Raw genomic sequence first — 72,089 nt, 5'->3', positions numbered from 1 at the left:
GCATGCAGCATCCTTAAAAAGCCCTGTATGTAGTTTTGGCCTATGAGACAGCGGTGAGAGCGCTAGACATAGGAAAAAGAGAGAGTCACCCTGGCAGAATTCTCTGGGCGGTGCCATGGGTGACATGAGAACACATAAGGAGTAGACCTGTGTGTTCTGGAGAACAGTCTGTGGTGCCAGAGAGACTTCTCTCTCCCTTGCTGAATTGAAGATTAGGTTTTTTTTGAGTGGTGATTGTTTGATCTAAAACCCAAAGGTTGGTCTGTGAAAAGTGATGGGTAGGGAGGTAGAAACTGGGAGAAGAAATGTTCTAAGAAGTTTTTATTTCTGTCTCTGTGTGTGTTTAAGAGTATTTCTGTCCCTGTTCTTATGTAATTAATAAAGTTTTGGTGGGTTTTTTTTTGTTTTCAAGATTTAAGCCTGCTCTGCTCTGTTCCTGATCACATCCCACAAGAGTTGTTAGAAAAAAAACATATATTCATGGGTGCATTAACATCTGGCCAGTGCCAACCCATGACACTTGGTTATAGAGAAACTTAATCTCCAGCAGCTTCCCGCTTTTTCAAACCTCTCCATAAATTCTGTATTTGTTCTATAGCTTACACCATACTTCCTTTGCTTTTTAACATTACAGTGCTGACAATTTTCAGATCATTCTCTACCATGCTTCATATTTTTCTAGAGGGCCTTTAGTTTCTATTCAACTTTCTGGATAAGGAAGATAAATAGGTAAAGAAAATACAAAAGAAATGTAATTTTGCTGAAAATTGGTTATGTTCTGAATGGTTAGCCCTAATTAAATCTCTTTGTTTTAATATAGATCACTTCCAAAACCTCTTTGAAATTTTTGCTCCTTCTAAGAAAAATTCGGCTCATAAAATTTTATTTGTCCAGTTCCAAGGGAAAATAACTTTCAAATAAATGTATTAATAAAGAAAAAAAAAACCTAGTTCCATGATCAGTATGATTTTTACTGAGAATTGTCTACAACTGCAGAGCTATGTCAGGTCAGTGCTTTAAAAAGACATGTCTTCAAAAACATCTTTCTTTAGGGAAGAACACAGGCTCAACAGCAACTGGACTTCACCAGCTCAAGTGTGAAGTAATGCAAACATCCAACCCAACTGAGTGAATGGGGGAAAAATAAAAGAATTTTACTAACAATGTTCAGGATTTAAGTACAATGGGTTTTGAAAGATCTAATCCTGCTATTCCTTACTGAAGTAAATTAAACTCCAAATCCAGTAGAGATCAGAACAGACTTTTGTTTTGAATGACAGTATTTCCACATACAGTTTGAAGTTTAGCAGGTGCTCACAGAGCTTAGTCAAGGGACACACATCACTGTCCAGCACGTAGCACCCTGTAGCCTGCACTACATAGCTGCAGCATTTTGGTCCAAATAGCTGAATCCTCTTTACTCTAAGTCTAGCAATTTCTACTTCAGCCTATCTGGCCTCACAACACAGGAGAGTACTTGCCTATTTCTTCTGCCAATGAAAAACATTCACCATGGTGATGATTTTTCAACAGAAAAGGCTACAGAACTACTATAACACTTGTGTGTTACAGTGTTACAGGAATCTATCAGAGTCCATTCCTCTGCAAGCTGGCACTGATTTGGAACAGCAGTGTGGAAATAAATACACTTCCCTGTCTCCAACTTAATCAACATTGCTAGGTGAGGAAACAAACACCTCTTTATCACAGCCTGAGCTAGACTCTCCCCTGCTTTTTCTTTTCTTCATACGGTAGAAAAATAGAGAGAGAAAAAAGAGCTATAAATCTTCTGAAATGAAATATCTTCACCCCTTAATTTTCCTTCTCTAGGCTCTAAGCATCTTAAGTAACTGTAGTAATCACTGAATTATATTCATTTTGTGTCAGACAACTACGGCAGGGAAACACTCAGCCAATGTGGCTCAGAAACAGCAATAGAATCAAACTGTATCCCAGTGGGACATGACAACTTTCAAGGGGAGGCCATGGCACAAGGTTTCCCTTGGTAAGTGCCCTTACCCACAGCCCAGTCTGCAAAGAGCCTGGGTGTTTCAGCGCCAGGGACAACAACTCGGTTCCCAGAGGGCTGCTCTCAGTCCCTGCTGGGCTGCAGCCCTGACTGCTTTGTGAAGCCACCCAGGTCTGCAGGCCAGGGCAGTACCGGAGCCTCCCTGCCAGGCTGCAAGGTCTCCAAACAAATACATGAGTCAATTCACTTTCTCACTAGCTCTTTTGGCTGCTTCTACCATGTTAGTGATTCAGTCAAATTTTCAGACACTCTACTCCTTTAGAAGGTGTGAGGACATTTGCTGTCTTTTTTTTTTTTTCTTCCCACTGAATTTGAGGCAGACAAGTGATTATAAGTTGCAGAGGGCTTATCCACTGGCTATATTTTTCAGCTGATGCTTATGGACTGTGAAAATTAGATCATTCCAGTCTGCAAGCAGCGCACAGGAATGGTCCCTTCTGTTTGAGTCCGGATACCATTAGCACATGAGCTGCACCAGCTCTGTGTTTTCTGACGACCAGCTGCCTGTGTGGCTGCCAGCTTTGAGATAACTGGTTTTCCATGGCTGGGAATCCCAGGTATAAACCACCATCCATGGTAACAAGATCCACATAGTCTGAGTATTTCCTAACAGCGTTTTTCATAATTAAACAAGACAAAGGTTGACTTTCTTAATATCACACACAACAGAAACATTTTCACTAGAAATGTTAGCACACATCTTTCATAGAGGTACTTTTGATAACATAAAATATTTCTGATAAAATCCTCCTTCACTTCTTAAACAACCAAACATTTTGGGTATCTGTAAGGGAAATTTTGAGGATTCAAAATTATTCTGAACTAAGACCTTGCAGAGTTGCTGGGAAAAAGAACTTGGAAATCTGGTCTCTTAATTGCAAATATTTTTTGCAACAGAAACATCTAATGACACATCAAACTGCTTTCACATGTGAAGTCCCACTGATATAAACCGCATCATGTAGCAATGAATACTCAGCACTAATTTAGATATTCTGACTTTAAATCATCCTCTCCCTAAGCTCAGAAACATGCTTGGGAGAAGTCCAGCCACATATCCACTGCAAGAAGCATGCATCAAATAGATCACGAGTTGTCAGAGACCAGGCCCAAGATGAGAGAGATGTGCTTGTTCTTTCTGCAGTCATCATTTTCTGAGTGGATTCTGCCAGGCTTCTCAAGGCCACTCTGCCTTGAGGCAGACTTCCTCTGCAGGCAACTTCTGAAAAGTCACAGGAGTCCACATAGTGCGATGGAAGCAACAGAGCCTGAGGTTTTCTTTCTGGCTGTGAGATCACGAGAACAAGATGGAACCGCTGCTGTCAATTATTTCTAGCTTGGGTAAGCAAGACTCATGTAGAACTAAACTGAGTCAACCTCCTCCACCTTTCCTCTTTTGAACTGTTTCCTAATAGGCTCATTGACCATCCTAAAATAATGGACATTCCCATCATTTTCTCAGTTTATTATTTTTGGGTAAGTTATACTACCTAGTCACAGCATTGAAACCAGGTTAATATTTTTTGTAGCATATGCATTTATTAGGTATTTCAAAAAGTGAAAAGTAGAGTCCCATTGGCTTCAAAAGTTTGAGGAAAAAGAAAGAAGGGTAAGTTTAAAAATATAAATACAGATATTGGAGGTCTGACCCTCATAAATACCTAAAGTCTATGACAAATCTGGCAGAGCCATATGCTGTGCACGTCTCTGGATAATGAGTTATGACAACAAAACAGCAACTGTTTCAGAAGTCATCTATTTAAAATCTCTGATGAGATTTAGAGCAGGGTAATTTTGTGAGTTGGAACACTTATAATGACACTTATAATCAAACCTCTAAGACAGGTGTGAGAATTTCACAAAAATCCCTCCATCCTGAATAATAATACTGTCTGTAGCTTAAAAGTTTTATACCACCATTGACAAATGCCTTTCAATCTTTAAACATATAGCAGCAGTAATAAATGTTTTACGTGTATATAGGGTAGTCTCATCCAAGGATATGTTCTGTAATCACTTGGTCAATGTTTCTGAACAAGGCTTTGAGTTCTGTCTCCTCAGGGGCAGCTGTATCTGTCAGCAATACTAAATACTGGGATTCTCAGACAGCTTCAAGAGGTTTTGGTTCATTTCTCTTGTGAGAGCTGTCTGCATTCAGTCACAGCTTTATATTACCATTTGTACACCACAGTCATTAAGCATGATATTTGTAGCCACCCTTCAAAACTGACACAAATCTCTTCCAAAACCCAACTTAAAAACCCAACGATTGCCACATCGCTTATTAAAGCTGCATTTCACTATAGCGGTTTTAAGAAGACATTTAGAAAGAGGTAGGCTCAAAGATCTGCACTCATATGGAGCCTGGTCCCAACAACACTGACCAATATTCTGCCAACAGAGAAAATCTAAGGATGTGGTCGTTCAGGCAGCAGAACTCTGCCTTGTGCACACAGAACACAGTGGGGACATACCACACCTCAGGAGTACTCCTAAGGAGGACCCATAGTGCATTACATAGCAGCCCTTAGCAAAGAAAACGGAAAATGCTGGAAGATTTAACCCTGAAACTGTTCACCATGATGTGCCTTTCCTTTGTACTTTCATAGATATATTAGTACAGGGAGAAAACATAGTGCACTGGCACTCCTTTTTTTTGGCCAGGCTTCTGAGCAGGGACAGAGAAATAAATAAAAATTTAATGATTGGAGTTGGAGGAGCTAATCTAATGTTGCAATTCTCAACAGTTTAGGCTCTTTGTCTCCATGCACAAGCAAGAAAACACAATAATGGCTACAGTAGGCTGGACTCAATAGTGGCTTATGTCCTGCTCTCCAATCCCAAAGCGTATACTGCAGACAGTCAGCTCATTCAGAGGACAGAATAGAGCATCAGAGACTGAGCCCATCTGTCCCTCTGACTCTGAGGAGCCCTGGCTGCTGTCTCAGGTACAGAGAGCTGAACATATGTCCCTTTTCTCTGTCTGTCTAAGGAATGACTAAGCTTAGTGCGAAACGAGGAAATATCACACTTCCCACAGAGCTGAATGACAGGAGGATCCAACCCTTTAATTGCACCAGATTGTGACGAGCTTTAAGGCAACATCTTGGTAATAAATGTTAAAAGTACTGCCAAGACATGGTGCCTGTGGACCAGTACCTAGAAAAAACAGGGTATGTGAAAAGGGACAGCCTGCAAAGGGTTGTCAGGATGTCAGGATGACACGCTTCTCCATTAGCCTAAAGCAGAGTTTAAAATTGCTATGAAATCAGGTGACAAGCTTCCCCTGGAGCATGGGATAACACCCAGACCCTGATTCATTACAAATTAAATCAGCAGCCCTAATTTCATCATCAGGTCAGCCTACCTGGCCTTGAATGAGTGTTAGATATCAATACGTCAACTCCACAAGAACTTACCTCAGAAGCTGAATGCTGCCTGCACCTTTCATGAATGGACTAAGGCAATAGACCATTCTTCACATTTAACATACCAAAATACCCTCTTTTCCTCCTGACCATCTTTTCTGCTAAAGCATCCCTAATGAATAAACTGAAAATTGTGCTTGACTTTTAATTCACATGCCAAAAATACAGCAGTATCTGATAACAAAAGAATAACCAGAAACAGACATGAAAGAAGAATCAATTTACTATAAATACAGCTTCAAATGAGATAAATATACAAATACCAAATTAATTTTATTAAGAGAAAGCATGCAAATAAAAGTTGTATTTATGGTCAAAGAAATTTTATCGCCCTGATAATGTATTCATGAGGTGAAAGTGAAGATAGGGGTTGAATGTGACCTAAGTACTTAACTTCAACTCAGAACTGTGTAATTAACTATGTTAATTAAGGTCACGCCAAAACAAGGTTAGACACAGCTGGAGATAGAAAGTACATTCTAGTAATTGAGAGATTACCCACCAATAAAAGACAAACAAATAAGCCCTGCCAAGTTACACTGCATATTTCAAGCTTCCCTGGCTATGTTTTATTTTCCTTCTGTGCAGCTATTCCCTCTGTAGTTTTAGTTTATGAGACTAGGGGCTTGTACCTCAAGAAGATGTGCTAAACAGCTTTACCTGAAATACAACTGTTACTCTGCCACCACTCTTTTTGTTTGTTCCTGTGATCTGAAGCTCTTTAGTTCATTCTCAAAACAGTGCAAGAGAATGGAAAGTTCAGCTAGGACAACATTTGTCTTTTCAAAACATGTTTGCATTATATTTGTCACATGAAACTCAGGAACTGTATGCTGTTTCCTTCAAAAAAATAGGATAAACTAAAAAGGATAATAATCAGTATTTTAGAGAAAATATTTTGGAGTAGTTTTCTCTGCATGTGTATTAAGAGAGAAGGTTAACAATTGTAACAGCTAATGTGCCAGTAAGACATGGCAAATAAAACTCTGGGATTTGGGACATAAATACTTGAATAAACCTTTCCTGCTACTGCAGCTCTGGTGGTGGGTCTGTTTCTGAAACAGTCTTGATGATGATCTCCATCTGCTTGGGGCAACAGCATATTCAAAGACAAGGGCAGTAAGCATGAGTCATTAACCAAATTGCTCTTGTATATATGTACACTGAACACCCACAGGCCAAACTACACAGAAACAGCCAACCTATCACTTGTTCTAATTCGGTGTAACATAATAGCAGAAAGATTTGCAGAGTGGGAATACCTCATTGTAAAAAACAAGTTTTTAAGAATTGCTGACAGATGGCTATACATGAAATTGAAGGTAATAAATACAGGTTTTAGCTTCTAGAGCTAGATACTGAATTATCTGTAACACAGCATTCCTACCTTTCCAAAAAAGTGTATGCAAAAATCCACCAGAGCTATGTAGAGTCAACGCTCATGAAGGAAACACGCTTTCTATTCTATGATCATAAAATCATAAAATTTTAGCATCATTGATTAGTTTGAGTCGGAAAGGACCTTTAAAGTTCGTCTAGTCCAACCTTCCCTGCAATAAGTAGAGGCATCTTCAACTAGATCAGGTTTCCTAGAGCCCTTCCAATCTGACCTTGAAAGTTTCCAGTGATGGGGCATCTACCACCTTTCTGGGCAACCTGTTCAACCTGTGTTTCTCTATCCTCAAAATAAAAAATATCTTCCTTATATCTAGTCTGAATCTACACTGTTGTACTTTAAAACCATTAGCCCTAGCACTATCGCTATAGTCCCTACTAACATGTCTGACCTCATCTTTCTTATAAACCCCCTTCACATACTTGAAGACAAGGTCTCCCTGGAGACTTCTTTTGTTATCCTCTTTCTATTCCTGCTACTGATAGTCGGAGAGAGTTATCCATTTTTCAGAATGTAAATATCTGAGCCAGACTATGATTGGTTGTTGTTGCCTACAAACATCTTGGGAATTTTAAGATGTTTTTTATGTCACCTAATAAGTTATTTGCAAAAAGTAGCAGTGAATGCTCTGCCATGCACCTGTGACTGAGATTTTGGCCCAGCCTATGCAGGTGCAGGAGGGCAAAGCAAGGATGGGCAGGAAGGCATGCATATTCATGGCAGCAGCAGCTGAGGACAGGAAGGGGAAGCACAGTTACTGTGCAAGGCACTGTCCTTATCCAGAGTTCCTTCTGCAGCATAGCTCACCAGAAGGGTCCCACTGAGAGATGGCCCAAGGAGACTGAACTGGGTGGCTTGGCAGCAGGCTGCACTGCTGCTATGGGGAGGATCCTGAGCCAGAGGTCATGTACAAGACAAAACTGCCAGCAAATCTCCAGACCCTTTCCAGATCAAAAGACTATGCACAACAGCTAAAACTTGAGACATGGGCTGTGTCTGGGTCCCCAAAACAGGAGAAGGTCAATAAAATTCACATATGAGCAGCACAGTGTAGATGCTCTGAAGTGCCCATGAATGAGCAGCACATATAATTAATGCAAGAGCATGTTACTGATTCCAACACTTGCACTGCTTGTTCATCTGCAGAAACGACCCATAGCAGGAAAATATTATTTTGAGGAGTTATTGCTTTTCTCTTTGTTAACACAGAAGGCTGGTATTGTCAAGGCTAAACTTTGTATGATTCTTCAGACACAAAAATGTCTTAGCTGTCCTCTACATAAAGCAACTGAGACTGAAAGTCTATGAGTAAGAGCAAGAAAAGAGCACTGCACAGGATGCTGATGAACCCTTGTGTTTGGTTCTGGGCAACAATCTTGAAGTAGACTAAAATTAAATTGAAAACAAATATGGTGAAGGAACAGAGTGAGGCCTGCCTGAGCTGGAAGGACTGAAGGATTGGAGTTGTTTAGCTTAGTAAAATAAAGACTGGAGAAGATATGTTCACTATCTGTAAACTGTCAGGGACTAAACATCAGGAAAAGAACAAAATTAGTTGGGGAAAAGCAGAGTATTGGCACAAGAACTGGCTCAATTTGGTTTTGAACATATTTAAGCTGGCATTTTGAAGTTTTTCTACCAACGGGTTTGAAGCTTATTTAAAAGGTGAAAGGAGGATAAAATGCAAAGGTATTTTTATGCTTAGATTCAAGAAAGGTCTCAAAGTATCAAGGTTGCTTAAGATTACTGCTTAAGATTACAAGAGACCAAGACAAGAAGAGAAAAGGCACTGTCTTCATTTTACATTTCTTGTCAGGTTTCTCCCCAGGCCAGTATTCAGTAGAAAGTGGTCAGACTGCACAGTTTGTCAAAGTTCCTGCTTACTTATGGCTACTTAATATATGCAAATATGTAAGTGCAATAAGCAGAAGTCAGTGTGATGGATATAGTCAGTGTAATGTGATAGTCAGAAAGGGACCAGTCACCAAGAGCAGAGATACCAGTTCCACAAATGCTCTAATTTTCATTTTTAAAAGTTTTCCATCCACAGGGCTGGTTGTGCTCTTTCCTTTTTATGTAGTGCATTCCAGCATTTTACTCCTTTTTGCAGTGCACCATCTAAATAATGAGGTGATTTGTGACAGCCAACATTGCTTCACTGAAGGCAAATTGTGTCTAACAAATTTGGTAGCCTCCTATGATAAGGTTGCTGCAGTGGTTGATGAGGAAAGAGCAACAAATGCCATCACCTGAACTTGTGCAAAGCATTTGACAATATCCCACATAACATCCTTGTCTCTAAACTGGAGACACATGAATTTTCAGATGGAACTGTTGTTGGACAAGAAATTGGTTGGATGGTCTTACTCCAAGCGATGCAGTCAACAGCTCAAGTGGAGACCAGTGGCAACTGCTGTTCCTCAGGGCCCACTACTGGGACCACCACTCTGGTGGTTGAAAATCTCTGTCAGTGACCTAGACAGTCACCCTAAGCAAGTCTGTCATTGCCACCAAGCTGTGTGGTGCTCTCAAAACACTGGAGGGAAGGGATTCAGAGGGATCTGGACAGGCTGGAGAGGTGGGCCTGCATGAATTTAACAAAGTTCAATAAGGCAAAACACAAAGTCCTACAGCTGGGCTGGGGCAATCCCAAGTACAAGCTGGGTGCATAATGGATCATTAAGAGAAGGGCTTGGGGGTGCTTGTGGTAAGAGGCCAGAGGCCAGTCATGTCCCAGGCTGCCTCAAAGAGAGCATTGCCAGGAGCTGATGGAGGTGATTCTTCCCATCTTCTCAGCTCTCTTGAGACCCCACCTGGAGTGCTGCATCCAGATCTAGGACCCCCAACACAGAAAAGATGTTGATCTGTTGGAACGAGTTCAGAGGAGAGACACGACGGCTGTAGCACCTCTACTATGAAGACAGGCTAAGAGAGTTGGAGCTGTTTAGCCTGGGAAAGAGAAGGCTCTGGGGAAACTTTGCAAAGGCCTTTCAGTACCAAACGGGGCTACAAGAGAGGTGGAGAAGGACATTTCACAAGGGCAATCAGAGACAGGATGAGTGCAAATGTCTTTAAGCTGAAGAAGGCTAAATTTTGATCAGATATGAGGAAGAAAGTCTTTATTGTGAAGGTGGTGATGCACTGGCACAGATTTCCTGGAGAAGTTGTGGATTTCCCATTTCTGGATTTGTTGGATGAAGCTCTGAACAACCTGGTCTAGTTACAAGTGTCCTTACCCATGGCAGGTGCATTGGAACAGGATGATCTTTAAGGTCCATTTCAACCCAAGTAATTCTAAAATTCTATGGTTTTATTATCTACTTGGTTGAAATTGCAGACATGCTCTAAAAGTCAGTAAAAAGAATTTTAATAGGCAGGTAGGTCCTACTGAAGTCCTAAGGAAACCAATGTACAAGTATTTGAGCGTCTGATCTTATGAAAATAAAAAGATGCTTGGAACTGTTACAAGGAAAAGTGGAAGAGAAGATCACATAATCATCTGAGAGATGGAGAAAGGAAACGTATCTTAAAATTTGCTTTTTAAAGAGAGCAAATACTCAAAGACAATCTCCCGTCACTAACATTTGCACAACACCCGCCAGAAAAATCTGGCACTATTTCTTATTTTCAAGTAAGTTTGCAATGAGATAGGTGAGTTGCAAATGTCAAATAATGTATTACAACAAAAACTCTCCTGACAGGCAGAAGAGCTCAGCAGTGGCTCAGCAGCAGACCTTCAGTCTCTCCCAACAAGCGCTAGCAAGATTCAGCCCTCCACTACACACAGAACAAAGGACCTAGCTATGAAACATGTCGGATCTAGTATATCCTCAAAAGAAGTAGGTGTTATGTTCCGCTCTGGATGATTCATGTAAGACTGCCTGACCCAATTTCGAGTCCACACTTGCTTGGGAAGACGTGCAAAAGAAATGAGACATTCTGCAGTACATTCCCAACCAATGCTTTTCAAATGGATATCCCACTGCTCAGGCCAGGTAGTCCAAATTTAGGACATGCAGCCCACAGCATTTTTTCCTATGCTTTTGTCTCCTGATGGTAGCATGCACAGATCAGGATAGCCTGAAGATCTCTCTGTGATTTTTAACAGATTTTCAGCTGGAACCAGTGTGGCCTTTTCTGAATAAATGATGGCATGAAGAAGAATATGCTTTGCCTTAGCAGCACCCAGATTATGCTTGTAGGCAGGAAAAATATTTCTCTGCAGCAAAGCTATAGCAGCAAAGCTGCCTAGAAATTGGCATGCATCTAACGTGTGCTCTAACATGCACACACACAGAGATGGCTGTTCTGGTTCTGTTGGCCAGACTGAAAACTATTTTTGCACCTGCAATGCAATCTTTTACTATGGGGTGAGATCAGTATACAACGAGCATGCAACAGTATGCGGTTTTGCTCTGTTATTCGGACTCATTCTCTAAATTTCTAACCTCCCATGGATAGGGTTCAGTAGAGGGCACCTTCACTCTACAAAGAAAGAAGAGCTGAGGGAAGAACAGGAAGTGAAAGAATCCTGTTCCACTATTGGTGACATAAAAAAATAATGTTTCTTAGCCAGTCACCATAGAAATAGACATTATCTAGTCAACAGCAAATTTGCTAACACCAAAGCTGAGTGTTGCATTTGACATCCCTGAGGGAATGGATTGCCTACAGAGGGAGGATCTGAACAAGTCCAGAGAGGATCTGAACAAGTCCAGGGATGAGAATATCATAATGTTCAAGACCAAGTGCAAGGTGCTGCAGCTAGGCTGTGGAAACCCCTGGTATCAGTACAGGCTGGAGGATGAACAGATGGAGCAGCTCTGGGGAGGAGGGCTTGTGGCTGCTGGTGGATGAGAAGCTGGACAGGGCCCAGCCATCTGCACTCACAACCCAGAAAGCCAAACGTGTCCTGGGCTGCATCCAAATAAGTGTGAGCAGCTTCTGTGAGACCTCAGCAGGAGTACAGTATCCAGCTGCCAAACACCCAGTACAGGAAAGTCATAGAGCTGCTGGAGCAGGTCCAGAAGAGGGCCACAGAAATGATCAGCAGGATGAAGCATCTCTCATATGAAAAAAGACTGAGAGAGTTGGAGTTTTTCAGACTGGAGACGGGAAGTGTACAGAGAGGCATTATTGTAGTCTTCTGGTAACTAAGGTGAGCTTACATGATGGAGTCAGACTTTTTAGTAAGGCCTGCAGAGATAGGAAAAAGATGTAATCATTTAAATCCAAAGAGCAGATAGATTCAGTCTCGATGTAAGGATGGAAACTTTACATTGAGAGTGACTGGAAAGCTCCCCAGTGGAAAAGGACCTGGGAATGGTGATCAAGAGTGGCTGCATATGAGCCATTGAGTGCCCAGGTGGCCCTTCAGAAAGGGGTGGACCTGTATCCTGTACATGATTAGGTACCACTTTCTCTCATGTCCATCTTGAAACTGTGAGGCATTAAAGAGTTTTCATTCAAGTTTCAACAGCATGATGAGAAGGTACCTTCAAACAGATACCCATGCCACTTTCTCCAAAAGGCTGTTCAAGGCCAGCCTCATCCATATATTTAGAGAAAGAGGCAACTCACAGTTCATGTTATACTTTCTAAGATAAGCCACGTCTTTATGGCAACCCTGATTTTCTCAGATCCCTTTGGATTATTAATGATCACAAACTGCTGAGGTGAAAGTCCTCAGCAGTGTTTGCACAGAGGCTATCTCTTTCCTTCACTAAGTCATTAAATGTGACAAACAACACAATCTCCAGAATACGCTGATTTCCAGCTTGAGAGGCAGATGGCCTTTTTTTTTGCTAGTTGTGTCATTAACCAGGCTCTAATTTGTAAGAAGACTACTCCTAATCTTGATTTCTTGAGGCTCTTTTTCCAGCTGTCTAACCAGCAGCTGTCTAACTCTGGAAGCCATGACCTTGGCAGTATGCAGGCCAGTTACATGAAACAAGCAGAGCTGTGAAAATAGAAAGCCATTCCTGCCATGTGTGAGGTTAGTCAGTAAAACTCATAAAGAACACTGTTCCTTCCCATTCTTTTCAAAGTGCACAACTGCCAGCAAGTCTGAGACACACACACATGGTCTTTCAACAATGTGCTAGAATTACTATCGCATTTTGGTCTCATAACAACTACACTTTTGTGTGCGTTAGAACCAGCTGCAGGATTCAGGTCAGCATTTTCTACCTGAAGTATAAATTACTTCTGCAGGCTTCATTTGCTTTGGAACTGTTCAACCCTACAACATAGCATCAACTAATTTTTCTTTTCAAAAATGTCTGTGTTGGACCAAAGCATCCTCCTCTTGCTCACCAAGGCAAATATAGAAGTGCTGGAAATGGAATACTACTGTTTTTATAATTGCTGAAGAAAAAACATCAACTGAATTATATACAACACCCTGGATCAAGGGAACAGGACCCCAGTTTAAGGATCATATATTGCTCATTTTGCATATGTATGCAAGTATGCCACTAAGTTTCACCCATCATCCTCCTACACTTAAAGAACATTAAGCCTACAAAGTCAAGCATTTAAAGGTAAAGTAATAAAAGAATAAAGTATGCCTGTTAGCTTTACTTCAGCCCACTCACCTGTGTGAACAACCATTAATCCTAGTGAAGTGGCTGTATTTTCAAGACAGATAGCAAAAACTTCAGACAATTTCAAAAGGAAACCAGAAGACTTTTCAGTTTATATAACATCATGGAAAAAAAAAACCAGATTTCATGCTTTGTTTTCTACTTTTGATAGAACTGTTTTCCCTTAATCCTTAAACAGATACTCAAATGTTTTCACATGTTCTGGAAAGGATGTGATATGTATTCAGCAGTGCAAAGAAATCATGGTGTAACAGGCTCAGGTTTAAAAAGTTCAGGTAGCTACTGAATGCTGAGAAATTAGTCTTCCTATAAATGCTGAGTAACACCAGCATCAATAAAGCAGTCAGGAAAAGACGTATGATCCTTGTGGAAAAGTTTGACAGTTCCAATAAATAATGATAAGATGTTGCTTTCAAAGCTAAGTATTCCCATTTCTTCTTTGAGACATTTTGCTGGAACGCTGCTTTTGAGAAGTATAGAAAATAAAGCATTAATATTCTTCAAAGGGAGATTAAAAATTAATTCAGCTATTAAGCAATATGTACCTCCTAGGCAGAATTTATATAAGTGACATTCTGAGCTTCAAAACTTGGGAGGATATTATAATTAATATGTAACTCTTTAAATGTATACAGTGAGAAATTAAGGATCTCATAAAATTCAGAAGACAAGATAGCATCTTCTGCTCCTAATTCTGTCTTTATTGATAGTTAAATGAGTTCTGCTTTATTTCCAACAGATTTTCCTCACTACTTAGACCACAAATTCTGTACTGGCAGATACTGTGTATCTTTAAAGACCTAATCCAATGAGAATGCAATCTTGTTTGGGAGATGCAGAGGCAGTATGGTGAACACGGATGAAAACTGTGAATAAAAATAGTGCCATTAGTGGGATGTTCTGTGTCACCTACACTTGAACTCCTAGATTCTGCTTAGGAACTGTTTCATCACCGTGTAGCAGAAAAATGAGGCATCCAAATAATAGATTCATAGAATGGTTTGAGTTGTAAGGGACCCTGAATTTCATCTGGTTCAAATACTCCTACCATGGGCTGGCAAACTCTGCACCAGAGCAGGTGGCACAAGGGCCTGTTCAATTGGCCTTAAACACTTCCAGGGATGGGGCATACACAGCTTCTCTGGGCAACCTGTGCCAGTGCATCACCACCCTCACAGTCAAGAATTTCCTCCTAATAGCTTATTAATCTACCTTCCTTCCGCTTAAGGGTGTTCTTCCTTGATCTGCCAGTACATGACCTTGTAAAGAGTCCCTCTCCAGCTCTCTTGTTGCCCCCTTCACATACTGAAAGGCTCCTATAAAATCCCCCTTGACCTTCTCTAGGCAGACTGTGTGAAGTAAGAAAAGCCTTACAAAACAAGAACTTTTTTCACCTTTGTTAAATCCTGGTCACTTCAATTCACTTCTGTTAATCAAAAAGCACTCCGGGAAGGGTTCAGCTGTGGGTGGGATGGCTAGAGAATGGGTTGAGGCAGTTTTTGGTTGAGGAGACATGCGGGCACCAAGTGGTCAGAGAGCTGACCGGGTAAAAGGACACGTGAACAGTGACACTGCAGCGGTAGGCAGACAGTGCTTGTTCCGGTCAAGTTTTGGTTAAGTTTAGAGCATAAAAAGGCTTGGTTTGTTACAATAAACAATCTGCTTCAGAGCAAGCAAGGAGGTCTGTGTGTGTTTGTTCCCCATTGCTATGGCAGACCAGCTGCAACTCTGTCAGCCTTCTCTCACTGGAGATGTTCTCCTTCCTTCTGATCATCTTCGTGGACTCACTCCAATGGGCCCACAACTTTCCTATGTTGATGACCCCAGGGCTGGATGCAGGGTTCCAGGTGGGGTATCCCCAGAGCAGAGCAGAGGGGCAGAATCCCCTCCCTCCCCTGCTGCCCACGCTGCTTTGGATGCAGCCCAGGATACAACTGGCCTTGCAGACTGCAATGCACATTTGCTGGCTAGACCACACAGCTTGCTGTCAGTGGCAAACATGCTAAGGGTGCCCTTGATCCCACTGTCCATGTTGTTGACAAATATGTTGAACAGCAGAGATCCCAGAATGAACTTGCATTATTTGGACAAGCAAACACACAAAAAGCCTGCATTGTTTTCTAATTGTGTTTCAAAAGGCCATCACAGTAAGAAAGAGATTATAGAAAACAGCTCAATTTTAGAAGTTGAAGTAGAAAGTGAACTAAAAAAGAAATTATTCCTATACTTTCTTCTTCTTACTTTGTGGTAACATCTGAGAGTTATGGCTGGGAGCTATGGAGACTGTGGAAATGAAAAAATATTATTATCCTGCACAGCTCATAAGCAAGGACATTGCACTACTACAGTCTTGTGGAGAATTTCTTTTTTTCCAATGTGTGTCCAAGTCCCCTTACATAGGAAATGGCCTCTGAGCATGAAACATCAGTTGTCACTTCAATGTCAGCACTTTCTCCTCAGCAGCACAACACCTGCTTTACATTTCTGCAAGGAATTGCCAGCGTGTCAGATACAGCTGCAAGAGGGTGTCAGGATCTCCCCCAGGTGATGGGGACGACAGTTCTGTGGCTACACAAGCTTGACTCCTGCTACTCTCAGAGCACTGCTTCTTGCCATATTAGCCTCAGTGCACTCAGAAGACATCCCAGCAAAGCTGCCAAAAGGTATGACTGGGAAATAACACACCATTTGTGAGGAAGCAGTGAATACTCAGATGGCTTTGGTCGGTGCCCAGGTATGATGTATAAGAGCAGGGCTTGTCCTTGCAGGGTGCTAACTGCCCCACTCATCTAAGCACTTGCTGCCAGTGGCATAAATGTCAGCCAGCCTCATTATCTGTGTCTTTACACAAAATGTGTGGCACAAGAAAATGAGAAACCATATCTCTCTCACTCTCTTTCCTTTTAACAAATTTCTGCCTTTGCCTAGGTAAGCAAACCAATTTAGGATGACAGGTCTTCTGGTGTAATAGGCTGCTGCTATAACAAATCTTATCTTTCAGAAAAGGTAATAACTGCTGCTACTGCTGCTGCCACCAGTAATGAGAAGAGGAGCCTGCATGGCTGCTTTGTCATTATAACATGCACCCTTCTTGATTTCCCCTATGTTCTTCAACAGCAGAATAATGTCAAAAACCAGATGTCTTTATCGACACATAGAAGCCATCCCTTTCCTGAATTCTGCTTCACAGATAAAGAAGAGACTTTTGTGTTTGCAGCAATATTAAAAGATGCTCTTGCAGGCATCTTTGCATTCCCATGATAGAGTCAAAAATATCTCAGCTTGCAGTTCATTCTCTAACAAGCAGCTGGCCCCACTGGACTTTGAACTTATTCTAATATGTTGTACGCATAAAGGACATTCCTTAGCAAAGCAAGGCTGGGTTTGGGGGTTTTTTTTCATATGAAACAATAAGTCTCTGGTTGACTACAAAATGAAGAACTTAGGCTATTTACTTATGGTGTTACATTGTATGCTATTTTCCCAAACAGACCTAAAAAAAAAAAAAATGCATCTTCTTATTACTATTCATTAGGAGACCTGATTATCTTTATTAATTTTGTTTCTGGTGCCTTCTGTAGGGAACTACTGCAGTTAGAGCTAGAATTCAATCAAAATATAGATCTGAGCCTTTTCAGTTTCTAAAATGCATAAAATCTAGATGCAAATTATGGACCTGGGCTCACTGTTTGAAAAAAATATTTGGTGCTTCTGCTATCAGTATTTGACAAAAATCAAAATCAGCCTGTATTTCATCAAAATGTTCAAATTCAGTGGTGTTTTGAGTTCTTATATAAACTTGAATTTAACTTCCACACTATCAGAAAAATTACTTCAGTTTCAAATACTCTCACAGTTCAGGCCAAGAACACCTGGCCATGGAATGCATGAGAAATTTCACCATTTTTTGTGCTAAAAAGTGGTCAGGTGGTAAGCAGAGACAGAATGGACACACAGTGACAAGTAATTTCATTCTCATTATTCACTAACTCAGGGACTGTATCTTTAAATTTGAAATCATTAGGAAATTGCTTTTGGTGACCTCTACAAACAGCAGGTCTGTGTCAGTCTGTACAAGATGCATTGTACTTCAGGGTTTTGCAAATTTGCCTTGTGCAGGGCTTCTTTTTGCTATTGTCCTGCACCAGGCAATATCAGTTCTGCTAAGAAGGAGACTCGCTGGTATTTCTGCAAATAAACTGGATGTATTTCTCTCATGCATTTCTATAATTTCCCTAGATTTTGCCTAATTTGGGAAGGAGGTTTGCATACTGTTGTCATAAAGCCTGAGCCCTTACCCTCTAAAGTATGACACATATCCTTCATATTACTCTGAGATCACCACACCAAAATTACATGCAAACTAAATATGCATCTCTGGGAGATGACAAAGAAAATATACTTTAAGATTTAAGTTCTTTGCCAACAGGAATGCTCACTAGTCTGTAGTTTACAGAAATCAAAGGAATCTTGGTCAGCCTGCAGGTGTTTTGGACTGAACCATACAGAGAAACCACTGTTTCTCAGCCAAACCTATCTGGTATTCCCTCTCCGCATCATGGCAGATAAATCTTTCAGTTTTTCTTTCACCAAAATTAAGATATTAAATTGTTTTGCTCATGCTGGTACATCAAAATCCTTGTGCTTACACTGAGCTCTGTGTAAGTTGTGGCCAGCATGATTAGTCCAAGGAACACCCTTAATTTGGAGATTCAAACACAAACTGATACACAGGAGATTCCTCCTGACCTTCATGAAACACATTTTACTGTGAAGCTGACTGAGCACTCGGACAGGTTGCCCAGGGCAGTTGTAGAGTCTCCATCCTTGAAGATACTCAAAAGGTGTCGGGACATGTTCCTAGGCAATCAACTCTAGGTGGTCTTGCTTGAAATGAGAGGTTGTATCCTTGGACCTTCGGATGTCCCTTCCAGCCTCAGCCATTCTGTGATTCTGAGGGCCTGGCTGTGCTAGCACATTGATTTCGTTCACTAACAGAATGTCTTACATCTGACTAGTGTGACCTTGGGTCTGTCCACACATCTCAGTGGAGAAAGTCCTTTTTTTTTTTGCCATTGTAAACCCCTCCAGCTGCAAACAGAGTGTCCCCATAAATAGATTTCTTTAAAGCATCTGCTTGACACAGCACAACTAAACAACTCTTATAAAAGAAGGTGCAGAAAAATCAAGATTAAGCAAAGATAAGGATATAATTACTCTTTTTCAGGGTGTCTTCTTATCCTGCTTCCCATCTGCTGTCAAGAAAAGAACAAGTGAGGGATGACTGCAGGGAATAAGTGTTCTTGCCAGGGAATGCTAAAGCAGCAATGCTAGGCTGTGTGACAGCAGGAGCTTCCTATACATGTGGTAGTTTCCTATCACTCATCTTATTGGAAGACACGACACTTCGCTTTTTTTCCCTTTCTAAAGAACTTGGCCGTAGTGAATGCAAAGACTAAATAAAAATTGAAAAATGGGTGAGATCTGCCTCTCTTGGAGAAAATTCATTATGTGTAACCAAGGGCAGGAGAGACTAACTGTTCTCAAGTACCTGGGTCTATATGCTTCCCACTCTGCAGCAGACCAAATAGAACCCTGCCTTTGGAGACAGCTTGGAGCTGTCATGAAGAACCCTCTCCAGTCCTCAGAGACACAATTCCACCAATCCCAATTCCTTGTGTCCAGGCAGGACCTGGATGTGACCCTGTCCATCTCTGTGTCTTGCTCAAAGCTCACAAAGCACTGGGAGGCACTACTAGAAATGAGAGATTACCTGCTTGAGAGAGTATCAAAGTCCTGTCCTGGCACAGTTATCTGTGACTCTCCGTCTAGGTGTTACTTTATGTATGATTTGTGTCCTTGGTAACATCTAGAGGCATTTCTTGGTCCTTTATTAGGACACAGTGGGGAAAGCCAAACTCTTCTTAGGCATCCCCATTGAGCTCTTCATAGAGTCACCATTTTCTTCAGCTGAAGATGCAGAGGCAAGGTGTGAACTTATTTTAAATACTCTTTGCATGTATTACTCCATTCCACTACTCCTTCTAGCAGAAATTGCCAAACAGCAACAATGGCTTTTGTTTCCTTTGCTTGAGACTTCACTCAGAAAGCCTTCCTGCTCAGTACCAAGTCCAGTCCATCAGTGTCATCAGTTATCTGGAGCTGTGACAAGCAGCAGGCTACATTTAAAGATGGGAAACAGGTTAGAGTAGCAATCAGTCAGGACTGAGCTTTGGAGCTTCCAGGAAAACACCTAGATAGTGACACTTCATCAACTGTAGAAAAGCTATTAATCCAACTTTGACTTTATGGCAGGAACAGTGGATAGGTGTCTAGCATTCATGTTACTATCCAAAGAGGTCTAGCAGAGAAAATATATTTCAAATCAGAGTCACCTACCTCTCATGTGATTATTTGGAGTAATGCAAGGCTTCTTTCCCCTCTGGGTCCTACTAAACACGGGAAACAACAATCTTTGCTATCACAGGGCTGCTTGTATAGCTTCTTTTCCACTTTGCATTTTAGAAGCAGCAGGCAGCAATTATCTCCACTCTTTGTTTATTGTCAGTTTAATTTCTCTTGTCTTCTGAAGACTTCTGTGGAAGGAAAATGCTGAGACTACAGGAGGTGCAGAAAAAACCAGCCCTAGTAGATGAGGAACCTGTGAATTTATCTGGTGTGTTTCCTAGTTTGATCACAAGCTCTCAAACTCTGTGTAAGAAACATCCTGCCAGAACAACAGACTGAGAAGGTGCAGATAAATCAGATCTCTTTTTGTCTTAGTCTTTCACCCAAATGAACTGGAATTACTTCAAAAACTCCTTGCTTCCTTTTTGGGATAGCTTTCCCTGAATGTTGGAACAATTGGTTTACTGCTGCTAATATTTCCAGACAGTGAATTTCAAAGTCTTGTAAATATTTCCTGGAAACAAACACAGAGTACAAATAAATTTGCATAGATATATTTGACTTTGCAGATTGATCAAAACTGATTTGCAGGGGCTGGAAGGTAAGGCCTTCAGTGTAAATGTGACACATCTGACCCAGACTTTCACACTGGAAATGGTAACGTATATTGCCATTGTTAGAACAGAAACTATGCTTGTGAACCAAGCTAATGAGAAAAAATCCTTTGTAACTACGGGCAATAGTAGAAACTAGGTGAAGGCAAAGCAGTCAAAGCAGTGTCTTGCACAAAACATCTTCAAATATAGTGTCAAAGTGTTACCTAGTAAGCACACAGTACTTGAGACTCAGATGGGCTCACTTTCATTCAATTAGCAGCTAGAGTCATTACTGCAAGTGTGAGGAATATAAACAAAAGAAAATAAGAGGATGAACTCACTTAAGGACTTACTCCCTGTGAATTATTTATTGGCTAAAAAAAAAAACCAGCCAGTTTTTGCTGCACAAGGGGAAATTTCAAAGTCATTCCACAAAAGCTGCTTACTAATTCTTCAGTGAAGATGGAGCTTTCAGTGAGAGACTAAAAAGCAGAGCCAACATCTTAAGAAACTTCAGGTGAAATGCTGACTTAAGCAAATTTTGCCATCAGCTTCAGAGACGTTGTTTCCCTTCCAGTTCAGCAGTGATCACAGCTGTCTAACAAACAACTGGTGTCCAGGTATTGTAAGCAAACATGTCAATTTTTATACACGTCTTTCCAGAGCCAAGGCTGATATCTTCACACAGCTGCCTGTGCATATGTACCCTCTGTGTGATGCTAATGTGAACTGCAAAATGTACTTGTGTATGAGAGCCTGATCCTGCAGAGTGCTGTGGTCTGACTCAACAGAGCACTTAAATGTGTGCTAGGTACATTTGAGCACCCAGGTTGCCAACATGGAGCAGGTATTTAGGTATTTAATTCAACCACAGTAAAGAGACCACTGCCTTGTAAAATAAGCTGTGACAGGCCATGTATTTTAACTGGCAGAGCAATGTATCTGGTAACTTTGAAACAACTGGAGCAAAAATTTCAATTATCATAGGCCAAGAAAACATAATGGAGTTTAGCTTGGTTTTTATTAAGCAGAAACCAGGAATCATTCCAACAGACATTTTGGAGGATGTGCCAGAAACATATAGTGATTATAACATATGTTGTAAGGTTAAAAAATTAAATTAAATTTAGGCAGGCTATTCAGCCTTCTCTTTTCAAAGATTAATCTCACGTCCTAATCTTTCAGATTATAGTTGATATAATCCAATTAGAATAAAAAGAATTCAGGTAGATGTTGTTGTTGTAAATATTGTCATTGTGATTCTAATCAATAAAATGTTTATTTTAACCACAGCTCATAGAGGCACGAACAACTGTGCTGCTGAAGCAGTTTAATAAGAACCCCAGTTTTTCTGATTGCTTTGAATAAAAAATATCTAAAAATGCTAAAACAAACAGCATATTGAAAGTTAACACTGGAAGTTCACTGCTTAGGAACAAAGGGATGGATAGACTCTACAGAGCTGGGCTCTGTTTCCACTGCATTGTTTACATGAGGAAAGCTTCAGTCAAACTACCAAACTACCTTAAGGCATCATGCTTAGTATTTTCTTTAAATCCTTTGGTCTGACAGTGACTGACTAGAATATTGCCTTGGTTTTGCATGGCCTGGGTTTTTGTAGCAGTGGGCCAGAGTGGTGGCTTCTGTGAGCAGCTGCTGGAAACTTCCACCGTGTCTGGCAGATCCAATCCCTGATGGCTCTGACAATGGACATGGTGCTGGCCAAGGCTGGGACAACTGGAAATGATGATAATGCCTCTGTGACAATATATTTAAGAAGAAAATCAAAATAAAGGGACACACAAGTTTTTCCCTCTCTAGAGAAGAGGAGGAGATGAGAACATGTGAGGCACCAAGGTCAGTGGAGAAGGAAGGGCAGGAGGTGCTCCAGGCGCCAGAGCAGGGATTCCTTTGCAGCCTGTGGTGAGACCACGGTGAAGCAGCTGTGCCCCTGCAGCCTGTGGGATCCAGGGGGGATGCAGAGATCCACCCACAGCCCGTGGGATCCAGGGGGGATGCAGGGATCCACCCACAGCCCATGGGATCCAGGGGGGGTGCAGAGATCCACCCACAGCCCATGGGATCCAGGGGGATGCAGGGATCCACCCACAGCCCATGGGATCCAGGGGGGGTGTGCAGAGATCCACCCACAGCCCATGGGATTCAGGGGGGTGCAGAGATCCACCCACAGCCCATGGGGATCCACAGGGGATGCAGAGATCCACCCACAGCCCGTGGGGGAGGTGCTCATGCCAGAGCAGGTGCATGCCTGGAGGAGGCTGTGATCCAGTGGGAGACCCGATGGAGAGAAGGCCCCTGCTCCCAGGCTGGAGCAGCCTGTCCTTGGAGGACTGCACCCCATGGAAGGGTGACCCACGCTGCAGCAATTTTGGGAGGACTGTCTGCCCATGGGAGGGACTCACACTGCAGTTTTGGGAGGAGTGTTTGCCCGTGAGATTTGGACCCATGCTGAACAAGTTCACGAGAACTGTCTCCCATGGGAAGGGACCCCATGATCTCACAGAGGAATGACTCCTCTCCCTGAGCAGTGGAAGAAGACCCTGGGTAATGAACTGACCAAACCCCCACGTCATCTCCCTTCACTGTCGGTGGGAAGGAGGGAGAGGTTGAGGAAAGAAAAAATGTTTTTACAGCCTTATTTTACTTCCATTATGCTCCTCTGATTTTGTTAATAATAAAATCACTTTGTATCTCTAAGCTGAGCCTGTTTTACCCTTGGAGTGTTTTCTCCCAGTGCCTATCTCAGCTCATGAATCCTTCTTTAAATTCTTTCCTCTCCTCTGCCCAGCTGTGGCAGGACAGTGAGAGTGGCTTTCGTGGGCACTTGGGATTTGGCCAGTGCCAAACCACAACAAATATCTAGAGTGAAAGTAGGATTGTGTTCCGCAGGTGTTTATTCCTTTCAACTGTACACTGCCTGCAGCCTTTTTCAACAGAAATAAAGTCCTAGACTTAACAAGAATTTCACCTTTCCCTTCTGATTCTTTTTGTTGTCTCTTAAACAAGGAATTAGTTTTGACATCTCTTTTTCTCACTGTAAGTGGTACAAATTTTAGTCTGTTTTAATGCATCAGGTCTTATGTTTATGGGATCACAGTAGAAACCCAGATTTTCTTGTAATGAAAATGTCTTTAAAACAGTCTAGGAAAGGTCAAAAGTAGAAGATAGTTACAAAAAAATTAAATATTTTTATATTGAATCAGAATTATTTTTCCCTGAGAACTAGCTTAAAATCTTTGAACATCTGACATAGAAAAACAGCATTTGCCCATGGAAGTTTATGAACAGTGTCCCTAATATGAAACCCAACGCAAAGTGTGTCACTCTGGTAGGCTTACTGACCATCATACCTGTGCCAGGGACAACATGAAACATGTCAGCAAGCAAGGTGGCAAAAGCCCTGATCTGTTCATGTATCTAATCCTGAAAAGAGAGAAAAATTGGGCCCTCCTGATACCTCCCTGCTTCTCATGTGTGCTCAGGGCTCAGGCAGATGCTCAGATTTGGATGCAGTGATTTAAAATTTTGCTGTCAATACGCATTCATCTTCTTTTCTGCAAGGATTAGTAAAAATTGTGTCTTTGTCCCAGAATGTTACTGTTTAAGAGTAGTGAAGCAGAGTTTCTTTAGCTGTTTCTTCTGTAAAATTCCTCCCCTATGTGGCATCTTAACTATACAACACAGTTGTCCCAAGGTTTGTCAAGTATTTTACAGTAATCAGACTCTGATGTGATAGAAAATGACTCCATACTCTGCAGATCTGTTTTATTCACAGCTTGCTGTTTACAGTGTTGAAAGTGCAGTTTATTACTCCCAAGCTCACAATAAATCTTCTTAGGTCCTATAACAATCAACAGTATCATGCTATCAGAAGCACTTTTGACTAAAACTGTAATCATTTGTCTTCTCTGTGTAGACATTTCTTATTTTTAGGACAGTCTTAAAACATGCGATGGGTTAAAAAAGTTTTGCTTCCTTCTTTCGTATCCCTCAAATCCCTTTCTGGAAAACACAAGGAGATTTTCTTGCCAGAAAGTGTCTTTCATTAACTGATGTGTCTCTGAGCTGTACCTTCAACACCAAGCTACGAATAATAACCTGAATAGAAGTAGCTCCAAACTGAACAAATATGTTAACAAAAATGCCTGCAGGGATGTAGCAAATGCTTTAGTTTAAGATTTAGTTATTGCTGTTCATGGTATTCTGCTCCATTGTAACCCAATTTCAAATTAGAGGAAATGTGAGGAATTAAACAAGATGGAATACTCAATTATATTAATAGACAATATTAAGACAGTTATAGCCTGGAAATTACATAAACTAGCAATGTGTTAGTCATCCACAGGCATTTGGAGTGGAAAAAGTGCTACAGAAGATGCTCTTGATGTTCAGAAACAAGGGAAGTGAGAGTCTGACAGTGTGGTTGTATCTCTGTTAGTTATTGGTGGTCAAAGGACACAGCATGGTTGAGGCAGGCCTGATCTAGTAGCCCTGTTATTTACAAAGCATGCTTTTGTTGTTAAATATTATTAAGGCCTGTAAGGCACAACATGTTTCTTGGAGACGAGTTTAAAGAATTCAGATTTAGAGAGTTGAAACAATATCAGGAGAAAAGTAATATTGTCAGGAGAATAAAACCACAAAAGACTTCTCTATATTGATTCTAAAGGCTTTATTTCAAGACTGTAACAATGGTGTTGACATCATATTAACAAACCAAAAACAAAGGGATGGAATTTGCAGGAAGTTTTTTTTTTCCATATCTCTGTTTTCTTCATTATTCTTTCCTTCAGTAGGATGCTTTTGACACATTCCCCAGAGTAGAACAAATCATCAAGACAATTAAAGCATGAAATTTCTTCCCAAAATATGATATTGGCTATCTTTTGTTTCTTTAAGTGCAATTCCAACATGTCAGGTTTTCTCATCTAAGTATCAGGAGTGTTCCTTGTTTTTTTCTTTATACCAGATCCTTACACTTGTATTTTCAGTCACACAAGCCATTTTGGTTTAAAAGCCTCTGTCAAAAATAATTAGATTCTTTTCTCTACACTAAGTTATATGGAGCTATCACACATTTGAGACTGCCAAAGGTCCTTGGATACCACAGCAAGTTTCACTAAAAAAACCCAAGTCGTTCAGCAAAAAGAACTGTCAGTATTAGTGGTTCAGTTTCTTCTCAAATACAAACAACACAATTCCCCAGGTGCTCCCCAGCACAACAGGAAAAGAGGAACTGGTTGAGGTGTGTCAAGCCAAGAGAGCTGCTCTGGGGAGGTGAGAGAAGAGAGGCTGAGAACAACTAGCCAACATCTCTGTAAATGAAGAAGCCATTTCACAACCACAAGGACACATTAACTCCTAGGCTCCCTGATTCTTATAATTCCACCTGGATATTCCTTCTTGCAATTTTAGCTGTCCTGGCAGCACCATGACATGTTGTTCAACATGTAGTTAGAAGTCACCCTGAAACCTGAGAGCAAGTTCACAAGTAGTGCAACCAGAGGCTAGCTCAGATTACTTTCCTGACAAGAAGATTTACGTTAATATATGTTCCTTACCATTATAGCCAAGCACTTCAGAAATAAAAATGAAAGCAATACTCTTCGTTTTCCTCTTCTAAGTGATAGTAACTGACCTGTCCTGGAAAATAAAGGGAACCTGTAGTGCAGACAAATGCAGTGGCAGATGTTGAGTCCCCAGTTAGCTGGCTCTTTCAGCTGGGCCATGCTGCTGCTCAGTAGGTCTTTTCCTAGACACTTCATGTCTTGAACGCTAACATTTTATTTCGAGTATTTGATGGGCATTTTTTGTCATAATTTATTTGCTTAAGTTCTCCAGGGTGTTTAACCACTGAGTTTCCTGATAAGCAGATAAAAAAAAAAAAAGCCTCTGTTCAGTTTTTCTTATGAGTCAAACCAAAGTACCACTCTCCTTGATAATGTATGATGTCAAGAGGTCCATAAACCACCAAATACCTTGAAAGTTCAAGAGAAAACACCACAGGAATTTCAAGGGCAGCTTGCACTTTGTCAATTTTTTTTTTTACAAAAGCTGCAGCTTCAAAGCATAGTAACAACTTCCCTTTTCTTAAATTTACTCTGGTACCCTCATCAACATCATCCCCCTAAGTCTTCCATAATTCATTGGGTTTTGGAACAAATCACAAAAAAAGTATGACAGCAACAACAGAACAGTGACAGGAGACATGTATCAGTAACCTTTACAGCTGTTGAGAAGGCAAAAGAGGACAATCTGGTCTTTACAGAGACATTCATTAGGGTCTACAGAGAGCCTTTATGTCGCTCAAGTGTCATGGCAAAACATCTGAACAAAAAGTAAACACCCTGAAAAATTCAAAATGCTGAAACGAAATCAAGTGTTATATCTCAACAAATATATACTTTGAGCATTTCATAATGTCACTATTTTTTCTTGAGGTCATAGCTGGATCAATCACAGAATATCTCAAGCTTAGAGAGGTCTGCAACTAGTTCAGCTCCCTACTCCTTGCAGGACTATCTAAAGCTAAATCATATGACTAAAAGCATCATTCAGAAACTCCTTGAACTCTGCCAGGCTTAGTGCTGTGACCACTTACTTACCTTGGGAGCCTGTTTCAGTGATCAATCACCCTTTTAGTGAAGAAACTTTTCCAAATGTTCAATCTGAACCTGCCTGACACAGCTTCATTCCTTTTCTTTGTTTTCTACTACTGGTCACCAGGCAGAAGAGAACAGCAATTTGCCTTCCATTGTTCCCCTTGAGGTAGTTGTAGATTGTGATGGGGTTACTCCTCAGCATTCTCTTCTTTAAGCTGAGGAAAGCACGTGATATCAACTTTTTCTCACATATTTGGTCCTTGAAAACTTTCACCGTCTTAGTCGCTCTCCTCTGGACACATTATAGTAGTTTGATGCCCTTCTTATATTGTGTCACCCCAAACTGCCCCAGCACTCGAGGTGAGGCTGCCTCAGTGCAGAGCAGAGTGGGACAATCCCCTCTCTTGCCTGGCTGGTGATGCTGTGCCTGATGCCCCCCAGGACAGGGTTGGCCCGCCAGGGCACTGCTGGCTCAACTTGTCAGCAGCACAAAGAGATTTTTCTGCAGAGCAGCTTTGCAACCTCTTATCCTCCAGTTTGTACAACCAAGACTACTTAATTCCAAGTAGAGAATACAGCACTTGCTCTTGTTAAATTTTCTATGGCTGGTGATTGCCCAGACCTCTAGTCTATCCAGATCTCTTGTGTACAACCACTCTACCTTCAACGGAGCCTACAGCTGCTCTTAGTTTAGTATCATTGACAAATACATTGGAATTCTGTCTTCTCAGTGTAAAAACATTAAACAGCACTGGTCCTAAAATTGACTTGAGGGGAATAGCACTGGTCACCAGCCTGATTTAACCTCATGCAGCAATGAGCCAGTCCCATCAGTAAATTATTCACTCAACATATTATGGACTTGTCCAGCTGTGTGTTAAGCATTATGTCCAGAAGGATATTGTGAGAGTCAGTATCAAAAGTTTAGCTAAAATTCACAAGCCCCAGGTCTAGTGGCTTCCTGAGGTCAACCAGTTGCTTCCCTAGTGTGAACTCTTGCTGGCTATGACCAAGGACTGTGTTGCTTCCTAGGAGTTTTCCAACTAATCCCAGAATAATCTTCTCCATAATTTTACCAGGCAGTGAATTAAGACTGACATGCTAGTAATTACCAGGGTCTTCCTTCTTTCCCTTCTTGAAACTGAGACATTTGCCAGCTTCCAGTCCACTGGGACCTCTCCCAAGTCACTTGAAAAATAATGGAGAGACTACATGTCCTACGATGACATCGGTCAGCTCTTTTGGTAGCCTGGGATGAATCCCATTGGGCCCCACAGATTTATGCACAGCCAGCTGGAGCAGCATGTCTTGAACAAACTGAAGGTCAGTTGGAAGGTTATCATCCCCCCAGCCCAGTCTTCCAACACAGGGCTGTGGGGCTCCCAGAGCCCATAATCACTGTTGAAGACAGAGGCAAAGAGGGTGTTAAAAATCTCTGCTGTGTGTATGTCCCTATTTGTGAGGAGACTGACCTCATCAAGCAACAGATTAGCATTACCTCTGATCTTCCTCTTGTTATTAAAATGTTTTTAAAAGTCCTTTTGTTTGTCATGTACAGTGCTGTCCAGATTGAAGTCTAATAGAATTTTTTCCCCATGAATTTTCTCCCTATAATGCTGAAGATCTGAACAGACCAGAAGCCTTGTCCCAGAGATTTCAGGATGCAAAATTCTTGTAGGAAAAATCAGAATGTAAAAAGGCCACTTTTAAATCCTCAAGTGATACCTTCCTCTAATAGACAGATATTATATCATCTTTAGCCCATCGTGGAAACAGTAGACTGAACCTCTCACGACTCTTGTTTCCAGTAACTCAGTTGGGTTTGTACCTCTTCACTGAAATCTCTCCTGTTGTCTAATTTTCTAGTGTTCACACACACACACACACACACACAAAAAAAAAAAAAAAAAGACTTGAAAAAAAGATTGTGCAAGATGAAACTCTGATATTTACAGGTAAGAAGCCCCAAACCAGCAGGTTCTCAAAAGAAAGTATTTTTAGTTCCTGCACCAAAGAAGACTCTAGTCTTTGCAGGTATTCATAAACTCTGATTTCTTTCCACAAACACTGTTTCCACATCACTTCAAATCTTGCTCTTCTGTCATAAGGTATACTCCTTGTTTGAAAGGCTATGACTTGAATCTGGCTATATAAAAAGTGCATTGTTTAGCAGCATCCAACTTAAAAAGATTTCAAGGCCACACTGTACCAATAATTTTTCTAGTCCTTAACAGTCTCCAATGCTTTTATGGTTTCTTCCAGATGCCTATTTCAGATTACCAAACCAAAAAACAACTACTGTCTGAACCTACAAAGCCCGGCACCCTGTTTCATGAAGATTTCTAAAATACTTTGATTTTAAACATTTGGGTTATAGCACATAGGTAGTAAAGATTGCATGGGTACAAAAGCAAAACTCATACAGTTCACCTTTAAATCAAGCCAGATTCTCATAATTTCTAGTGTGATTTCTCTGTGCAAATTGCCTAGATACAGTTGGGTCACTTTTCTTTGAATCTGAAAATGCTCTGCAAGAGATTTCTAGCAGTTCTTGCAGTAATGTAGCCCTGTGTACAACTACTATGGCTTAAGCTGACACTGATGCAAAGGTCCATGATTCAAATTTCATTGTAGCAATGACAGACAGTATTGTGTCAATGCTCCTGCACCCCAAATTCACCCACCAGCATGTTCTTACAGGTAACAGTGAGTGAAATTCCATTGACAAGTAAACACACATGTCTCTATGACCAAAGCAAGTTCAGAAAAATACTTTGCTTGGGTGGATGAAGACAGGCTGTTGACTTTCCAGGACAATGAAGACTTCAGCTTATTAAAACAAAAACCTATCTCACCTACACTTGAGGAAAGAAATGCAATATATTACACTAAGGCAGACACTATCCTCAAAGCAAACAGAACAAAGCTCTTTTACTGTCCTTGAGAAAAATACTGATTTGTAAGAACAACAGACTGTCACAAACTGTATGAAAGAAAACTAGAATATATGCCAGAAAAAGTGATCTAAAATCACCTTGAAAATCACAACCTTAAAAAAACCAAGCAAACACAAAATTTGCAATACTGGTCTTGAGTTACAGGTAACCTCTCCCATATGCAAAGAGAAACTAAGGTTATCAAACATCTGCTTGCATAGTAGAGATTCTAGTCATCAACAACTATTTTTCTTCTGCATAAATAAAAGCTATACATCTATTTCTCCTGCTTCTACTTCTGCTTCCACACCTGTATGTCAGTGTTTCCATGAATGTATTGTATTTAATAAAGTTTCTATAATTTGCTTATGTTTTGCCTGTGCTAAATAACACAGGGAAGCTAAAGCATTTTTCATGCCATCATCTGCATAGTTTTCCCCATAGTTACATGAATTGCTGTCATTATCTGCTAGCCAGGTTACTAAACATTATGTAGCATTCTGAATAAAAAATTCCCAATTTGCAATACATATTAAAAAAAAAAAAGTTGTTTTAAGCTTCAGCATTTTGCTAATTAAAAAAAAAGAAAACATGAAAAAAAAAAGAAATGTCCTTGTAGGTGTGGAAATATGATCTGTTTGATCTGTTCAGTTAAAGCCATGAAAAAAAACAAGTGAAAGATAGTGGAGATACACCATCATTTTAAAGTTCATCCACTACTAAGCCATCACAACAGATTAATTTGTTGAGAGAAACTGTAAAGAGAGTAAACTTTAATTAAGAGTGAAAAAATGTGGTTACAATTGGACCATGGTCAGAAGAGCCCTCTAAATCTACAAAGTAATGCTTAAAATTTAGATATGTTAGTATCAAACGGATTTATTAAATCAATACCAGTCAGTATTTATTCTGTATTATTAAAGCAAATATTGAATTTCTTGAGGAATGCAGAAATAGCAAATATCTCTGAACAGAGGATGTTTGAAAGAAAAGTACAGGGGTTTTATCACTTGTTTTTTTCTTTTATAGATGTTTACTACAAGTAACTATCTTATAATGTCAGTTTAAGAAACACTGCCAACTCTGAGGTATGGAATAAACTTCTTCTGCCAGTAACAGTGAGAGTAAAAGATGACATCAGATTTTTTCAGTTGCGAGGTCTCCTGGGACCCAGAGTTAGGAAAGGATGTACACTTAAGATAGCATTAGACCACAAATACAACTTTGCATCAGAATTTAAATCTCAAAGTCAGTGGATATAATCAGAAGCATTAGTGATCAAAATCACTACAGCAAATCACCAGCATCAATTCTGACTGCACCTGTAAAGAGATTATGCATTACTCTATATCTGGACAACATTTTCAGATGCAAATAGAAAATTATCCCCCTCAAACAGAAATGAAATATGGAAAGAGGTGAGAATTGAAAATTAAAAGCACAACCAGTTACAGTTAAAAACTTGAAGAAGGTTTAAATTTGATTAGCCTTTGTAAATGGACTACTTCTATTTCCTTGGGTCATTTCCTCTTCATCTTCTGATGGTGTCTCTGAATACAAACCGAACTGAGTTTTTCTCTTGACCTTCATAACTTGTCAATAAAGTAAGACATTTTCACAGACACAGCAGAACATCCCGTCCTGCCAAAAGAAAATCCCAAGTAAATTAAAGGATTGAAAATGTGGCTCCAAGCCAGAGACAAAACCCTTATTTACCACAACTGGACAAAAAAACTCACTCCAGCTGAACAGAGATACACAAGCACAGCATCTATCAAGCACTGCATGCTTTTTCTATGCATTGGACACTCTTCTTAATTTTATGTGGTTTCTGGTATAGTCGAAGGTATATCCACAGTCACTGAAGGGTGGGGAGGAAGTTGTGACTCCTACAACTTTCTCTATGACACAGCAGGTCTTGCTGAAGAAGACAGAATGTCACAAGTCCAGTACCAGCTACTTGCCAGAAACCTATGCGAATTACATGTGTTGTAGCAATCAATTACTTGAAAGCCAAGATAGTAATAAAAATTTTACAGTGCCCACTCAGTGGACCTGAAGACCACTCCTGATTTTCATTATTTTAGCAAGAACCTATAGATTTTCAAAGACCCTATGAATCACTCACCTTCTTCCTCCTACAACTTCTTAACAAGAAACCGGACAAACTGAAAAAACAGGCTTAAATGCTCAGATATCCATAGCCATTCAGCAGTCTTGAAGCTTCCAGCAAAAATGTTTAGAAACGATAGTTGGAAAAGCTACTAATTTCTTCTATGTTATGTGTTCAAGGTGTATTTTTGTTCTCAAATGTTGATATTTTTGCGAAGATTTATACCTACTTAAATTTGCCCCCAAGATCTTTTGAAATATGTATTTACCGGCTTGATATCAGTGCCTTAATCTTCAGCAAAAGATCCAATCACTTCTTGCATTACTTTTCTTATCTAACCGTGGTTTTGAAAAAAATATTTATCGCCCAAGAGTTTATCATTTCAACCTTGTTAAAAATCTGGAAAACACTCCCTAAATAAACTTCATTGTGTTTTGTTTTTAATTCAAACTAGATAAGGAAATTAATCCCAAAAAGGCTTGAGCACCCACTACAATCATTTTCCCATGTACTCATTTCCACTGCAATCTTCAGTTCACTGTTAATGGAAAGGTTTCATATCTCATTAAAAAAAAATTGCATTTCGTTAATAGTTCATCTTATCTTGATTACTATTGAAGCATTACTACAGTTTATAAGGATGCATTTTGAAATGTGCATGAAGTGGACCAAAACATCTGATTTAAAAGTGAGTACACATACATACTGAAACTTCTAGCTATGCAATTTACCAGACGTCAAGGAAGAAATATTATTTCAGAATATTCACAGAAATACCCCAAACCACTTTCTAGTGCAATTTAGGCTGCACTAGAACAATAGTTTCAGGGCCTCTTCTTGTGTCAGTGGAAGTCAATGCAAGTTTTGCTGCTTGGTTCAGTACAGAATTACACTCTAATGTAAATTGTAATTTTTGATACTTCAAAAAATGTATCAGGGAAAAAATTTAGGCCAAAATGTTTAGCATCCACTTGCATATATAGCCTGAGGTTTCTGACCACACAATCAATGCATCTAATACAAAATATTAGTTAAAACCTTTCCTACCTTGTATAGGGTTCAGCAAAATATTTAGGTTAAAAAAAAGAAAAAAGACCGGAGCTCTCTCTGATTAAGTTTAAACATGTGTGACCTGCAATGGACCACTGACAACAACCAACTGTCATTAATAAACAAATGAACAGTGTTCATACACTTCTGTTCTTGGCCAGAGAGGCACAGAGAGCAAATTCTGCCAAAGGTCCCTGGAGGCCCTTGCCTCGCTGTGGCTGAAGCAGCTGTGGCAAACCTTTTGTTTTCAGCACTGCAGCTCAAACAACACACACTGCAGTGTTAATCTCCACCATCTGTAGAAAGCATGTGTTGAAAACTAGCAATAATATGATACCACTATTATTCTGCCACCAGTAGCAGAAATAAAATTCTTCAGCACATTGTGAAACAATGCCTGTTCAACAGTACAACCCTCCTCTACTCAGCTTGCTCTCCCTCATCTCAGAAACACTGTCAAACGCTGATAGTAATGTAGAATGAGGCTCAAAGAAGCAAGCAGGAACTGCAGATGCTTCTCTATCACAGACAAAATGGAAGAAGCCACCCACCTCTAGGACGAAGGAAGCAACACATGCCAGAAAGATACTCTGCAGGAACCACAAGCTTTATTTTGTACCAATTGTTTGTTCACAGAATATGCAGTACTGGATTCTTAAGTATGAATCCTTTGAGCAGCTGGTCATAAAACTCTACACTTCAAACTAATTTTTAGAAAAGATCGTTATAAACATAAATGTTATTTTAAAAAAGCATTTTAAGAAGAATTTTAGCTGCCAGCTCATTCTGTGAAAATGTATTTGATGGTAGATGTTTGTTGATGGAAGAAATCAAAATAATATTTGCTGTCTGGGGTTGACATATTTTCCATGGTTATACAAATTTCACTATAGAAGTACAGCAGAATCCACCATTCTCCACCAGCCTTGAACAGTGAACCAGCAAACATGAAAGCTGAGAAGAAAGAAGAATGCACTCACTGTGTTTATACCCTGCCCTCACAAGAAAGACTGAATGTTTTGGACAGCTGTACCAAAACCTCATTGAGTTCCTATTCACCTGTTATGAATCAGATTCCTTCCTCTGCTCAGCTCTCAAATGTTCCTTCACACAAGGACAGTAAAAACAAGTACATAGAGATACCAGATAAAAAAACCTGACAACTGTACTTGTCAGAAAGCAGGTGGATTATAAATTAATTTTGACTGTTACTGTAATAGACTTGATAGCAAGATGAAGAGGAGATGCAGTACTATCAAGAGATTAGGGGGTTAAAATGTTCTTTTTTGAACTGGTTTTAAAAATCAGCATTAGAAAATTATTTTCAAAATCTGTAGAAATATATGGACTAATTGCACTGAATGTTACAAGTTTTTATTTCAACAGGAATTTATGTCATTGTCAGAGGTTGACATTTTTGAATGTTCCTTACACATCTCTGAAGTGACTGCTTCTTTCCTGCAAGTAAGAAAACCCATTTGAAATACAGAAGTACTACAGCATCCCCCAAACGCAGTACTTCCCAAATTCCTTGTGACTCACCTGCCGATATCCTGCATGGACACATATGATGTGATTTGACAGGCTTGAATAGTTTCAACTTTCCCTTTTATTTTCCCAGAGTATGCATATATTTTTCAAGATGGAACATGAAAGTTTTTCTGAGTCATAAATTGCTACCCAGAAACCTGAGCTTGAATGATGATTTTAGAGCAATTTGTGTTATTAGTTGCTACCTTTTCTCAATAGCTACAGGACCTTCACATACAGAGTTAGCTATAAAGCAGTCAGTTTTTCTATCTGTCATCCAGAACAAACTGATATGCTCAACCAATAGTCTCATTTAAAATCTAGGACTTCGCTAAGTCAGGAGAGACTTTACAATAGTTTTACCTTTATAGTTTTAGTTAAAACTTGGTGGTAATGTACATCATGCAAGCACGCTTAAAATGTTCATTAGTGAGCTCATCCATAAATTGCTAAATTAAGCACAGAGCTTCAGGGATAATGCTGGAGACTATTTGTCCACAGCAACAGATTTGTCTTCCACAGTAGGTTCTATCCATTGGCAAATGGATATATCAGTTTACTGAAGTATTTTAAGAATGAAAGTGCTGGTGTGCATGACTCACATTTTATTAAGGTAATGACCATAATGCATTCTATTTAGATACGTATCTTGTTGCTGAAAATTATCTTGGCATGAGACCAGCAATATACCTATGACATTCCAGAGCATTACACAATCTTTTGTCGTATTTGTGGACAGAAAAAATGTTCACCATCAAATTAATAATTATCCCTGCTACAAGAATGCAATCAAAACACCTTACTAAAAGCACAAAAGTGAAATCCTTAGCAAATTATAGGACAGGAAAATGGTTATCAGATTGCCTGAAAATATTTATTCCATGATTCTTGATTTTCATCATGGTTCTTAATTTTCATTTCCCTGCAAAGACTTAAATCATCTCATTTCATATTTAGATGTATTTTGAATTGCATCTTGCAAAGCAGATATTTTGATGTATTTCATCTGATATTTTGGACGAAAACTATCCATACTTGCAATTCTTGGTGCTGCTGCCAATGCACATAGAAGCACCTGTGCAGCCTGACTGGCATAAAGGAGAAACAGAGGCAAGCTCTGCTCACCTTCCTCACACAAGTCATTCCTGTCAAAACATTGACCTCAGAAGTCTGTGTGTGCACCAAGGGGGAAGGCCATGCAGCCTTGTTATTTCTAGCACACAAACAGAAACAGTAGTGTATGGGGGAGGTGGGAGAAAGCTGCACACTCCTGGCAATGCAAGGTCCCTGTCACAAGAGAGGCTTTACAAGACGGAGTATCAAAAATCCTACTTCTTCCAAGGATGCAGGATTGGGCACCAGACAAGCAGGAAAGGTAAGTGCTCACATTAAAGGAGCCCTCTAGCATCTCAAGAATTTGGCTGTTAGGATGATTGACAGGCAGTTCAGAAAGGCAGCAAATTTCAGCCTGCAGAAGCCAGGTAGAAACACCAGCCTCTAACTTGGTAGAGCTAGCGGTAAGGCAGCTAAAATCTCTGAAAACAAGAGGGGAAAAAAGGAGAAAACTCCCACAATTCAAGCAGCTGTTGCAGTAGCAACACAGATGAAATCCCAAAATCACTCAGGCAGGCTGCTTCATTAGGATCAATTGTCCAAACCTACAGCAGTGTACTTATCCCAAAAAGAAGTACTATCCAAGAAACACAAAGAAATAATTTCAGAGATTCTGAACTGAGGCTGATTGTTTTCAGATTACAAAAACAGAACTCTCTTGCTAACTACAAAATAACAGACTGAACTGAAGACATATCGATCTTGCCTCCACACTCCATATACCTGTTTTGCATGGACAGTTTTCACATAAATACTTATACTGAACACATACAAATACATAGAATCTATTTCTGCTTATATCATTGAACAGAATTTATACAGCTTTAAACATCTATATATATGAGAATGAAAAATAAATTCCTTCATTCTGTGCAGCTTCAATTCAACAACATGCACACAAACTCTAAAAATAGTACCTCCAGATAGTGTAATATCTTTTGTTTTTAAGAGATACATTAATCAATCTTAGCTAGCCTCAAAGTGATGTTTATAGATAAAACCATTTAAAATGGGCTATTGATGGGGTTTATTTTCAGTAGCATTGGGAAAATCTACCAACCATAATTACAAAGGAGAGTCAAGTATTAAAAGGATGTTTCAAGTTTGGGCATTCCCCTGAATTTCAGCACAGTTCTGAAAGTGACAGTGAAATCAAGTCACTATTCAAAGAGCAAGCTGAAAACATGTTTAGAGGTTAGAATAAACTTTTGTATTCCTTCCATATCTATATTAGAAATATCTGTATGTCAGGAAGAAATGTGACCGCTAACCAAACCAAAATGATTTAACATACAAATTCAGGGGCTGGACTGCTACAAAGGAGTCCTGAAACATCCCTCAGAAATGCCTGTGTGCAATCTACCGAATAAAGACGAAAATAGACTCTTTGGTGCAGGCAAACAGGAAGTCAACTATTTTTAACTTGGGTCTCCAAATGCATTTTTAAGTTGCTTACATTTAAAAGCAAACCTTAAGCAGTCTGACTTGATGAATATGTATGAAAAATACTCTTCAAATCTTCTGTGTTTCACATACTTACAAAATTTATTTGCTCATTAGATTAAATGGATTTTGAGCACCCTGATCAGTACATTTAGACAAACTTCTGTTAGTAGAAACATACTTTCTCAGAAAAAATCTGTGCCTACATAAATATAAATAAGATATTACTAATCTCATTATATTGCTTTGTGACAGTCTCAGGAAATGACAAAAGAGTTAAAGTGCCTGCCTGTGGTCAACACACACAAACTGGCTTGCCAACTGGTCACATCTTCAACCGCGTAGGGAAAGAGCCATCTGTGTCTGCCATGACTGCAAAGCTGGCTCGTTCAAATACGTGGGTTACTTAACTTTTGCCCATTACATCTGTGCTTGAAGACAGTGAACCTCATGGCAAGAGGTGACGGGGTACCTGTAATGCAAGCATCTGGGCTGCACAGCAAGCGTGATTGCTATCCTTGTGTCCTTGAACAAGTATACCTAGCTATTCCTTTACATCACAGCCCACTTCTGCCAGCTCAGGGCCAGTGCTCTCCTGTCCCTTCTGCAGCTGCAGCATGGGAAGCATTTGACAGCCCTGTAGAATTTACGAGAGGACACACGGGTACAGTGTGAGCAACAAGTAGTGTTAGGATGAGTGCCCACTTTGTCTTCTGCACGAAGGTGAGGAAAGCCAGCTGAATGCCTCTGCTGAGGTTTTGTCTCCCCGCTAATCTGCTTCTATGAGTTTCTACTTAGATGTCATATATTTCTTGTCACTAGTCAGAGAAGCAGTCCAGCATGGAAGCCCTTAGAATTATTTGCATGATTAATCATGTCAGCAGAACACCTACAAACTTAAGCCTTCACGAATTATGCCTCTGCCTTCAAAACACTGGGAAAAATTTATGCCCACAGTGAGGCCTGCTTGAAGCCAGCAGAAATGCTTATAGAAGGCAAAATGGAAGGAAAAGTTATGAACATGAGGCAGATCATGACTTTCTTAAATTGCCCTTTTTCTCTCACACAGTCTAAAGAGAAGCAATCAACATCTCAGTAGGAAGAGGAGTAACATTTTCTTCAAAGTGAACTCAAACAAAATAACTATTCTCATCCTAAGTAACAAATTTAGAAATTCATCTAGTATCATTGATCAGAAAAGAAGTGGCCAAAGTTAGTGTGAGATAGGACTTACAAGCTGGGACACATCAGTAAGCGCAATAGAGATTCCACTGAATCACAAAGGGTAGGTGCTGAAGGCAGTCTATATTTTACAGGCTGTGACTCTCCCAGACTCAAGATTTTCACAGACTCCAATTTAGACAGCCCTGAATGCCTGCGGCAGCTTTCAGTCTGTGGACAGACCTCACCTTTAGTAACACACTTTGCTATCTGCAGCTGAAGAATGGTCCTTGCCAATGGCTAACCTGCCTGATTATACAATAGCCTCATGACCACAAAATTTAGCTCATCTCAAGCTTTTGGCTGGTAACACCTGTAGTAAACAGTACTGTTTACTGCCTTTTAAACAGGCAAACTCCTTTCAGCTTCAGAAAAAAATCCAGTCTTCCAAGTGCTACACACTTACAGCCAAATGCTTGAAGAGTTCAGCTCCCACTAAGCCCAAGAGAGTGTCTAGGAGCTAAGACCTGTGGATAACTGAACGCAAAGCATGGCTCTCTCACATCTACACACCCACATATAATAGCTGTGAGAAATTATGGCTTTTAAAGAATCAAAGATGAACACAATACCAAAAATGCAACCATGTGTTCATTGTTTATGCAAATTAAGAATATTTGTTACAAGAAATGCTGCAGGATAATAAAGGAGGAGAATGTTTAGCTGATGCAGGAAAGACAGGCTAGATACTGGCTACAAGAAGGAAAGGCTTGAAAAGAAGTATATTGTTACCTCTTTTAGATTGAGAGAAGTTTACACTCTAAGAAATGTATTTCCTCCTAGGAGTAAGGACATATTGTTCCCCAACAATCAGTGCCAGTCAGGATGTGACTCAAGACTAAGAAAATATGAGAAAAATGCATCTAAGTTTTGGCTGACCTCAAATTAATTTAAGCTAATGCATAGCAAAAACGGAGTCTGTGTTTCCATTTGCAAAACTGCAGGGTGCCAAGGAGCTACTCTGTCTTGTCTGCTGCAAACAGATAGTGTCTAGATTTGCAAACTGAAAACAGCACCAGCTCTGGACTGCTACCCCGCGGCGTGTTTGTGCCAGCCTGTGGTCGACCCGACTCCTGACGGTCTCCTCTGCCGGCTGCTTTCCGCCGTGGCCGGATCACAGAGCCCGCGGGAGCCCCACGCAAGGTGCGGACAGATATTCTCATACCCAGCGCAGCGACCATGCCTCTCCGCCGCGACAGCGTGGCTCGCACACCGCAGGGCTGGCGGCCAGGGAGGGAGAGCCTCCTTCCCCGCGCCCGGCGGCGGCGAGGGGCCGCGCCCGCCCGCCCGGCCGCGCTCAGCACGGCGGACAGCGCCCCGCGGGCCCCGGGACAGCGGCGGGCCGGGAGCGGCCTGGCCGGGAGCGCGCACACCGCGCACCGCGCACCCACCGCGCACACCCTCACACTCGCTCACACGCACCGCGGCGCCTCCGTCACTCACCGCATCCTCCGCAGGGCGCCCCGACGCCGCCGCCGCCGCCGCCCGCCGCCCCCGGCGCCGCGGACGCCCCTCGCAGAGCGGCGGCGGTGGCGCCGGGCGGCCGCGGCTCCATGCGGAGGGCAGCGGCGGCGGCTCGCCTGCCCCGGCCGCCCCGCAGAAGCCGCCGCCGCCGCCGCGCAGCTCCAGAGCGGGAGGGCGGGGACCCGCGGCCACATGGTGCTGCCCGCCGCCCCGCCCGCCGCCCGCCCCCTGCCGCCGCACCGCCCCCGCGGCCGGGGGTCCGCGCACCGCCGGGAACGGCGGCCCGGGCCCATAGGAACGGGAATCTCGCCCCTTCATTGCCCGTTCTACGCCTTTTCCCCTGTTTCTGCCGCGTCTGTCGCCTGCCGTGCACGTTGCATGGTACTTTCGTAAATCGAAGAGTGTTTTTGCTCATGGGTAATGTGCAATAAGTAGGGGTGGATCACAGGATTCCCAAGAAATTCCTTTCGGAGGAAAACCCCTGAATTGTCTCTAGTCGGGGCTCTGACTTGAGCAAGGGTCTCACACTCCCAACTACTTCAGCGTAAAGCACAGGCAGGGGGTACGAACTTCTGTCTCTGTATAGCTTCTAGGGTAAGGGGGCACAGTAGGCAAGCAACAGTAAAAATGCAAGCAGCAAGGTTCTGTCTTGCAAGAGCTCACTCAAGAACCCAGATTTCTCACTTTTACATGAAACCCCCATCTACTGGCTCATAGATTCCTCCCTGCTTCACGAGTGGGCCAACCTGACGCTTCATCTGTTTTCTCTGGGCTGTAAAGTCAAGAAGATGCCCGAGAGTGGAGAACCTTCAGCGTGACTTCATGTCCCTGTCTAGGCACTGAGCACCCTCCCAGGACAGATGGATATCTTCTAATCTTCTGCTGCCCCTCCTGCCCTGTGCAGTCCTCCAGCCTCCTCTGCTGCTGTGGCCTCCACCGAACTTGCTGCATAGGCCCAATGTCTGTCTTGAGATGAACTGGGCAACTCAAACTAAACCTGACATTTGCTGATACTCAGCTCCAGGAGGTTCTCATCAGCCCATTTCTCTGGCTTGTTAAGATCCCTCTAAAGACCAGCCCTCTTCTCCAGTGTATCTGACATTCCCCTCAGTCTGGGGGCATCTTGCTGAGAATACACTCTGTCCCATCATACAGGTCATTAGTAAAGACATAGCACACATTTGGCCACAGTGTCAGTATTCAGAGGGACATGGCTAGTAACCATGCTAGACTTTATATAGCTTTTCAAAACACTTGGACCCCAGCTCTTGCCAATTTTCCAAGCATGTTTTAGGCCAGTTATCCAGGGATATCTTTCCCATGCTCACCTGTCAGTTTTTACTGTGTATGAAGTCTAATCTAAAATCTACAGTGCGAGTGGAAAGCTGTGACCAGTGGCACATTACAATCAGGTATATGGGTATCTGAACTCACAGTGCAAGAAGAAATCTCCTGCCTCTTCCCCAGTATATGCACTTCAGTACCAGGCTCATGAACAAGTCCTTAGCAATGAAAACGAAGGGAAAAAACAAAGAACAATTTTAAAAAATTGAAGAGAATACTGATTACTTCAATGCATCCCTAATTTGAGTAGTGCCTAACAAAGAGGTCTGATTTGCACTGAAATCTGTGATTGGAACTTGGATATTTCTAGACAGTACAGCTTGCTGATAATTTTTGGCTTTCTGAAAAGCGATGCATTCAAAACTTCCCTTTTGTATCATTTAATCTCTCCTCTAGCAAGCAGGCCATCCAAACTGACCACTGGCCAATGACCTAAATTCACCTTTACTATGTGATCAGACTCTTTGATTTTAATATCCAGTTTTTTAGAAACTCCCATGTCTCACTGTTGTTTAAATAACAGAGCTAATGTTTACACTTCAAAATATTTAACAACAGCAGGAAGTGACCCTTTTGCATAAGAAATTGCTGCTTTTCTTTCTTTTCACATATATCTGCATTTTAAACATAAAATGAAAAATAATTTCTCTCTGTAATGCCAGTGTGGGTTCACTAATTCAATTCAGACCATCACTCAGCTTGTGTTAACAGTTGCTATCTAAGTAATTACTATTCTGGGGAAAAGTTTCCGTTTAGAAAAGCTCTTCAGTATGTGTTTACAGTTAAACATGTTCTTATACCTACAAATTTTCAACAAAGCACTGCAGCCTGTACTTTAAAATGTGCTTAAGCATCTTCCTCATGCAGGGTTTTATTCTGGAGGAAAAAAAACCCCATAAAAACAAGGCTACATTTGATTTTACAGGCATAGTAAACAAGAGCAGCCAGAAAGAATGGGAGAAAAGTTCCAATTGTAGCACGATTACAAAGACATTTACAGTGAATTTGGTGCCCCCATCACATCTGTATAGCAAGAAGCATGGATCATGTGAGTGGATCTTCCTGTGGCTTTTATGAAATCCCCACACAGCTTCATGCAGACAGCAAAATTGAAGCAAATACTCAGTACAACTTCCAAGGCTTCAGTACATGTATATTTCATCTCTGGTTCACAGAATCACAGAATAAGCAGAGTTGGAAGGGACCCATGAGGTTCATCAAGTCCAACAGCTGGCCACGCACAACATCATCCCCAAGAGTTACAACCTATGCCTGAGAGCACTGTCCAAATGCTTCTTAAACTCTGTCAGGCTTAGTACTGTGACCACTTCCTTGGGGAGCCTGCTGTAATACAGGAACCTTTTTCTAATATCCAGTCTAATCCTCCCCTGACAGAACTTCATCCCATTTCCTCAGGTCCTGTCACTGAGTGCCAGGGAGAAGAGATCAGTCCCTATCCCTCCTCTTCCCCTCACAAGAAAGTTGTAACTGCCATGGGGTCTCCTCTCAGTCTCCTCTTCTCCAGGCTGAACAGACCAAGGGACCTCAGCCACTCCTCATACAGCTTGTTCTCAAGGCACTCCACCATCTTTTTTGCTCTCCCTTGGATTATCTCTAAGAGTTCATTATCTTTCATATATTGGGTAACCCAAAACAGCTCCCAGCACTCGAGGTGAGGCTGCCCCAGTGCAGAGCAGAATGGGACAATCCCCTCTCTTTCCTGGCTGGTGATGCTGTGCCTGATGCACCCCAGGACAGGGTTGGCCCTCCTGGCAGCAGGGCACTGCTGACTCAAATTCAGCTTGCCCTTGACCAGGACCCTCAGGTCCCTTTCTGTAGCACTGCTTGACAAGGAAGCCACAGCTTTTGTGCCAGATTTAGTGGTACAACCCAGCAAGCCATTTGCTTGATCAGCAATGGTGAGCAGATAACAAGAAGATCCTGGCAAAGCCTCTTGCATCTTAAGGGTTTTATGAAGAGCTGTCAAGACTTCTGCATCATTAAATAGATTTCTGCTTAGAACAAGTTTGAAACTTCAAAACGCCATGTAACTCATGTAAGTATGTGCTGACAGCATAGATTAGACAAACTCCAGACAAAGTCATGCATCAATGTCTTACTCCCATTTCTATATATCAGGCCTGCTACACAGAGGAATGTCTGTAATTTCCTAGCAGCTCTTTGTAATTCATGCCAGCCATCACCAAAGATTGTCCGGTCACCCTCACAACAAGCTGTATCAGCACTGGTAGACTGAAGGACTTTCATTCTTTCTGCCCTTTTGTATGATCGATGGACAACTCATGTAGGGGCGAAACAGAAAGAGCAGAAGTTGAGCAGGTCCTGTCTTGTGTTTCTCTGTAAGCCTGCACTCTGTGACAGTAGCTTTGGATGCTGTAGCAGCAGCAGTGGGAATTCTTGCCATGCTGTATCCTGACTCAGAAAAACTGCCTAGTCCTTATGGACTGCTGCTTTCACTGAAAAGGGAAAATATACTGAATCTTAGAAATGCTCAGTGTCTGTAAGAAATGAACTATCACCCCATTTAACATCCTTCAGGCTGAAATTTTTCCATTCTTCCATTAACAGCCTTAAAAAGGACCTAATCCCTAAGATCTGAATTATTTGCCTCTGTTGTTAACTGCTGTGTACTCACTGCTGTCTTCATCAGACTTATAAAAAGTAGGAAGTATGACCATCAGACCACTTTCACACCTGCCAAAAAATACCCTGAGAGGTTTAATTTCAACTATATGTTGTTAATATCAGGCAGTGTTGGGATGCAAAATATCTGAAGCACAAAACCATAGGTTTTTGTTTTTTTTTCAGATGCTCTCATGAGAGTGAAGCATCCCCATCAGCTATCAATTACAGCAAAAGCTCAAAGCAGCACAAAAGCAGAGACTTCCTTAGGGTATGGGAGACGGTGTCTAGAGTCTCTGTGCAGCAAACTTGTGCCATACTTTCACTGTTGTAGGTGGGAACACAAAAGTAAATGTAGTTTTTGTATGTAGGTAAAAGCATATATATGTGTGTGTGTGCACCCATGTATGCAAAATAGCCAAGAGAGAAAAGGAGAAGCATCCAGTTTTCCCTAGACAAAACTGAGTATTTGCACAATGTCAAGCCCTCCAAGCCTGAGTGCTACAGTGATGAAACAAGAAACACATGAATTCTGCTTTTTGAACTCTTCTCTGCAATAGAATGACAGTAGCTGAGATAGTTATGCCACAGAAAGAATATCTGGGTAAGGCTGAAGACCAGCCTTGCACAGGTCTTAGAATTGCTTTTGTACCTTTTTCAGCACATTTGCTAATAGAAGATTCTAAATCAACTGTTCTGTAGAAACACAGAAGTGATAAAAATTAATCATTTGTGAACTTGAGTAGCCATGTCAAGATAAACCTTTTAAAATAATCATTCTGAGATCTATTTCAACTGAAGCTTTGGGGCCAAAATGTTTCCTTTGATAAGTGTCGTGGTTGCAAGGGAGGTGAATTTTTTTTCTAGGGGGATGTGAGCAGTCTAATTAGTAATTAGCTTTTCTGCTGGCACTTAAATTGGTTAGTCAGAGGTTTGGACACGCCTCTGAGGACACAAAGAGTTAAAAGCAGGAGTCTAGGGGGTTCGGCCTCTTTTTCAGATCCCGGTTTCAGCAGAGAGACGTCTCAGGCCTCCTTCCCCCGCCTGGCCACGAGGCTGGGTGGGGGAGGGGAAACACGTGGTCGGCTCAGGTAAGCCGGAGCCCCCGGGGGGGGGGGGGGGGGGGGGGGAGAAGAGAGGAGACAGGACTGGAACTGAGCTGCCCCGTCCAGGATGGAGGGGTGGAAAACTGTGGAAGTGCCTTCTGTGTGTGCTCACCCCCCTCCCCCCCCCCCCAAACTCCGGGAGAAGGTGCCCAACCACGTGGGAGTTGCCGAGCCTGGGAGTGCCTGAGCCTGCACCCTGCCGAGAAGAAACTGTTAACCCTTGCTTGGCAGAAAGAAACTTTTCTTGGACATTGATTCTCATGACTGGTGGTTTCGGAGAGAGGGAAGCGGCCTGAGACTGAGATGATAAAGCATGATTGGAAGGAACCCGATGGAAGAATGAGAGGAGTAGCCTTCTGAGCTGGACTTCTCTTGCATAATGTCAGCCATGGACTGAACTTAAGTCTCTTTTGAACATAAACTGCATTTTTGAGTAGATGCAGCTGCCCTTGCTTTTGCTACAGTGACTGGCACTTGAAGAGCGGAGCGAGCAGAGAAGAGAGGGGGAGGGTGAGGTGGTGCCCTCTGCCCTCAGGGCAGACCTGCTCCTGGAACCCCGGCCCCTGGGTGAAAAGGGGAGAGCTCGGCGTGCAGCATCCTTAAAAAGCCCTGTATGTAGTTTTGGCCTATGAGACAGCGGTGAGAGCGCTGGACATAGGAAAAAGAGAGAGTCACCTTAGCAGACTTCTCTGGGCGGTGCCACGGGTGACATGAGAACACATAAGGAGTAGACCTGTGTGTTCTAGAGAACAGTCTGTAGTGCCAGAGAGACTTCTCTCTCTCTTGCTGAATTGAAGATTAGTTTTTTTTGAGTAGTAAATGTTTGATCTAAAACCCAAAGGTTAGTCTGTGAAAAGTAATGGGTGGGGAGGTAGAAACTGGGAGAAAAAATGTTCTAAGAAGTTTTTATTTCTGTCTCTGTGTGTGTTTAAGAGTATTTCTGTCCCTGTTCTTATGTAATTAATAAAGTTTTGGTGGGTTTTTTTTTTTGTTTTCAAGATTTAAGCCTGCTCTGCTCTGTTCCTGATCACATCCCACAAGAGTTGTTAGAGAAAAAACATATATTCATGAGTGCATTAACATCTGGCCAGTGCCAGCCCATGACAATAAGGTATCCCATAATCTTATTCCTATACCAGCATGGGATTTTTCTAGCTTCTAGCCTAAATACATACTTAGTGCAAAAACAAATAATAAAATGTGGCCGATACCATTCTGCATCTGAAGTAACACTGTTCTCCTCACTTCCTGCTCCATCATGCTTATAAGCAATTCAGTGTTATGTCGAGATTCCCTAGGGGGCAAAAAAAGACAAGATATTTTGGCCTCCTCTTCTATCAAGGAGCATTCCCCTTTTCTAACAATTGCTCTACCAGCTTTCCTTACACTGATCCATTATTGGTCTGATGGCCTTTCAAACATGTACCATTTCAACCCCTGTGACTGGTGGCCAAGGCCCCTTTGTGCCCCAGTGGCTGGCACTGACACCCCTCTCACTTTGGTAGCTGCCACTACAGGTCTGGGGCACCAAAGCTTTTGGTCCAGCTCCGATTGCTGGCACCAAACTCATCACATCAGTTTGTCCAGTAGCTGGCACTTAGTCCTTGCAGCAGTCATGCACGTGAGATAGAGACTGTGACTATGCAGTTAGATAAGAAAGGACATAAGAAGAAGATAGAACAGAGTGTAGTAATTAGATGCCAATCTCAGTCAGACCAACATGGTGACGAGTCTCATCTTACAAGCAACTGGCTCCTCCTACACCCTTTTCTGTCTGATGCTCTCCCATCCCATTGATCCCATTTGAATACTCAGCAACCGCCAAGTCTCACCAGCCTCTCCAGCATCCTGCACCTTTGAGTTTTCATCCTTATCAGTTGCCCCACTGTTCCTCTGAATTTATTCCTATGCCATCAATCACCAAGATTAGCCAGGTTTGTTTCTCATCTTCATCACAGTTACGTTTCTCTGTTGTTTTTGTGTTTCTACCTATCTTGTTCACGGGTTTTCTTTTTCCCTTAGTATCCCATATGAAAAGGTGATTGACTAGCCAGTCACAGGTTCCAGCTCCAGACTTCTTACCCTTCCAAGATTTGATGTCTTCTTTCTTAGCCTCTAACACAGACAAGATAATTTAAAATCAGGGACGAATTCAGGTATTATGGAGGGAGTCCCATAGGGAGACAAAAGGATTAGAATGGAGGCAATAATGGGAAAGGCATCAGGAGTACAGTTTGTTGCTGATGCAGTCTGAAAAGATTTACATTTAGAATTACTGAAATGAAAATTGTCAAAATAGTTCAACATTTTTTCATATAAACTTCATCATAATTTTGGTGTTTGTTTTTGTTTTTTTTTTCATTCTGGTCCAGAGCAGAAATCTACAAGTTTTTACTGACAACTGTAGCTTGACTTTTTCAAGCAGCTGGATTTACTTTATTACTTTATGGCTTATTACTTCATTATTACTATACTTATTATTTACTTATCACTTTATTCCTATAACATTTTTTACTTTATTATTTATTACTTAATTACTGTGTTTAGCTTCTTCATTTACACCACAACTAGGAAGGTCTAGTAAGGACATAAAAAAGGAAGAGACAGATACAAAGAATAAAAAGGCAAAGAATATCCCTAGAGAACAAAAATCTAACCAAGAGTTTGTCTGAACAACTTCTTAAGAGTAGTTCACTAAGTGTTTTTGTTGTAGTCTGTATCCTTGCTTTTGAAGGATTATTTTGAGTGCAGAATTGACTTTGAAGTGTTCCTTAAAATCTTTTCAAAACATGAATTCCCTGCAATACACTCTGAGAAAAACATCCAGCAGGCTGAGGTTCATTAGAATTATTCCAAAGGTCCATGCCAAAATATTTGCAGAAACTTAATGGTTTCTTGGATCTCAGTTTGAAACAAGTAGAGCAGGTATAAAAAATCACGCATGCACAGCATACAGCCACACTTGTAAACTTCTCCAATAGGCCACATAACAGCACTGTTACAAAAACAGTGACAAGAATTTTGTTTGAGGGCTGTTTTGTTGGGTGCTGGTTCAGTTTATTTGTTTGGGTTGGGCTGGGTTGGTTTTGGGGATTTTTGTTTGGTTTTTGTCCCTGGTATTGCATGTATTGGCTTTGCCAGAGGCAAGGTTAAACTAGTAATGTTTATCTTTAGCAAATGCTGGTGGCCTAATGGCGTTGTTATTTGCCACAACAATTAGTTTGACTAAGCTTGACCTTTGAGATGGCAGCACAAATGGTTACGAACGCGTTACCAGTAGACAGGAGATGGCACAGGTCAAACATGTGCAGCTTTACATCTCCCTCTGGTGGCTCGATCTCAAACACTTAGCTGGGTCCTGCTGCCCCTGAGCTGGTAGTGAAAGCCTGTCTGCTCAGCCAAGACCACTGCATCCATTCACTGACACTGAGAGTTCAACCCTGGTAGCATCTTTATCCCGGGTGCCTTGGAAAATGTCGACACTTGAGAGTTTTGACTGCTTGGAGCTGCACGTCTGGAGTGAGGTCCCTTGCAGAGCATCAGCAGTCTCACTCGTGTATTTCCATATTCTCTCTAGAAATCATCCGCTCTAGATAAATCCTAGAAGTTCAAAGTTCAAAATTTTGCCCATTTTCTGAGCTCCAATCCAAAGAATTTTGCTTGCCTTGATAAAGACACTTTATTTGCTTGGTTCATGATGCACAGGTTGTTACTCAGATTACAGAAAAAAATGCAACATTGAGAGCCATTTGTCCTTAGCATCATGTGTTTTCCTTTTCTATAACAAAATAATAACAAGATTCCTTTTCAAATGCAATATTTTATGCTACTGAAAGAGACAACATGATAGAATTTTATTCAGTTGCAATAGAGAAACTGATGCACATCCTGTTTTCACAGCTGCCCACAAAACAAAGGCTTATTTTTGAGGATCTAAACTTATCCCCACCTTTCCTGTACACTGATAGCACTGTAAGAATACTGTGTTGTAGAAGTGCAGTTTCCAAAGTATCTGTTCTGGTTTTGAAGTTTTGCAGCACTTTGAACCTGCTTATCACTTTTCAAAGGGACTGATGTAGAACAGGCAAAAATGGAAACTCCTGCTCATTTCAAGTCTGAGTGTGAATATGATACCATGGTAGACCACAGGCTTCCAAAAGTGTCCTTCAGGATGCAGCATATATTTTAATGGCACTAAAATAAAAAAAGAGAAAGCCTTTCTTGTTAATTTTGCTGGGGGTGGAAATCTATAAACCCCAGTAAGAAATCCATAAACAAAACAATAAACACAAGAGTCTTCTCAAATTGTGACAACACTAAATATTAGATTCTCCCCATGCAACTCAGTTCAGCAACAGATTATCCCTTTGTTTACTTTCCTACAGAAAGAGGAAAAGTGCAGTTTCACACCTTTAACCAGTAAACAGAGGCTGATCATATATTATATATTGTTAGCACTGAATTCAACTTAGAAAAAATGAATGTCTCCTTTAAAGAAACCTCAAGAGATCCCCAAGCCTCCACCAAACAAAAAAAAAAAAAATAGCCTAAAAAACACCCTTCAACAAGAACCTTTGGAAGATGCCAAGATCATTAGTTTAGTGTCTCACTGAGATGCTTCAGTAAGAGAAGAAACAGAAAAAAGAAACTTCTGTGAAAAATAAAAAGGAGGCATTTCCTACTTGTTTCATCAAAAATAAATTTCTAATGACTAGGCAACATTAAGAGGAGAAAAGAAGCAAAGTTAACCTGTTGTGTGCAACTGAGGGATCAGCTGGAGGAGTCAACCTGTCATGTTTGTTCCTTTGTTGGCTCTAAAAACAGTTAGAGGAATAAAACCGACTATTTTTGCCTGAATAGGATACTAAGAAGAAAATCTATTCTCTTTACTTGTACATACATGAGTTTATACAAGTTCCTCTAGGTTTGTTCATGGTATGTAGTGGAAGGAAAACTGTGCAGGGCTGTAAAATTTCCTTGGCAGAAAGCCTGAAAAACAGTGTGGTTTTGTGTGAACACAGGTCAGTTTTTCCACCTCTTGGCCTTAGAGATCCACCACACAGGACTTGAGCTCTGCCTCACTGCAGATCTACCCCACAGCTGTGCTGCACCAAGCAGTGATCTTCACCAGTTTAAGGCTGCTCATGCTGCATGCTATGAAATAGCTGCAAGGGGTAGTTTGCCTCCTCTGTGTACTGGATCCAGTTAATTTTCTTCATAGCAGCCCAAATGGTGTTGTGTTTTACATTTGTGTTGAAAACAGTTAATAACAAAATCCACAATGTTTTAGCTGTTGCTGGATAGTGCTTGCTCATCATCCGATTCTCACTCTGTTTTCTCCCAGGGCATAGTCTAGGATGGGAAGAGCTGGGACAGCTGACCTGAACTGACTGGAGAGATGCTTCATAATGCATACCATCATGCTCTGCAAGAACACCAGGGGAGGCAAGTTTTGTTGTAAGCAGCCACTCTTAGAGGCTGGACACCACTCTGCTGCTGGGCAGGTCTGGAATTGCTTTTACATCACTTGGTTTTTTTCCACAATTTTGTTCTTTACTGATTAACCTGTCTTCACTTTGACCCATAACTACTTTTTTGGTTTGGTTTAGTTTCCACTTTTTTCCTCCCATCCCACTGGGAGGCTGGAGTAAGAAGTGACTGGAAGGGAGCTTAGCTGGTGCCCGGGATCAACCCACCCACCAAACCACAAAAGCAGGCAGTATTGGCTGTGGGTGAGTTTGCCAGCAGCATAGGGAGCAATTAACAGCTGTTCCTGAGCAGGCTCAGTGGAAACAAAGCAAGAGGATGGAAGTGTGCAGCACAAAGAATTGAGCTGTTCACACCTGGGACACAAGAGGACATCTAGGCAAGGACAGAGAGCAGCAACTCCTCACCTGTTAGTGATTCACCAAGTGGTTGTAATGTAAGTGTAGGTCTGGTATAGTATGTGATATGTCACATATTTGCTAAAAAAGCTAGACTGTGAGCCAGCTACCTAAAGCTCTGCTGACATCTGGTGCTGAACAGAAAATGAGTTTTTCAGTGCAATAAAGTTCTCCGCTTTGAAATGGGATCTTATGGGATGGAAGTTGCATTTCTTCAGCCTGTCTCCCAAAACAGCAGTCTTCCACTCAGCCTGCTTGGGATACTCACATGTATAGAGAGTCTCAGTTCAGACAACGTATCTTTAGGAATATTGGAAATGAACAATGAAGTAGAAACTGAAAACCACATATTAATTAGTGGGAACATCACATTTTTGTCAAGATTTGAATCCCTCAAATTAGCATTTTTTGGGTTAGCAAAGAGTTTGGTTTTTAATCAATGATCACCATAATTGGAATAGATCTTGTGTTTTGCAATATACTTTTGGACAAAATTGATTAAAACAGAAAATATTTAAGTGATTCTTCAAAATCTAGTGTGTTTTAGCCTTCAGGTTTATTTTAAAAGGGGTCTAAATTTCAGTACAAAATCTTCTGTGGATTTGAAGTCCAATATTTCTTTCAACTGGACTTGAATTACTTTTCATAAAATTTGTCTTTTTTACTGAGAAATCTGTTCTTGGCAGTATTAAAAGATTTGTCCCATCTTTGTCTATGCTTAGCAAAGCTATGCTTGTAATGCAGTGTCCTGTAAAGAAAATGTTAAAAAGAACACTCTTTTCAGTTATGCAACGAGTTAATGCAGGAAACAGCACAGTAGCACATATCAGGAATTTTCATTAAAGAGTTTTTGTGGGCTTGGGCCTGTTCTTCAAATGTTTAAAAACAACAAAGGGTATTTTTTCCTTTTGCAAGTTGTCTCTTGCAAGTAATTAATTATCTGTTATACTGAATGACATAATTCATTACTTACTGGACAAACAGTGACCCATCTAGTATCTTCTTACCACCATCCAGTAGCAGAAGCTTGGGATAAAATAAAAAGTTGCTACGGATTAATATTCTCATCAGTAACCATTCTCAAATGCCTGTCAATGGTTTAGGAGCTAAGACTAACCCTAAAACTAAAACCTTTTCCTCTTTGCTTAGTATGTCTACCAGCTCCACTAATTCAGCCTATTCATTTTTAAATTTTTTACACATTTGTCCAACCTGATCATCAATGACAAGGAGTTTCATAGTTTGTACACATTTTATCTTCCACAAAAAAAGAGAGATTTGAGAGAAATGCTGTGTATTTTCAGAGCCATAAACCATCATTTCCAACTAGAGTTGGAGAAGGGTTTCTAAGTAAGGTTTTTTGCAAAAACCCAACAGCAAGTGTTTTAATTTTGCTACTGAGTTAATCAAAAATCTCTGGTTAACTAGAAATTTCTCTTTCAACTTTGATGCTTCACCCATTTCTGTACGTCTTAGCACAGCAATTGCCAGGAACAGAACTCAAAATTAATTGTAAATTAATATTAATTCTTTTTAAATTCCAGCTTTGTGAGAGAACCTCAGACAAATCTACTTCTAAAGATGTTTTAGAAATGTTTCTTTACTACTTTTATTGTTTAGATGTTTCTTTTACTGCTCCTGTAAATTTTCAGGGGACATTGATTAAATGTATCAGTTCCCAAAAAACACTGCTGGAATGTTCCCATACTCCCAGAAAACTGTCATATTTTTCACTTTCCAGGTAAAGAAAGGATAAGCTATCTGTTTTCAGGTCGTTGAAACCTAATGTTGTTCAAAACCACTCAGGATGAAATAATATTAATTGATATGAAATAGTCTGAAACAAAAGCTAGCACTGTTTCCATGTAGGAAACACGTACCACATAATACAAACATGTTAAGTGGACTGGATCAGTATAATCTATCTGGATTTTAAAGTGTTTATGAGAGCCTTCTATGGAAAATCTTTCAGAAAGGTGCATAAGGATAGAAAGGAAAAGGGAAATGCTGTGACAAAACTAGTTAGGAAAAGCTGTGAGACTGAACAGCCAGCCCTCAAAATGGCAAAGCATATCACGTATTGACACATAGTCTGCAACATAAAGAACTTAATTAGGTCATGATAGTTAAGGCTGAATTAAGTCTGAATCAAGTCTGAATCACTACTTTGAAGTGTAAATGAACTATTAGAAGGTGGAAGAGAAAGTACTCTCCCCTTAAGTATATTGCTATTGCTTTAGCTAAAAAAATGAGCTTCAAGACAATTTACAAATAAACCCAGAATTTGATTTATGAAGCCTAATCTTACAAATGAGCCTTTTCACCTTGTGCTCAGCTTTTATCACCACTTAGCTCAACTAGTGGAATAAGGCAGGCTCCTCCCATATAGTCAGACTCACTGAAGTCTTGTTTAAGGGCTACTATTGAAGAACTCTCCTCATTCCTATAGGTTCGTGACTGAAAGGCTTCTTCATTGCAGAAACAGTTGCAAATTGTCCTGGGAACTTCATAATTAACTGTGCTTTCAAAGTGCTTGTCTTCCTTCTACGTCCCTCTGCCTGTGTGCAGTAGGGGCTCTTGTCTTCAGGCACAGCTGAGTTTCCCTCTAGGAAAGAGGAAATCCATATCAGCTCACAGAGAGGGTTCTGCAGCACAGCTCCAAGCTGTGCTCGCAAAGTCATAAAGCCACCAATGACAGCATCAGGTTCTTTGAACATTTTCTTAAGTAGAAAAAATATAGGGCTATCCCTGCCTGCAATGGAGAATTGTTGCCAAAGCAGTCGTTCCTTCCAAGCATTTGAAGACAAACATAAGGGGCTGCATCTGTTCACAAAGGAGGACAAAAGTGGATTAGACAGTTGAAGAGTAGAATTAAGAACAAGGAAAAGGTGTCACTAGGGTCATAGACCAGCCCCAGACCCTGACTGCTGGCCTGATGTACATATAGCATCTGTTGTGGATGCACCTGTAAAGAAGAAAATTTCCATCTGCTGGAAGTGTTAAGAGTATGAAAATTTGGTGTTATATATCTGAGGAGGTGTGATCAAAAATGTTACCCATTCCAAACAGAAACATTTTAATGCATAAAAAAAGATTGAAGTCAGCAGAACAGACCCTTGATTACAGTTTTAGTACTACTATAAAATACAAACTATATTTGAAAAGAATATGTGAGGAAAAGCTAATATATTGGTAATTCTTTTAAAGTTACTTGAAGAGTTACAAGAATTTAACCATATCCTTTTTCTTAAAACCTAAAATAACCCTATAAAATATAGGGTTATATAATATATATATTTACATTTATATCTAGATCTATATCTAGCTATATCTATATTTTTATATACATATTTATATCTATAGCTTATATCATATCAACCATATTATTTATTATATTTATTGTGTTGATTATATTTATATATAATGTAGATTTGTATTTATATATAATATAGGGTTAATATTTTTATATTTATATATCTATATAAATATAGGGTTAATATATTATAAATAAACCTAAAATAAAACCCCAAATGAAGAAGGCACCTTTTTTAGTAACAGAGGGATCTATTTCCACTAAGACACTTGCCTTCACATTTGCAAATGAGTTGTTTGTGTGGAAATAGTAGTATAGAAGAACAATTTAGTTTTGTAATAACCCTTATGATTATGGTGAGTCAGTGAAAACCCCCATTTTCACATCTTCCTTCTGTCACCGAGAAAGCAAGTTTGTTTTCATATTGCAAGAATGTTCTGGCGTGCTCCAGAATCTGCTGGTATTGTTGGCATGTATAAATAGAGCATTTTTTAATGTGCCACAGAGAATCTGCAGCTGCTTGCTGAATACAGACAGAAAGCAAATGTTGTGCTCTTGTTACAGATCTGCGTGGCCGTCCTCCCATCTTCTCTGCTCTGAATGAATTTCACTGGAGCCAAGCCCTCACTGGGTGCCTTGTGTTTGCATAATAAGGAGGATGCCTGCTTGGGGTATTTTCTGAAGTTGTTTCTTGTTAAAGACTGCTGTGCTTTGAAACCAAGTGAGAAACACAGGCACCTTCCACCTTGTGCACAGTGGCTCATTTTGCAAACAGTCCTTCCAAAACACAGCTCTGACTTATCTGGTGGAAGAATATGTTCAGTTCCCTTGAACTGTATTTAAACTTTGCAAATTCTCTTTTTTCACATACCACATGAACTGCTTTAAAAAAATTACTTCATTTTACTCCTCCAGCTTTGACTGATAAAGATCCAATTTTCCTTCTCATTGTGATTCTGTCCCTCCACACTACCCTCTCCTTGAGTAGTAAAGGAGGACTGAAGAATTACACCCTAAATGCCTTGCTTCAGACATGAGTCATTTTCATTGTTGCATAAATACACCTATTCTTAAACTTACAATAGCAAAGAGGACAAGTTGCTTGAGTCACCATGCCTTGAATTGTCTGAAACTGAAGATTAACAAGAATAAAGCAACATATTACATTTCAACAAGGCAAAAAGTGAATTATGTTTAGATGTCTATTGTTGATATTAGGAAGTATTTTATCAGCTGTACTTTTGTTAATCAACAACTGATAGGAAACCTGTCCCAGTTTTACATTTTGTCTAAAGATTATGCTGTAAAAAAAAATATGTATATATCCTTTACAGCATAAGTTAATTCTGAGGATTATGCACTGTCAGTAAAATGCAAGCAAGATATATTACTCCAAAGCTGTCAGAGCATCAATAAGCTGCTCCCATAAATTTTTAACATGATAAGACAAAACATAACTGTATATAAAGAACATAGAATGGTTGAGATTGAAAGAGATCTCTGGAAGTCACCTCGTCCAACCTCCCTTCTCAGGCAGGACTGACTAAAACAAGTGAACCAAGACTGTGTCCAGATGTCTTTTCGATGTCTCCAAGCAAGGAAAGTTCACAACCAAGTCATTAGCCTCCTCTGCTGCAAGGGAACATGGCTAGCTCATGGTCAACTTGGAGTCCACCAAAACCATTACCAAGAGGGTTATATTTCTGAAAGAGGAGGTCCATGCAGCCGTGGGGAAGATGTTGGAAGATTCTTTTAACTTTAGTGCTGTAGTGCATGATCACTATATTCATGGTTAATGATTAGTATTGTCCACCACGGTGCTTAGTACAAATGCCAGAGATTACTGTGGCTTTGTGTTAACTCCCTACACCTGTGACTGGTAAGTAATTTTCCAGCTGATATTTCCTTATTTACTTGTATTAGTGATTAATATGTACGAGCTGATATCTTAGTTTTGAGAACCAGGATCGCGTGTCAGAGCAAAGAATGATAAGAGAAGTACATTATGACTGGATGACATATTTGAGATGGTCACAAAGAGAAAAGATTCATCAGAAGATCTGGAACCATATTAGCATATATGCATGTAGTCAAAAATGTGATGAATATGTAGTGGTTTCAGGAATGCAACCTGGTCTCTGATAGGTCCCTTAGCATGCATACTTTGAGGAAGATTCCCTATGCATCCAGCACTGGTAAGAAAGTAATATTTATTGGCTTTCTAACCTAACAAAATTGTTGAAGAATTTAGTTTTCAGTGACAGCCCCTAAATCCTTTTATGCTGAGGTTTCTTCTGTCTGGGTGGATCTCCACATGAGCTGGCTCCTGGGGTTCTTCTTTCCTGGGTGCAGAACTTTGTCCTTCCCCAGTCTGAACTTCATGAAGTTCCTGTCAGCCCATTTCTTCAACTTAACCCTATGGGAGGCAGAACAAGCTCGGGTGTATCAGCTCTCCTACCAGTTTTGTACCATCATCAAACCTGCTGAGGGAAGGCTCTGCCCCAACATGCAGCCTGTATGAAAATGGACAGGAGTGGTCCCAGGCTAGACCTCTGGGATGAAGCATTAATTATTGGCCTCCAACTATACCCTGTGTCACTGATCACTTACCTCTAAGCCTGCCTAGTCAGTCAGTTTTCAGTCTCAGACTCAATAGGTTGGCTCATCCAGACCATAATTTATGAGCTTCTCTGTGAAGATGTTATGGGAGACAGTGCTGGAAACATTACTGAAGTCATGATGAAAAACAGCAACTGCTCTTCCCTTGTATAACAACTCAGACAACTCATTTTGGAAGATTATCAGGTCAGTAAAGATTAACTTGGTAAATCCATGCTGACCACTCACAACCTTTTTTATATACAAACTAGTAATTTGGCCTTGAGAGTATTATTAAAACTCTGTTGTTCTCTTCTGTTTGTTCATAGCACTGCAATAAGGACCAAGAAAAATAACTGTGCTTTGTATTTTTCTGTAGCAAATTGTGTGCTCAGCTGCAATTGCCAAAATCTTTTGATAATGTAACAGAAACCTGATCTAGGAAGAGCTCAAATCAAAGTATGAGATGTCACTAGCACTGTCCAGTCCCTCTTATTCAATGAGAAATAGCAGTTACAGTCACACCATGTGAAATGGGACTTCTGTATGCCCTTTCAAGTGTATAAAGATCCTCTTGATCTGGCAGGACTTTTCATATGCTCATGCTGAACTTTTTTTGGAGTATGGGATTTTTCAGTCATGTTTCTCATGCTTATTTCAAAGAAATCTGGAAAATGAGCAGCAAGACTGCAATGGCTCCAGCAAGATAGGAAATCTTCCATTTCTTTGCCTCTGTATATGGAAGGTGTTTTGCTGCCAAGAACAAACATGAATTTCAAGTTATCTTGGTCACAGAGCAATCCTTTGTGACCTTTTAGCTGAATTTTTAAGCTATGTATTAATGTCTTCCTCTTTTTCTCCCAAACTGACATATTACCTGAAAAAATTCAGTGTACAAACCTGAAGTTCCTTGCCTTATGCCTCAGATGCTGCTGAGAAAAATTTCAATTATTGTTCTCAAAAGCATTCACATGTATCTGGACTACTAAAAAGAAGAGCTTGAGCCTTGTTTGCTTTGCTTTTATTAACACAGTACAAAATACTATTTTTGTGGGGTTTTTTCTTCCCTTGGATATCCATATGAAGCCAATATTAAACCTATGCACAACCTTAAGCCAGAATGGTCTTCTTAAGCAGTAGAGATTCAGCCCTCTTCTCTGTGAAGTTGTAAAATTGAGTAAAACTGGGTGCAAGCCAGCAAGCTGAAGACCCAAAATTTTGTTTCTGTCTCAGACACCATGAGAAGTTTGACTTTGAGTCTGCACCTTTACTGTGTCTAGGTTTCTTGGCACCAGGATGGCTTACCACAGTGGGGCTGTGGCTCAGAAGGGAATGCCATGCACCTTTACAAATTTCCACACACTATTTTGCTGGAGATTCCAGGGTCACCTTGTCTGATAGAAGTAATCACAGAACTATAAAAGTAAATACCCTATCACTGCACAGAGATGAGGTGCAAGAGTAGCAGGCATATTGTTCTCATACTTTTCTGTACAATAATAGACAAGGTTGTAGTCTCACACTTCTAGAAAAAACTCCTTCAAAAGAAACACGCCGTAAGGGTGTTCACTAGGACTTGGCTTTCTATCAGACAGGGTGAGAAAGGGCCCAAGGATACTGTAACAAACCTGAAACTTCCCATTTCCACTGCAGCAATTGTTTGTTTCTGATTGGCATTGTCGTTTAGACTAGCAAACTGTCCCCAGGTGCCCCAGTTAGTCCTTTCCACTTTCCTCTCCTGCTCACTAAAGCTCAATAATCAAACATGGATACATATTAACAGCTACAACATAAACTCAAAGCAAACATATATCCATGCACATATCCAAGCATTATTATGGGAAAAAAGGGCATAATTCCTGAGAACTGCTTTCTTCCCGAGCTGAAAAGGGAATTTAAAACTCAGCATTACCTGCAAGTGTTTACTCATATCCCGTCCAATACATGCACCTGGAATCTGGGGAAAGAAAAAAAAAAAGAAAAAAGAAAAAAAAAAAAGGGGGGGAACCCCCCCCCCCCCCAAAACAAACAACAAACAAACCCAAAAAACACACAACAACAACCAAACACAAAAAACAAACAAAACCAAAAAACACCACCAAAAGCAAGCAAACACCCCAAACAAACAAACAAAAAACAACACAACAACAACAAAACAAAACATGAACAAAAACAAAAACAAAACCCAAAAAAAACCACCCCCACACACACACCAAAAAAACAAAACAAAACAAAACAAAACAAAAAAACCCCACCTCAGCTGCATGAGGTTAAAAATGAGAGGAATAGCATATACATATACATAGCATAGCATATACATTTTGGATGTCAAGAGAAGGCAAGAGTCCTGCTTGAGTAGGTCCTGGTGGTATGGGAAGCTACTACACGGTTAAACCCTGCAGCTTGATACTAAGTTTTCAGAGCAGAAGTAAGGTCAGGACACTATGATTAGGCAGTGGTAGGTAATTCTGAGACACCAGGCTAATTTAATGAAACTTGCCTTATTAAAAAGGTCATGATATTAAGACTCAGGCATGATACTCAGTTCTGCTGGGAGGCTTTTGTTCAGCTAGTTGCTGTTCTGTTTCATCAAATTTATTTCTGCTCCTGTATAATAGATTATTGTAACTGCAAGCCACACAATTGAAGATAGGTTTCACTCAAACCAGGAGCTACTCTGACAGCTGTCTGCTCAGACCAGCTACTGAGCTGTGTAGGCACAAGAACTCTGGAAGAAAGCGGTTGTACCTATGCAGCACTGGTTCGTCATCCCAAATACTTAAGTAAATCCCACATTTCTAGATTTCAGGATCCAGGCTGGAAAATGCAGGATATTTTCCCACCCTTAAAACCACTACACCTTGTTTTATGGTGCAGTTCTCAGAAATGTAAATCTGTCCTTATGAGACTTTGCACAGCCATGAGGTTTAATCGTTCAAACCTGCTATGCACTGGACTTCTGTGTTGTCACATTTCATGGAAAAGAGTATTACCAGGAAGCCAGGTCTTAATGCCTGCTTTCCAGCTTTGGCCCAAGCTTGGCATCTGTTGACTCTGCTCCACATTGAGTGACATGATTGAATGAACAGCCTTTGAAAGGATTCTATGTCCTGAGCTGGGAATAGAGTTTGGCTTGTGTGCCCAATGGTCACTGCACCCCTTTAACCATGATAAGAACCAGTGGCAGACATACCCTAGATGTAGAGGAGGCAGTGTTCAGAGAAACTGGGAAGAATAATTCTCTGGAGTGAAGTAGAACAGAGAAAAACCACTATCTACCAGCACCTTAATGTAATTTCAAACAGTGTTTGTGAGAATACATTTTGTGTTTGTTGAAGGAATGTGAGCCAAGTACCCACATACACATGGGAATGAACCCAGAAACTCTGACCCTGAAATTATGTGCTTCAAAGGACTAATCAGTGCCTCCACCTGCCTCACAGTATGTCACTGATGTTCACACGTTTGCTTCAAAAAGTAACAGATGAGGCCCATTAAAACCAGAAGGGAAGCCAAGATTTCCCACACCTGATGGTCCTGCAGAAAACAGGCATGAGGTTCTTTCTGTCTTACTTTCAGTGTCTTTATTTCTAAGAAAGTTAAGTGCTACACCAGTGTAATTGGGAATCAACCATTCCAAGGAGAAAAATATGCTGTCTGCAGAAGAGGAAGCAGGTCATATGATTAATGCAGGTCTGTACTGGGTCTCTGCCCCAAAAGTCTACTACTCTAGCAAGCCATGTAAGAGATGCTTGCTAATTCTTTATCCTAGATCTTCATAAAATGCTAAATCAGAAGAAAGAACAAAAACAAATACTGTTCACAGTAGGTCTGAATGAACTATCATTTTAATACCTATTGGTACAAACTGAAAGATGAAAGGAAGGCTACAGGTTGCTGTTATTATGAAAAAAATGGCTGGAGACAGGGATAAAAAAAAAGTCCTCTCTCTGGTGTGGAATTATTCAGTCAGAATGTGGCCACCACTGACCCCTTCCAACTGGACCATTTTCTTATGCACAGCTTTGAGAGTGATACCATATTCCTCTGTGCCCCATACATACTAAGTAAATTGCCAGAGCTGAGAAGAAAGTTTTTCCTTGCGGATGAGCTCTTTTTATGATTGAGAGCTCTCTTCATGCATGTAGGTCTGTCTGGCTTTCTGCCAGAGAGCTGACAGTTTTCACCAAATATCCCTTCCATGCTCCTTTATGTATGGGATATGTTGGAAAATTCTTTTGCCTTGTAGATCTTTATCTTATATCACCCACAGGAACCACCCACTCATCTATCATAGTGTACCTTCACCTGTATAAAGTTCTTACAAGCTTCTGTTTGTGGTGCCTTGTCTGATAGAGCAGCAGGAGGATGATCTCTGCTGTCACACCAGAGCTCTCCGATGTGTCAGAGTCCTCACACCAAGTGACAAATTGGTTGACCACCTTCCAATATTCTTCCTAGCTGCTTGTTACCCCTTCAAGCAATGCAAATGACTTTTCCTTCTTTGAATCCAAGAATTATCATTAATATTGTCACACAGAAACATGTTATTAATTAATTACCATTTGTTTAAAATATCTCCCTAACAGATGCCTTAGAAAAAACAGTTAAACACACTTGGATAAAGCTACATACCTGCAACAAGTAATTAGATTTTCTGTTTACCACAGGACCAAAAACTATCAGGAATTAGAGGCAACTCAGAGTCACCACAATGCCAGCCTGTGTCTTGAGGACAGGATACATTGCTCTGGATGACTTTGAATTTAAAGTTCTAGTTACGTCAAGTGCATCTGGCTCTCAAACATGATTAATGAGTGCAGTGGGTTTAATCCCAATGCCACAGCTAAAGTGTTGAATTTTCCTGCTAGTAGGCAAGAAGCTAAGACAGGCTAATTTGATTTGTAAGCATGTTTAGTTCAGACTTTCGGTGATTAAGCAAGCACTCACCTGATATAAGTGGTAGCTCATCAATTTCCAACAGGGTATGCAATGCAAAGATTTGAAATTCAGACAATGTTTTGAAGATCAGAGGTTGTTTCCAGTCCAGCCTTACCGAATACTTGAAGTCATCCAACACTTCCAGGTTTAAATGAATTATTTTCTCTCTGAAATTCAGTCTATGGAAAGAATGGCCCCAACTCAGTGTGAAGGACTTTCAGATTACGTACAGGCTTTGTTCTCTGCCAGCTCACTTCTGCCCCAGAAAGTAAGGGCTGTGCAGAACCCCAAACCATGGGCTCTGGCTCTTTCCCCAGGAAATGAACAATTGAAACTCCAAGCAGAACCTGAACCTCAGAGTGGCAGAAAAGGAGTTGTTCCTCTGAACTTAAAAAATTCCATGGAGGGAAACGTTGAAACCCGTTCATAGCTTATTTCTTCTCACGCAACTCACCAAGCTTATCACATCTAGTAGGTATTTTAGACCCACTCAACATTGGAAATAGTCCAATTTTTAAAACATAATCTTCCTTTAAGAGTGTGAGGGCAAGTGAGTTTTGTTGTGGAGTACAAGTAACTTGTCCCTGAGCTCACCTGATTTTTTTTTCTTTTCTATCTACCTCTGTATTTTTCCTATTGTAGTCCTTTACATTGCTGTCCTCAGGAATTTTCAGTGATTAATTTCTGGATGCAGGAGTCGCTTTACGGGGGCTTCTTGAAAACAAGGGAGTTTTGGAGTGGAGCAAGTCTCTATTCTACTAGAGCATTTTTATACCTTTGTGTTTCTTTACAACTCCCCACACAGTCATCATTTTGTTAAGTTTTCCTCATCACTGGGAGAACTGACCCAGTCTGTACACCAGCTGGCATTGCCTCATCACCAGAAATAGCCTGAAACACCAGATTTGGAGCTGCTCAACACCTCCTTCTCAGAGCCTTTGAGCAACAGGTTTCACAGTCCATTTTTTTCACCGCTGTGTTTTAGACTCAGACATAGAGTCCCCAGTGCTTATCCAAGTTTTTGTTTGGCTTTGATTCGGAATGTGCCACAGTATTGTGGAGAAGAGGAACAAAACCAGAAAGCAATAGACCCTGAAAAACAGATGGAGGTTGCAATTCAGGCTAGGACAGATAAGCAAGCTCAGACAGTGAACTGGACAAACCACATTGCATTTGAGTTCATTTTCACATGACTGATGGCCTTAGATCTGCTGAGAGTATGTCAGATACAGTGATCAGGCTTAAGTCTATAGGGTTCTTCTCCTTTGTCTGAAACACTTTTCTTCATTGCATTTGAGAATCGTACACAAGGAATGTACGTAGGTGTGATTTTAGCACCACAAAATCTGAGCCTGCACTTGAACTCTGCAATTTTGGGAATCAAACACAAAGGTTCAGAAGTGGCAGAATAGCTTTGAGTGACCAACATAATTCTATTATGCACAGATGAATGGAAGAAAAGATTTGCCTGGACAGCCCTGAGGAAGGGACAATTGTACCCAGTCTGCCAGTTTCAGTCTTCTCTCTCACAGTGGCTTTAAGCTTCTTAGTTTAGGTTTCTTGTCACTCAGACAAAATTTCACATTTGAGCTGAACAGTGCCTCAGTCTTTCTAGAGAAATCACTAGAGAATGGACTAGCTGCATCTGTCTCTGGATGTGTTAAGTTCTTTCTTGGCACCAGTGAATTAAAATGTACCGTGCTTAATATTTTGCAAAGCATACTCTGCCCATGGGACAAAGGGAACAGACCCAAGGCAGTCTCCAGGGATGCAGTCTCCAGGGATGCCGTTCAACACCTAGCAGTGAAGGATGCAAGGCCCAGATCCTAATCACTAGTAGTTTAAATCTAGATTGAAAGGTGTTCACAACTCCAAGGTGCACAGAAATAATGATAAAGATGACATAGACCAGGTTTTTATATATTGGGACTGGTTTCTGTAAGCTGGGGGTTGACCAGTAAAGGAAACCTCTCAAAGCGATGAGCACTCAAAAGGTGAGGGAGCTCTCTATCCAGGCTCAGACTGAAACTGTATAGTTATCATTCTTATATTAGGTGAGACTTGAAGTCATATATGAAACCCATCCTAAGCAGCATTTTCTTTGCATATGTCAGTGCATACATGCATGCATTAAGCCATGCTGAGTCACTCTGATGTCCAACCACATCCTGTGAATATTTGCCATACATTGAGTACAATTTTCAGTAGCTTCCATGTTAGCCATTTTCAGTGTTAACAAATGTCTATCTTCACATATAAAAAAATCATTCCAGCTCCTGCCATAATTTAATTTATAGATGTTAATAGGGGCAAAATGAATACAAAACTAGGCCCATGGTCTTCCTTTCCTGATGGTTCTGTACAGTCCTGTTCAGAAAAAAAATACTAGGCCAAGAGAAGCTTCAGGAGAGCTACTGCACTCTTTTTTTGCTTATACCCTTTGGTTTGTTTCATTTTTTTTTTTGTTTACAGAGCTCATGTTCCAGTAGCATCAGCCTGACCTTCTATCTTCTTTTATGAAACAGAATATTTAATATAGGTCAGTCAGGTGCAGACTACCACAGATTTCAGACAAAGGCCAGTGGTGGCAGAAGATGCAGCATGACAGGCTGTAGGAAGCCTTGGTGGAGTTGCACCTTAGCTTTGCAGCACTGAAATGCAGAACTGGCAGCATTCGCTCTCCTGTGTGTTCTTGGCAAGCAGGTTTGTTAACAGAGCATCAGTAGCTTACCACCCTCACAAAGGCATTTTGAAGAGCTATTCCTGATCCATTGATATTACCCTCTGTTTTGTCTGTTGAAACAAGAGTTGATGTATTAAGGTATCACTTTTGTTTAGAAAAGAGTGAAAAGTTTTCCAGATACCATGCACAGCCTTCCTGATGTGTTCAAGGAAAGGAATCCAAATCCTGCACTACACAACTGCTCTGCTGAAAGTAATGAAACAGAATGACAGCTTTCTCTGCAAAGCTCTAGGCTCTGAGTGGCTTAAGCTAGGTACAGCCTTGTTCTTTTCCATTTCCATGGCTGAATGTAACTGTTATGATTTAAGACCTAAGCAGAAAGAAGCTAGCCAATTACTTGCCCAGTGTGTAATTTACTGCAAAGTCTGCCCTTTAGTCAAGAAGGTTTCAGGGCAATTTGTTATTAAAGTGTCACTGCACTGCATGTAGCTGTTCTAGGAAGACATTTACATTCTCAATCAAACTTGGAAGAATAAGCTTACCTGAGTCACCTAAATATGCTTAGAGTCACCTAAATAGCATACACTGAGTGAGGAGTATAAGAAACATTATTTAATTACACAATTTTACCATCCTTTTGCTTCTCCTCTTCAAATTATTTGGACAGAAATGAATAGCAAAATCATGACATCAATGCTAGCTCACACAAAAGAATACCAAACATCCCCACTGAACTGAGGTAAGCAAGGCTGAGTAGCCCACATGTATCTGAAAGCTGGACTCAGATGTGACTGCTGATTTTGGGAGATACCGGAACAATGTGACCCAAACCCAAGAGGTTTTTCTTCAGAATGGATTCTTCATCTGTGTTCTAAGAATCAGCTTGGGAAAGGACGCACAGCACTCGTGTAACAACATGCAATACAAGATAACTGAACCTGAACTAGGTGTGAAAAATTGAAGGAAGGAAGCAGCACTTCCAGGAGTTCTGGGGAGCAAGAAGCACACCTCTGCTACCCTCTGATCTTGTCCTTGATCTCTGATTATACAAAGCCATATACAAAGCCAGATGAAACTTGGCTGGCTTACTGATATATATGCATAAACCAAAGCAATGCAGAAACATTTCTGTGTGCCAGGAGGCCTAGCCAGATTACTCATGGATGATGAAAAGGAGCAATTTTTTTCAGTCCAATGGAGAACTCAAGAGAGTTCTCTTTCTTCACAAATAATTAAAAGATTATCTAACTAGGAACTGTCAGAAGCCAGAGTGTAAGCAGTCAACATGATGATTTTCCTTATTCATATTTTAGTGTATCATTCTGTTTTTTGGATGAAATAAAAACTAGTGAATTTAGCACAGGGCTCATAAAATATTTTCATTGAAATAAAAACATTGTCTCTCCTTGGGGAAACCAGTGTTATAGCTTTGCAGGACACCTCCTGCTCAGCTCTGAAGCTTTTACAGACAGCAGCCCTCATTAATTTAGACAAGTGGGTTTGTTTAATGTTAGCTGTGCAGTATGATAAATGGCTCACTGCTGCTTTGCCATTCCTGAGGCAGGAATCCTCCTTTGTCAGCACATCACAGAAGTGGTTGAATTTAAACATTTCAAAAACTACACCAAAGAAATTCTCTTGTCAGATCAATTTGTTTTCCTAATGCAAAAGGTGTGCTTTCTGAAATTTTTTGCAACACATTGCTAAAACTGTTGGGTTTTTTAAAAGTTGTCACTGTATGAGATCAATTCTTTAGCAACTGAACAACAGCCAGCTTTTGCAGCTTCATATGTTATGCTAAGAGCAGATTTGCAGGAAATGTTCTGTCTTTCCCTATACAGGCCATGTCCCTGCATCAACTGTATTTCCTTCATTAGCCTCCCTTACTCTCTACCCTCTCTTCAGCTGGACCCCTAAAAATGAGATACTCCCTTGGTTCTTTGAAGAAACTACAAAGGTGCCATAGAACATAGGGGACCCACAGCTCTACTTGCTTATAAAGACTACTGTCACATTCTCTTTTCTAAAATCCTTGGGAAGAGGGACCAGCAAGGATGCTGTTCCTGAAAAAAAAGGAAAGTTCTCACTCCATGCAGCTCTTCCAGAAATCTACAGCTAGATCACTGTAACTCACAACTCTTACTAACTACTTTCAGAAGTAAGCTACTTTTCTGTGTTATGAATTAACTTCTGCTGTGAAGTCTCCTTTGGCACAGCTCACTTTTCAGAAGAAATTCCCCTTGCTCTTCATCGGACAAGCTAAATATGCCCCAACAAGGTGCCTGATTATGCAGGAAGGAATATTTCTGCATTTCATTCATGTATATTATCTTCCTGTGACAGCACTGTAATACATTACTCCTGCTGTAAGTCTAATATTGAAGCCCCACAGAACAGGCAACTACCCCCAAAAGAATCATAATTATTGGTCTGCCAGTACTGTGGTTCTCCAGTAAAGTCCAGTGACTGCTGATATGGGCACACAACCTTTCTTTAGGATGTTTTCCAGTGTATTTCTCCATCTTTGATACTTTCAGCCTTGCCTCTCCTCCTCCCGTGGGAGTCTCTAGGTACTTGAGTGCAACCAACCCATTCAGGAGTCAGCTTTTAGACAGAAGATGTCTTGGAGAGTTTTGATTGACTAAATTTGAGAAATTAATTACTACTCTTTTCCATATAAAATCTAAGCGTTAGGATACTACACTGGTATGAACAACAGGCATTTTTTACACTGATTGTAAGAAGAAAATAGAGCCCAGATAAAGACAGAGAATAGCCCTGTATTGCCAACAAACCTTCAACCTCTGGTACGAGAAGCTTTAGAATGATTGGAAAAGTCAGGTTTCAATAAACCACTTGATATCTACTTGATTTAATCAATGTCATTCTATATATCAACATTTTACCACAATATGTGTCTGCATCGAATATTCCAAAGCTGTTATATATACTTAGGAAGACATGGTTTTAAACAGAAGTATATAGATGTTTTTATTTTACCAGTTTACAGTTTAGGACATTTTGCCATATTTTGCAATGAAATGTCAAAATAGTTTTTACTGTAACAACGATGCTATTACTGTATCAGCTGCAACAAATGTTCAACCTGAGATTCACTGAATACTGAATACACACACTACGGTGGTCACTAAAGATGGCACTGCATACTTGAAATTATGTTTTCCAAGGGAATTATTCAAACTTAAAGGACTGAAACATAGTCCAGTAGCATATGACACTATGACCTACACAGAAGGATGTTAGATCCAGTCGACATTAAAGGAAATGGTGCTTGGAGCTAAGCCCTGTAAATCCTAAATTTTGGTGGGACTGGAACCAGAAGCTACTTTCCCTTCAGATGGAAAAGATGATATTGTATGAAGGAGAGACAGACATCCTTCCTCCTTTCAAGCTGCAGCACTCCCTGACAGCTTCCTGAAGACTGTGCTGTGCCACCACAGGGCTGAATGACATGGAGGTTCAGGAGAATTTCTGGTTCTGATTCTGTGATAATGGCACAGAGGCTCCTCCTGGCCAGTGCTTTAGAGGGGTAGCTTCCTCATTGGAAGGCAAGCATGCAGTCCCACCTAGGAAAGCTCCTTCCCATCTTGATGAAAGTGCACACACACACTCAAATGCACACGAGCATACCCATGGTCACACACGTGGGGATCACGTGTTCACTGCTGTTACACTGCAGCCAAAGGCTTAGGTGTCAAGGAGGATTTTAACTTAACCATCTCTTAAACACCTGTTCTTTTTTCTTGTTTACTCTTAGCCACTGGGTCATGAGAGTAAGTCCCCATGCCAACCAACCAGATGCCTTTTCGTTTAGATTTCAGATTTATCTCCTTCTAATCTTTTACTCCCAGTGCACACAACCCTATTGTGTAAATAATTCAAAGCTTCCTAGCAAAACTGGGACATGTGGATATGGAGAGCTGTGATTAGACTGGTAATCTGGAAGTTTGAACAATTTAAAAAGCTCAAAGAAAAATAGTATTGGATATATCTTCTATTCCCAAGCTGGACAACACACTGAAAGAATTACTTCTGCTAAAATGACAGCAGTTTTGTGGCTCCATACACAGAAAACCAGTTTCTATTTGTAAGCATTCACTATCAGCTGTGGGGCTAAGCATAAAGTAATACTGCATACTTCAGTATTCATGCTTTGCGTTGTCAAATTGAGTTGCAGGAAACAGAAGATAAGTGAGAGCATTAAATTAGAAAACAAATCTCCTGAGCAGTTGTGGTTTCCACTATCTATTTTTTTTAATTGTTGCTACTCCAAAGTCTCTAGGAGAATATCCATATACCCAGCAGTCTGTTTCATGGAAAGTAGGAAACCTTGCATTTCATAACATTGATATGCAAAGAGAACCTACTGAGAAAAAAATTAAAAGGTAACATATCCTAAGTTCTTTAATCCTGCTCTTTAAAGCAGCCTCCAGTCAGCATTTAGAGGACAATTTTTGAAAATAACAACCCAAGTAACTTCATGTTTACTCAGTACCTGATTGGTTTCCTTTGTTATTAGCTGTTGATCATCTTATTAGCTTATTATCTTTCTCATTAATAACATCAAGTCAATTATTTCCTGCTTTAGAATATCTTAAGGTTGCCTCCAGCCACTAAAAAGTATATTTTTGACTCAAGCAGGTTTTCAGAAAAATACAGACTGCAAGAGATAATGCATGGGCTGAATGTCAAGAGCAAATGTTTACTCCTAAATCTGCAATTAGTTTGCTATCATGTTTTGGACAAGTTACACCTTTCCCTGCCTTTCTATTTATCTTAAACCACTATGTTCTCTTAAATGATTCTCAAGATGGGAAACATTTATTCCGAGGCCAGGGCATTTGAATAAGATTGTTCTAATTTTAGAATCAGTTAGATGTTCAAACCCCAGCACAGAAATAAAGTTTTCAGTCTCTCATTTTGTAATTAAGGTTATGGAATTGCTCATCTAAATAGGAAGCAGAGACTTGACCACCATTATAAGGTGAATCTTGGTTAAGGAACCAAGATTTTCCTGCTGTTAGTAGGATTATTTGCTTTTTCTTGTCAAATGGAAAGAATACAGTCCATCTCAAATCAAGTAGTGGGAATTTTTTTTGACAAGAGTGAGATTGCTCAGAAACTCTTTTTGCTATGAAGATCAAAGATATGGATTCAGCTTGTAAATATGGTAACCAAAATACCCTGGCATCAGATTTTTGAAATTAACAAACAAAGAAACACTCTGTGCAGGCACTGTCAGTAGCAGCAGAGTTGGTTTTGTTGTGTTTTTAGAAAGTATTTTCAACAGAGAACCCAATGACTTAGAAGCATTCCTTCCTGTAATAACCCTTTAACAAGCTTTTTACAATAGATTGATCAGCCTAATCCTTTTCCATTTTCTCATGCCCTCCTTTCAACTCCCCTAGTTGTGCTACTCAGGGTATACAAATTTTTTTCAACTTTTCTTCAACTGTATCCTACCACTGCAGTAGTCAGTTCCTGAGAAACTGCAAATGCTCAAGGCCAATTCAGAGGGAAATGGTGGAATTTCATGAGCTCAAGAGCTAGAACAGAGAACTGACACCCTCTCTAGGCAGCAAGGATTCCCTGTTGGTGGTCTTTCAGTGCTTCTGTCACTGTGATTCTTAACAAATGATTATCCAAAACTAGAATACCTCATTTTTCCCAGACCCTACAAGCCAGTTTGTGTACTCCCAGCAGGCCAGAATAACCCTCAGGACAAACAGAGTGATGAGTTGCTAGTGATTTTCCATGTAGCTTGCAATTCTCATCTTCTAACATTTAGCTCAGGAACATGGCAAATAAATCCACAGGATGTGTCATTTGTAGTGCTCCTGGCAAGAAGAAATGCAAACTACTCCTCAAAGAGGTCATTTTCTTCCTCTCCAGTTCAGACATTTTTCACTATTCCCACTACTGAATGCAAAATTAAGTCAGTTATTGTATAGACACCTGGTTTAAAGACTGCCTCTCTGGAAGTGTTAAAATCCATTAGACGCTGTAAAGTATTGTAGACCAGCCTTAGGGGATTGCGAGCCAATTTGTCTCCTCTCTGGCACTGAAAGAGGCAGGGTAGTGAAGACAAATGTAAGTGACAGCTTGTTTTCCTTTGCTCCCACTTAGCCTATCAGCATGTACCAGGCTTGGCAGAAAAGGGACAGCTCTGAAGAAGCAGCGCAGATCAGGAAAAGGCAGGATACAGAGGGACATTCATTAGCTGCTGACCAGGCAGGAACCCAGCTTTGCTCGCTGCACCCAAGACATAACCCAGTGGCACTGTGTTAACCTGGCAAACAGCAGATCTGTGGAGGTGCAGCCCCAGAAGACAGCAGGATTATGCTCCAGCTCCACCAACATGCTGTCGTGACCTAAGTGACCAAGCAAGAAAAACATGCAGAGAGATGGATGTGTTTCATGGATGGGCAGCTTTGGACCCTCCAACTAGAAAAGTGAGGTTTGGACTACCACTATTATGCCAAGTGAGAACCTGTGTGGAGGTATGCTTTGGCCTTCAGCTCACACAGCATCCCGTTTTTGAGGAAAAGCGGGAGTAAGGGTGTCTGTAAGTAGCTCTGGCAGGCAGATGGGTCCTCACCAGTCCTCAAGACACCAAAGCAGTAACTGAGCCACTTAAACCCTAAACCAAGTCCAGCTCACAAACAAGAATATGGCAAAACAAATAAAGTGAGTAAAATGGAGGACAGTAGCTCAGAAAACTGAACAAAGGCTGGTTTTCCCCCAGCCCTTACAGACCTTTGAATTCTCCAAGCTCTTGGCATTAAGTGAAACCTCACCAGCTGGTCAAGGGAGGTGATTGTTCCACTCTGCTCTGCACTGGAGTGGCCTCACCCTGAGTGCTGGGGGCAGTTTTGGGTTATACAATGTAAGAAGGACATTAAGCTCTTAGAGAGCATCCAGAGGAGGGAAACAAAGGTGGTGAAGGGCCCAAAGGAGAAGCTGTATGAGGAGAGCTGAGGCCACTTGTCCTGTTCAGCCTGGAGGAGACTAAGAGAAGACCTCGTTGCAGTCTACAACTTCCCTCTTGAGGGAAATAAGAGGGGCAGGCATCAGTCTCTTGTCTATGGAAGAACCCTGGGAATGGCCTGAAGTTGTGTCTAGGAAGGTTTAGGTTGGATATTAGAGAAAAGTTCCTCCCTCAGAGGGTGGTTGGGTGTTGGAACCCTGAGGGTTGAGAATTTCAGGCTTCCTGTGCTAAAAGATGTTGGGCCTCAAGCAAGCACCACATATGACTTGAGGCCTTGGAACAGGCTCCTGAGATTGAGTGCTAGCATGGGGGTTGTGGGTGTGTAGTTTGAACAGTATTATGTGGCCTCACAGGGTGAAAAACTTAGATTTAAAATTTTAATATATAACAATATGTGTGAGTTAATATGGAGGACTTTGGGCATTGTCTGGGTCCTTGTTCTTCATGGGTCTGGGTGGTTTTCTGTAATTGTGTGAAAAAGGTCCACATTGCAGGCCTTGGGTGGTCATTTTTGGGTCAAAAGTATAAATAATATGGGTGTCATTATTGGGTGATTATTAAACAATCTTGGAAAGGGTTAGAGGCACTCCATTTTACTTCACTTCTCTAACT

Source organism: Prinia subflava, chromosome Z, assembly GCF_021018805.1.
Source record: "Prinia subflava isolate CZ2003 ecotype Zambia chromosome Z, Cam_Psub_1.2, whole genome shotgun sequence".
Taxonomy (NCBI): domain Eukaryota; kingdom Metazoa; phylum Chordata; class Aves; order Passeriformes; family Cisticolidae; genus Prinia; species Prinia subflava.
Note: the sequence above shows the minus strand (reverse complement) of the source record.